This window comes from Lolium perenne, chromosome 3 (genome assembly GCF_019359855.2).
Source record: "Lolium perenne isolate Kyuss_39 chromosome 3, Kyuss_2.0, whole genome shotgun sequence".
Classification (NCBI taxonomy): Eukaryota; Viridiplantae; Streptophyta; class Magnoliopsida; order Poales; family Poaceae; genus Lolium; species Lolium perenne.
The window spans coordinates 137,498,480-137,570,568 of record NC_067246.2 but is presented as its reverse complement, the minus strand read 5'-3'; the positions used below and the strand labels follow the sequence as shown (position 1 = coordinate 137,570,568).

General features: G+C 42.8%; 2 protein-coding genes across 3 annotated transcripts; one reads left to right on the top strand and one right to left on the bottom strand.

Moving 5' to 3' along the window:
* Window positions 1–28,395: 28,395 nt before the first annotated feature.
* LOC127342546 (probable peptide/nitrate transporter At3g43790) lies at window positions 28,396–35,279 on the top strand. 2 transcript variants are annotated; one of them, XM_051368518.2, is made up of 17 exons: window positions 28,396–28,741; window positions 31,233–31,273; window positions 31,399–31,459; window positions 31,650–31,752; window positions 31,844–31,946; window positions 32,036–32,089; window positions 32,205–32,267; window positions 32,737–32,786; window positions 32,876–32,951; window positions 33,025–33,228; window positions 33,344–33,431; window positions 33,598–33,683; window positions 33,774–33,881; window positions 34,468–34,512; window positions 34,608–34,696; window positions 34,803–34,846; window positions 34,986–35,279. In XM_051368518.2, the coding sequence occupies exons 1-17, from the start codon at window positions 28,567–28,569 to the stop codon at window positions 35,081–35,083; spliced, it is 1,488 nt and encodes a 495-aa protein (XP_051224478.1). In that variant the 5' UTR covers window positions 28,396–28,566; the 3' UTR covers window positions 35,084–35,279. The 2 variants fall into 2 exon arrangements, with proteins under 2 accessions (XP_051224478.1, XP_051224479.1); XM_051368519.2 differs by lacking the exon at window positions 28,396–28,741 and adding an exon at window positions 30,250–30,606.
* Window positions 35,280–42,492: 7,213 nt separating this feature from the next.
* Window positions 42,493–45,192, bottom strand: LOC127342545 (calmodulin-3). The gene is made up of 2 exons (XM_051368517.2): window positions 45,001–45,192; window positions 42,493–43,148 (listed from the first exon to the last, which is right to left on the bottom strand). Exons 1-2 carry the CDS (start codon window positions 45,074–45,076, stop codon window positions 42,775–42,777), a joined length of 450 nt encoding a protein of 149 aa, XP_051224477.1. The 5' UTR covers window positions 45,077–45,192; the 3' UTR covers window positions 42,493–42,774.
* Window positions 45,193–72,089: the final 26,897 nt, after the last annotated feature.

Here is a 72,089-nt window from a genome sequence, read left to right as displayed (position 1 = left end):
TAAGAATTCCCATAAGAATTACCATAACCGTTACCATTATTATAAGGATATGGCCTATAGTTGTTACTAGAATTATTCCGATAAGCATTGTTGTTGAAATTATTATTTTTAATGAAGTTCACATCAACATGTTCTTCTTGGGCAACCAATGAAGCTAACGGAACATTATTAGGATCAACATTAGTCCTACCATTCACAAGCATAGACATAATAGCATCAGTCTTATCACTCAAGGAAGAGGTTTCTTCAACAGAATTTACCTTCTTACCTTGTGGAGCTCTTTCCGTGTGCCATTCAGAGTAATTAATCATCATATTATCAAGAAGCTTTGTTGCGGCGCCTAGAGTGATGGACATAAAAGTACCTCCAGCAGCTGAATCCAATAGGTTCCACGAAGAAAAATTCAATCCTGCATAAAAGGTTTGGATGATCATCCAAGTAGTCAGTCCATGGGTTGGGCAATTTTTAACCAAAGATTTCATTCTTTCCCATGCTTGGGCAACATGCTCATTATCCAATTGCTTAAAATTCATTATGCTACTTCTCAAAGATATAATTTTAGCAGGAGGATAATATCTACCAATGAAAGCATCCTTACATTTAGTCCATGAATCAATACTATTCTTAGGCAAAGATAGCAACCAATCTTTAGCTCTTCCTCTTAATGAGAAAGGAAACAATTTTAATTTTATAATGTCACCATCTACATCATTATACTTTTGCATCTCACATAGTTCAACAAAATTATTAAGGTGGGCAGCAGCATCATCAGAACTAACACCAGAAAATTGCTCTCTCATAACAAGATTCAATAAAGCAGGTTTAATTTCAAAGAATTCTGTTGTAGTAGCAGGTGGGGCAATAGGTGTGCATAGGAAATCATTATTATTTGTGTTTGTGAAGTCACACAACTTAGTATTTTCAGGAGTACCCATTTTAGCAATAGTAAATAAAGCAAACTAGATAAAGTAAATGCAAGTAACTAATTTTTTGTGTTTTTAATATGGAGAACGCAAACAAGATAGTAAATAAAGTAAAACAAGTAACTAATTTTTTTGTATTTTGATATAATGCAGCAAACAAAGAAGTAAATAAAATAAAGCAAGACAAAAACAAAGTAAAGAGATTGGAAGTGGAGACTCCCCTTGCAGCGTGTCTTGATCTCCCCGGCAACTGCGCCAGAAATTTGAGTTGCTGGCGTGCAGTTGACGTGGGAGTTAGAAATCTCTGTGGTGTAATTTTCCTTCACGTCCCCGGCAACGGCGCCAGAAAAAGAGCTTGATACGCGTACAGCCCGCGTCCGTTGGGAACCCCAAGAGGAAGGTGTGATGCGTACAGCAGCAAGATTTCCCTCAGTAAGAAACCAAGGTTTATCGAACCAGTAGGAGCCAAGAAGCACGTTGAAGGTTGATGGCGGCGGAGTGTAGTGCGGCGCAACACCAGGGATTCCGGCGCCAACGTGGAACCTGCACAACACAACCAAATTACTTTGCCCCAACGTGACAGTGAGGTTGTCAATCTCACCGGCTTGCTGTAACAAAGGATTAGATGTATAGTGTGGATGATGATGTTTGCAGAGAACAGTAAAAACAATGTTTGCAGTAGATTGTATTCGATGTAAAGAATGGACCGGGGTCCACAGTTCATTAGTGGTGTCTCTCCAATAAGAAATAGCATGTTGGGTGAACAAATTACAGTTGGGCAATTGACAAATAAAGATAGCATGACAATGCACATACATGTTATGATGAGTAGTGTGAAATTCAATTGGGCATTACGACAAAGTACATAGACCGCTATCCAGCATGCATCTATGCCTAAAAAGTCCACCTTCAGGTTATCATCCGAACCCCTTCCAGTATTAAGTTGCAAACAACAGCAATTGCATTAAGTATGGTGCGTAATGTAATCAACACAAATATCCTTAGACATAGCATTAATGTTTTATCCCTAGTGGCAACAGCACATCCACAACCTTAGAACTTTCTGTCACTGTCCCAGATTTAATAGAGGCATGAACCCACTATCGAGCATAAATACTCCCTCTTGGAGTTACAAGTAACGACTTGGCCAGAGCCTCTACTAATAACGGAGAGCATGAAAGATCATAAACAACACATAGATGATAGATTGATAATCAACATAACATAGCATTCCATATTCATCGGATCCCAACAAACGCAACCTGTAGCATTACTAATAGATGATCTTGATCATGTTAGGCAGCTCACAAGATCCAACAATGATAGCACAATGAGGAGAAGACAACCATCTAGCTACCGCTATGGACCCATAGTCCAGGGGTGAACTACTCACACATCACTCCGGAGGCGACCATGGCGGTGAAGAGTCCTCCGGGAGATGATTCCCCTCTCCGGCAGGGTACCGGAGGCGATCTCCTGAATCCCCCGAGATGGGATTGGCGGCGGCGGCGTCTCTGGAAGGTTTTCCGTATCGTGGCTCTCGGTACTGGAGTTATTATCGACGAAGGCTTCTTATAGGAGGAGAGGTAGGTTTAGGGGCGACACGAGGGGCCCACACAACAGGGCTGCGCGGCCAGGGGCTGGGCCGCGCCGCCCTGGCGTGTCGCCGCCTCGTCGCCCCACTTCGTTTCCCTTTTGGACTTCTGGAAGCTTCGTGGAAAAATAAGATCCTGGGCATTGATTTCGTCCAATTCCGAGAATATTTCCTTACTAGGATTTCTGAAACCAAAAATAGCAGAAAATAGCAACTGCTCTTCGGCATCTTGTTAATAGGTTAGTGCCGGAAAATGCATAAATATGACATAAAGTATGTATAAAACATGTGTGTATCATCATAAAACAAGCATGGAACATAAGAAATTATCGATACGTTGGAGACGTATCAGTACGTACTTGTCTCCTTCTGCTGGCATGTACGGCTCTGGTATGTATGGTTCTGGCGGATAACTGTAGGATCCTGCACTTCTTTCCATCGTATGAACTCTTGTTGTGGCTTCAGCCCTAAGGTCGTCGCAGAACTGCCTAATTTCGAGGAACTGCCGACAATTCCTGAGCAAATGACTAGGTTTTTCATGCCCATCCTTTGGATCAATATAAGAGTGTAGATAACACGGTGCTTCAAGTTGCTTCGTGGCCGATAGATAAGGTGTGCGAAAGCGGCCCTTGTTCGATTGTGTGTTGTGGCATCCTCGTTCGTACTGTCGAGGGCGAGTCGCGATTTGTTCTTCTTCTTCACGACGTGAGTCCCTTCGCCTCTTCCTTTGCTCCTCTATGACGCCGAAGCTGCATCGGCTGTCCTCTCCCGAGCTTCTGAATGAAACTGCCGAGGTCGCTGCTGGTGCGATATCTTCTGGGACCGAAGTTCTTGAGCTCTACACGTTTGACCTAGGGAGGCGAAGAAACCCTCCGGAATCGATGATGAAGTGAACGCCCCCCAAAAGTAGTATCCATGTTGCCGCGCGATTCTGCAGAGATCAGATGCGACATCTTGGTGTGCGGTACAAACTCGAAGGACCCACAACGAACTGAATCTTTCGGATCTGACGGTGTCGGTGACTCAAGTATGAACGCCGCAGACGTGACTGGTACTGCTGATGACCTGCCCTGTGCCGATAGGCTTCCCATAGACGGCGCCAATTGTCGAGGGTACTCCTCGGCAATGCCCTCCGATTGGGGTTTAGGGTTGATGGAATCATGTAGGCTGACACGAGACATCGGTTAACAGATAAGCGGGGAGAGCGATTTACCCAGGTTTGGGGCCCTCGATGAGGTAAAACCCTTACGTCCTGCCTGTCTGATCTTGATTATGAGAATATTGAGTTACAATGGGGTGCCGAAGGTTTTGGCTGTGATCTCGTCGAGAGGCTAAGTGCTATAGCAACCTAGCTCTAGACTTCTGGTGGCTAAAGTGGCTACGGTTGATTCTCTGTCCCTCGGCAGCCCCTCTCCTGGCCTTTATATAGGAGGCCAGGTCTCAAGAGATCTGTCCGGATACAACTAGGTTTACAATAGACCTAGCTCTAAACTTTCCTTGTTCGGCTCCTCTCTTGCCTTGTTCTTCAAGGGATCTTCTCCTGCACCGTCCTGGTGGCCCGCCTTGCCATCGAGTATCTTCATGGGCCTCCAGTTGGGCCGCACAGGATAGGGCAATGTCAGTTACCCGAAGGGTAATGCCCACGTCACCATCATAATAATGCGGAAGCCAACCAAGATAAATGAAATACAACAGTTAACTGGGCGAGTCGCGGCTTTAAGCAGATTCATTGCCAGGCTGGGAGAAAGGGCGTTGCCATTTTACACCTTGATCAAGCAAGGAGAGTGGAACGAAGAAGCAGACAGAGCCTTTGAGGACCTGAAGCGCACAATTTTGACACCTCCGATATTAGTGGCACCTAAGGAAAAGGAACCTCTACTGTTATATATTGCAGCCACACCTCAAGTGGTTAGCACGGTACTTGTGGTAGAAAGAGAAGAAGAAGGAAAACTCCATGGAGTCCAGAGGCCGGTATACTTCATAAGTGAAGTTTTATCGCCTTTAAAATAGCGGTACCCAAAGTATCATAAGTTGGCATATGGAGTGTTTACAACAGCAAGAAAATTGCGACACTATTTCTCGGCACATCCGATAATAGTGGTCAACGAGGCGCCTTTATCAAATATATTAAACAACCCAGAAGCTACGGGTCGTGTCTCCCTTTGGGGAATAGAGCTTTCCCCTCGGGACATCACATATGAGAAAAGAAAAGCAATAAAGTCGCAGATCTTACCAGACTTTGTCGCAGAATGGATGGAGCTGCAAAATTCAGGACCCCCAGATTTGTCGAGAACCTGGACTATGAACTTTGACGGGTCCAAAAGGCTAGAAGGAGCTGGAGCAGGCGTGATATTAGTGTCACCTCAAGGAGATAAGTTGAAATATGTGCTGCTGATGACGTTTCCTAACGCGTCTAACAATGAGGTGGAATATGAAGCACTCATACATGGGATGAACATGGCAAAAGCTAGCGGTGCAACCCGGTTAAAAATCTTCGGCGACTCCCAACTCGTGGCTCAACAGGTGATGAACCAGTGCGACGCGGTCAATGACAGCATGATAGCATACAAGGAGGTATACAATGAACTCGAGAAACTCTTTCATTGGTGCGAAGTGAATCATATTAGTAGTTTCAGCAACGATGAAGCCGATGTTTTGGCAAACATCGGATCGCAGTGCTTAGCAATACCACCCAGCGTATTTTGGGAGGAAATAACTGAAAGGTCAACCAAGGCGAAAAAATAGCCAAAGAAGAAGGAGAAGCTTGAGAAAGACTCGGGGGCTCCATCAGGAACGGAAGCAAACGCCTTGGGAGATGAGGAATCACACGAGGTAATGGTAGTACAAATTACTTGGATGCAGGTTTACGTAGCATACATCCTAAGGAAAGAAATACCTGAATATCCGGTAGAAGCCAGGCGAGTTATTCGACGATCTAAAGCTTTTACTGTGGTAAAGGGTGAGTTGTATAAGCGAAGTATATCGGGAGTATTGCAGAGATGTGTTACACCCGAAGAAGGAAGAGTTATTTTGAAGGATGTACACGAGGGAGTATGCAGACACCACACAAGCAGCCGAGCAATAGCAGCCAAGGTTTTCAGAGCAGGATTTTACTGGCTAACAGCAATAGAAGATGCAAAGGACATAGTGCATACCTGCGATGCATGTCAAAGATTTGCGGCAAAACCTCATTATCCAGCAGCAGAGTTGATGCCAATACCCCTGTCATGGCCTTTCGCTCAATGGAGTCTTGATATGGTGGGAAAACTACATAAGGCATGGCTAGGTGGATACGAATATATGCTCGTGGTTGTCGACAAGTTTACTAAGTGGATTGAGGCAAAGCCAATAAATTCGCCAGATGCAGCATCGGTGGTTAGCTTCGTCAAAAGTATCATTTTTCGATTTGGAGTTCCTCATAGCATCATCACGGACAACGGCAGCAATTTCACCTCCAAGGAATTCAAGGCATATTGCGCAGAGGTAGAAATCAAACTCTACTTTGCATCAGTTGTGCACCCGCAGACCAATGGTCAAGTCGAGAAAGCAAATGGCATCATCTGTAACGGCATCAAGAAACGGCTGCTAACGCCACTAGAAAAAGCTTGACACACCTAGCCAGAAGAGCTGCCTAGCATGTTATGGAGTATACGGACGACACCCAATACAACAACACAGGAAACTCCGTTTTTTCTGGTTCATGGAGCTGAGGCAGTGCTTCCGATAGAAATAGAACACAATTCTCTGAGATTGGCGGAATATGATGAAGAAACCTCGAGAAAGGCACTGGAGGACGATGTCGATGCACTCGACGAAGCTCGAGATGAGGTGCTATCAAGGGTCACCAAGTACCAGCAAGATCTGAAAAATTACCATAGTCGACGTCTGTGACCAAGGTCTTTCCAAGTTGGCGACCTGGTTCTTTGGCTTACGCAAGATAGCCATGAAAACTTCGAGTCGCCATGGGTAGGACCATACATCGTCATAGAGGTGCTCGCAGGAGGAGCGTACAGAATAAAAGACAAGAAATCAGGGGTCACAGAGCCAAATCCATGGAATGTGGCGCAGCTCCGGCGGAAGTCAAAATAGAAATATGCATGTAAACATACAATGTACTGGAAAAGCTCGCGAGTTTTCAGACACACTCTTTTCCTTTCAGAGCATCGAGTGGGGCTGAAAGGTTTTTAATGAGGCGGGCTCGCGATGCTACAATATAGTAAAGATATTGGTGATATATACTTTTTTCTTCAACAAGCTTGGGGGTTTTAAACTCACAAAACCGACAAAATAAACTCGATCTTTACAATATATGAAACATAAATTATTTGCCTTGGTTACAACACCTCGCAAGTCATAAATACACATACGCCTATTGAAACACTCGGGGGCTAGAGGAAAAAGAAAAAATAAACATACAGAGTTCTCGCAATATACGTACTTCTCGCAACATAATGATATCTCTTTCTTACAGGAAAAATTGACAAAAGAAACGAATCACGCATCTATAAGGTCATCTATGTTTACCCTTTCGCCTTCCGCAGGAGCACCCATGGAATCAGCATAATGGTTCTCGGAGAAGTATTCAGCATCCATCCGAAGAAGATCCTCAATCATCTTTTCGGCTATGGGTGTCACCTCGTCATTGATCATGTTGATGTTTCTTCTTTGCTTCTTTAATCTGGCGTGACAAAGTTCAACAGTGTTGGACATATCCAACTTTGGGTGGCAGATTTGTAGCATGATCATAGCAAACCTAGCGCCAGCAAGTAACTGGGCCTTCACAAAACCATGGATTCGATCCACACTCTTGAACTTCTCCATCAAGTCAGGGAGAGTTTTTGGCTGAGCGTTCCGAGGAAACATGGCATTATAAACCATGGCCAATGTCTTTGTGCAGAAGTCGAGAAATTCACGGACCTGACCAGCACGACCCTGAAACCGCACGATTTGACGGGTTCGATCTGCGGTAGCCCAAAAATTGGTGTTGTTTTGAAGAGCAAGCCGAATGAGAACCTTGGATCTCGCGTCACCACGCCGATCTTCGGCAGAAGCATCCAAAAAAGAGCCTAACCATGCGGAAAGATGGTCAGTTTTTGCAAAAAAGTGGCTACACATAGCAATATAGAGGAATATAAGAGGTGAAACTTACCCGCCATATCCAGACTTGCGTCATTTAGCAGCTCAAGCATATAGTTTTCTCGGGAAGTAGCTTGTAAAGCTTCGCCAACTGCAGAATATTTTAAGTCTAAGGCTTCCTGAGCCTGCTGAAGAGCTATCTTTTCTCGCTTGGAAGATTTGCGGGATTGATCCATGACAATGAGGGACAGTTTCTTCATGGCTTGGAGTTGCTGCCGAAGTTCAGATAATTCCAGAAGTCCAGAGTTAACGCATGAGGAATTGTCCAATAAAACGTCACCAGCTATTCGTTTGGAGCGAGACGTAGCAGGGGAAGCAGGTGATGGTCCAGTATTCTTAGAATAATTATCAAACACCAACTGGAAGGAAAAAAGAGTCGACAGCAATTACCACAGTGGTTCATTACTTTTCATTGATAAATCGGGATATTTACAAAAGTATGGATCCAGTACAAAACATCGACTTCTAGTAAGTCGTCAAAAGCAGTCGCACATCATAAGGATGTCGACATCTACCAAAAGAGAAAAAAAAAGCGGAGGAGTAAGTTGGTCTACTTGACCTTCAGCTTCGCAGTACTGGAGGAGACAGCTGGTCTGTATCCGAGGAAGGAGAGAAATTTGTTCGAGTGCGGCTTGGCGCCCTTAATCAAAGACTGCCACTTCTCCTTGTTTATTCCCTTCGTCTCACCAGCTTTCACCCAGTCGACGTTTTGCTAGCTTTCGGCAACCAGGGCTATAGTACCTTCAACTCCAATCTTCAAGTTTTCCTACCGAAAAGTCAGCCCAAGATCCTCCTCAGGAATGAGGTGCTTGGCAAGATCAGAGAAGGTATCTGGTTGTTTTTTCTTTGATAAGAAGTAGGGGAACAGGCGCGTAAATGCAGTCCGTGCATCAGCAATACTGCGGCGCGCCAGATCCCCATGAATATAAAGGAGGGAGAGGGCATCGAGAAGACGATCCCCTTCAGGTTCCTGAAGTTCAAAATCTTGACCCATTTTTCCTGCAAAAGCGAAAGTTCGGGTTATCAACAAGTATGAGGAGAGCTAATCTTAGAAGAAACCCGAGCAAAGTGATCAACAAACTTACTGACAAAACACCGATTTTGCGATTCTAGACGGCCAATGATATCCTCTTCATGGGCAATATGTTGAGTTATCTTCTCGCTTAAAGCAGTTTCAGCTTGGTGGAGTCTCTTTCAAAGATCTCCAACAGAGGCAGCTTCTTGTTCAGCTTTCTCGCGAGCTTTTTCGCTTTGCTCAAGCTTGACGGCGAGATCATCAGCACGTTTGTTAGCTTTGGCAAGAGCCTCTAGCGGAAGGAAACATGGCAGGAGTGTTAAGATAGATAGCAAAATAGTCTACTCGATGAAAAATAAAGATGATAGAAAGGTGTACCTTTCAAACTATCAACAGTGTCACAGTATCCAATAAATAGAGTACCAAGACTGATGAAGTGTTTCATCAGAGGTTGTAGAAAGAAAGACGATAGAAAGGTTCAGGGAGGAAAGAAACTCGACAAAAAAATACAAAATAGTTGTAAGGGTTCTTACGTCATCCAAAGGAGGGGTTGTCGAACTCCCGGCCAAGTTGTGTTTCTCGCCAAGTTCAATCCTAGCCCTTTTTGGCAAGGGGGATCGGGGGCTGACGACAGGAGTCGACGTTTCGAAGTCTTGTTGAGGAGGAGTTGAAGTTTCCTTAGTTGCACGGTGAGCTTCCGAAAGAACTAAAGTTTGCGAAGTGCTTGTTGGAGCAGTCACATTGGCGGGTGGTTCTTCTTCTTCCTCGCCACTATTCGCAAGGATAACATGAGAATATCTACAAGCAATATATAAAAAGAAAAAGAAGGTAGGATAGCTTACGAGCTAATGATAGCATCCTCATAAGGACAGAAGGCACCGTCTTCCTCGGGAGCAGCTTCCTCGGCAGGTGACCCGCTGGATTTAGATGTGCCGGAATCTTCAACTTCACCCCTCTTCCTTTTGTTCTTTGGAGAAGCAGCGGAAGGAGGAGTGCGCGCTGATTCGGAAGCTTCCGATTCTGTCTCTTTATCAGAGGAAGCCGCGGATTTGTGAGATCCTGCGACTTCACTGTCAGGGCGAGAAGTGCCCTGAGAATCGTTGGTAACGACGGTTCGTTCGTCGACCTCCCCACCTTCAGGTAGGGGAGGCAGAGAAGAGATGACTTGGTGGTTCTGTAGAACAAAAATCAACATCAAGGGACAGTTAAGTAATACAGAGGTCGACAACAAGACAGTAAGATAACAAGATAGCAGTCGAAATTTGAATCAAACTCAAGAAAGCAAGTTAACCAAGATAGTAGTCGAAAAAATATAAACTCGAGAGACAAGTTACTTACTTTGGGGAGGGCGTTGGTGCCGCTGTATGGATCCACGCAACAGGAGGTTGGAACTGTATCTATTTTGCTCAGTGACGAAAAACGTCGGACAAGCTTCTCCAAATCCTTCACAGAGAGATCTTTGGATATGTGGTCAACATCTTTCTCGCCAGCATACAGCCACAGAGGGTTTTTGCGAGCCTGTAGAGCCTGCACCCTGATCCTAAGGAAGTGCGCAGTAATTTGAACACCCGACAGTTCCTTACTGCAGGTGTTTTGAAGCTCATGGATGCGCTTCATCAGCGCATCTATCGCCATCTTCTCTTCTTCGGTAGCTTCAACATCCAATGATCGACGTCGAAGGATTTTTGCGCTACCGTCGAAAGGCGCGATATTGTAATCCTGCGAGTCGTTGTACTCCTCGCAGATGTATAGCCACCTCCTGCTCCACCCTTGGACGGAGTCGGGGAATTTGACGTCGAAATAATCAACGTCAGGACGGACGCAGATAACAACACCACCTACATGGTAGGCGATGTTGTGGGAGCTGTTGCGGCGAACAAGGAAGATGCGTTTCCACAGGCCCCAATTTCGATGGGTCCCGAGAAAGCATTCGCACAGGGTGATGAAGATGGAGATATGGAGGATAGAGTTGGGAGTTAGTAAAGTAATCCACGGAGGAATTCGTGGATGGGAGTGGACAAGCCGCGGATGAGATGGTCAATGAAAGTTACCCGGTATCCGATGCGGGGCGTCGGGTAGCTCTCTTCCCCGGGAAAGATCAGCGCTTCTTCTTTCTTCGTTAGCCCAAGCTTCTTGAGCAGGTTCATGTCCTGGTTCGAGATCTTGGATCTCTCCCACTCAGAGATTTTCCAGATGTTCCGTCGCCATACCGGTTCTTGGAGCGGTGTGCTTTGAGAGTCTCGCCCGCGGTGGCATCAAAGTGAGTGCGAGAGAGGTTGAGGAAGAGCATGGCCGCAGGAGCTTGGTGGCAGCAATGGAGGCTTTGGAGAGAGAAAAGATAGGAGCGCGGCGCAGCGAAGGGGATTATTGAGGAAGAAGATGGTTATTTATAACGAGCCATTGAACCACTGCGTCGTTGGATGGTGGAGAAATGGATCTGACGCCCTACACGTGTTTCCATGGGTAAAAAGGTCTTTTTACTATGAAGTAACCTAACATGCGCTACAGCGAGCATGCCAGAGAAAGTGGAGGACGTGTGTCCCCACCTGTGTAACGTGTCAAGCGACGCAACATTAAGGACCCACGGGTCAGTGGCAGGACAAGACTCGCACCTTCCCAATACAGTGATCGTGGCTATCGTTAGCACTGATGTCATTACAAGGAAAATTTTGGCTGCGGTGTTTTGAAGATCGGTGATAGAGCATTATTATTGGTAACTTCGGGAGCCTTTGATCAAATAAAAAAATTTGTTCAAATTCTCGGGGGCTACTTTTATAAGGAGTTTGATGTGAAGATGATTCAAAAAAGACAAACATGAGCCTACAACCAAGTATAAATACTCGACTGTAGCCTCGGGGGCTACTCCCATCGGGAGCGCTGGTCGCGCACCCGATAAAGATGGAAGTACTAGAAAAAAGTTGACAATATAGCGACAATGGTAATAAAAAGGTGAGCCTACAACCAATTAGAAGCACTTGGATGTAGCCTCGGGGGCTACTCCCATCGGGAACGCTGTTCGCGTACCCGATGAAATCGAAGAAGTCATGGAGAGCATATTTCGAGTTATGATATAACTCTTTGTATACTCTCATCAGGAGGACAAGGTAAAAAAAAATATAAGTCATCATATGACTCGAACAAATGTGCTATTCTAGCAGCCGAAAAAGGCACTCGACAATATATTCTCAGAGTGTCTCAGTCGCGATTTAATCCTTGAATGTCGCAATACTTTGCGAAGGTAAGACCCCAGGATCCGTCCTGTGCGGTGTGGCATCGCACCCGAATGAGCTCTGCTACTTTTTTCCGTATCAACATATGTGAAGAAAAATCCTAACGGACGCGTTAGATACCCGATAAAACACGACTGCAGTTCGGCATATGGTAAGACCTTAAGCGGCACATGTCGAAACTACGCCAGTATACCGAGATCATGTCCAGGGACTTGATCTTGAAGTAGGTATTTGCGGGATTGCCACGAGAGCAGTTAACTGGTACCTGATCCGTCAGATGAACCAGCCCCAACTACCGTTATCCCTATACAATATATGATTGTTTTATGAATGTCATTTGATAACTCGAAGAAATCAGGTGTTAATTGTAATGATGGAGATTTTCCCTGATTCTTCGATTCAAGCAAAATCTCGGGGGCTACTGACATAGGCATCCCCAATAGGCCTACCGAAGATGGTACCCGGGGTTTATTGAAGGCCCACGACCCGAAGTTTGTAAAGCCTGGAAGCCTAATTAAGAGATAGTTTGGAAAGATAGAGTTGTATTAGGAATAATGACTTGTAACTATTACGGGACAAACTCAAAGGCTCTCCCGGTCTTTGTAACTTGTACATCACGAAACCTTTGGATCCGCCTCCTATATAAGGGGGAGTCGAAGGAAAAAGAGGGAATTGATTTCATTGTCAACATAACCCTAGTTTTCTAGCAGTCTAGTACTTTTCCGGCTGAACTCTCGAGATCTACTTGCCCTCTACTTCCCTGAAAACCCTAGTCTACAATCTGTAGGCATTGATAAGTCGATACCTTGTCACCATGCCACCTGGTTGAACTTGGGCCTCGAGCGTCAGTAGTCATTTATCTTTATCCCGGGAACTTCAACTTGACCAAAAACTGCCTATAAAAAAGACCCCACCCCGAGGAGGCGAAACACATAAACCACAAAACTGAACCAGATCTTGCGAAGATTGGAGGGGAAACGCCGCTGGAGTCAATCCCCGGTTGCATCTCCAACCTCTCCAACATCATCATCAGCGCCTCCAAGATGAGAAGGGAGTATTCCACCCCATGACTATGAGTTTGTGGAAGTAGCTTGATCTCTCTCTCTCTATCTCTATCTCACTCTCTCTGTCTCTCTCTATTGTGATAATTGTGATATGATTGTATTAGATCCATGTGAGATTTCGAACATTTTATGGACATATTTATGTAATTTCTATGTGGTGGATCTTGATCTTATGAGATGATATGTGAGATTGCATTCGTCATTATGAGTTTGATGTAATAATAGATGCATATTTCTATCCAATTCTTAATTAGTTGTATTGATCAAGCTTTTATGGAAGGGCGTGTGTGGGAAAACATGTGCATTAGATGGAGTAACATGGTAGTGGTTATTGGAAGTGACATATATCTGAGATCCGCTATGGTTTTTGCCTTTCCTTTTGTTACCCCACTTGGGATAAAGTAGATGCATGTGCCACAACCATCTAGTGACAACAATGAATGATTCTCGTTTGTTCGTGGTGGCTTATTTGATATCTAAACATCTTGTCAAAGTTCTTAAAACTATACTCTTGTTTGCATTAAATCTAGATAGCTTGGAGTTTTCCCTTTCTAGAGGAGTATAAGTAAGATGTGTTGCATCATATTAATAATATGATGTTAATCAAACTCTATATCAATATTCAATAACATATATGTCATTATGTAAGATATTTTATATCCATCATAATTTATGAGAGAGTAGTCAAGTGAAACTATGAACCCCGGTCCAGCTTTAATCATCAGAAACACCTTTTACTTGCTTTTACAATTTTAGCCATAATTAAATAATAAAATGCAAAAACATTTATTACTTGAAAATCATACCAAAAACCCAAAAAGAACTTTCCTTTAATTGGTTTTACTCTCCTACTTAATTTATTTACAATTTTTATTATTTAAGGTTTATTTTACTTACATGAAATCTTGTGCTTGACAGGGGACACAAGACATTTTCTTTTGCTTTTCAGGTTGTTTGAAGAGGACGAGAATAAAAACTACCATTGGTTCTTCGAGAGTTCGATATAAACCCCGAGGCACCATTGTGGAGAAAAGATGCTTGCTACACATCACTTTGTACTTGGAGTCTCAACAAGTTGGAACACACGTAGTTTGGTGTCATCACCGCCACCTCATGGTTGTAGCTGCAATCGAGGACCTCTCCAAGAAATAGAGGTACCGTCGGGTACAAGCGGTGCAGCCACCCATTTTTTAAAATCCTAAATATGTTGGTAGTGGCATGCATGACCAAGGGCTCGGCACCATTGAGGGATATGATTAGTAGTGTGCTCAATCCATCACACACCACCAGTAAGTGGTTACTAGTGGCATGATCAATCCAGCACACACCACTACTAAGTGATTACTAGAGGTGTGTGTCTTCCACGCCACTTCTAACATTTTATCATTGGCGCTACATTAGTGCCAAGCCAGCTCCATGACAGGTGTGGGCATGCTCGGGCAGGCACAGAGGGAACAGAGCTAGGGGTCGCGAGGGGCGCCGCCATCGCAGAAGACGAGGCTATGGTTGTGGGTTTGGGGAACATAAAATAAAATAAAATTTAAAAGGAAAGAAAAGAGGATATTTGAGGTATACCACGTGGTTCCCCTAAATGTTTTGTTGGGGCACAACCCCACTATGCATGTGTGAAAAGGATAAACTTTGAGGATAGCTTAAACCAATAGTCGCAGCGGAAAAACAAACACAAACACACACACAAGTGACACAAGGATTTATGTGGAAAACCTTCTCAACGTGAGGAGGTCAAAACCACGGGTCCACACAAGTTTCACTATGAGCAACCCTGGTACAGATTTTTCTCTAGAACATATAGAGATTACAACACACTTCATCTTGTTTCCCACCGGCAACAACAACAACAACCATAAGAGGTGTGGTGACCCAGCATACCACTGCATGGTGTAGTATGCAAGTCGTTGACATAACACCAATGAAACACAGTTCCACTAGTATTACATCCCTCAGAGTGGTACAACAGAAACATATGCGGGTCCAAGGCATGTCTATAGAATTACATACAGACTCTTTACAGAAGATCAGCACATCCTCCTACTTTGCAATGAGGTAAAACTGCAAATAAGCTCCACAAGAACAACTCGTAGTCTAACTTATCTCGAACTCTAATTATATAGGTTTTGACTAGCTATAGTGGCTATTAATGAATTCTAGCTAATTAGGAGCTAGGGTTAGGGAGCTAGTTCCCTTCTACTACTAAGCTAGGTTTTCTCCATGCTAGGTGTGGTATTTGACTCCTTTGGCAGGATTCTGTCTCTTGAAGTAGTTGTTGACTCCTCAGTGTCCGAGTTGCATTGTAGATCCTCCTTTGATGCCTCCATATCTAAGAAGGGGATTTAAAGAGGGATGAGTACTTGCGTACTCAACAAGTTAATTATGGAAAAGAGGTGTTTAATGCACTAACTACAACCATATACCAGAAAGTCATAGGCAATGCAAGTTTTTGTAAACATTTCTTCAAAAAGTTTCTTTTATTCTGAAGAGCTATGTCCGTCAGCTTTCACCGGGTGTCTATAACTTTATGGAGTTCCTTTCCGGCCGTGTTCGCAGTTCCATAACCCGGAACAGGGAGTGACATGTCACGATTTGATACACTCTGCAGAGGTGTGTTGCTTTTCCCATAAGAGATCTTAACCTTGTTGCCAACCGGGCTATAGACTTCGTCCACACTTCCTTGGTGTGGGGCCAGGTATAAGATCCTAGCCAATCATTGCGTTTCTCCACGACCCCGCACACTCACCTTTTGTTGCAGTTCTGACCTTGGGTCCTCGCCGGTCAGCGTATCCATTGAATATCATCCGATCTCGACTACTATCAGGTATCACGACCTCGATACCTTCGCCGGTCGCTGCAACCCATCATAGACCGCATTACCATGGGGAATTAGAATGGGATCCCCACCCACCGGTTGTTCTCGCAAGACACAACTGCTACGGTAAGCGCATTCGTTGATGTACGAGAGGGAGAAACAGAACTGATTACCCCGTCCCACTCCAGATTTTATGGTTAACACGGGTCTTACGACACAAGAATCACTGGATGACATTTGTTGTTAATCCTAGATGGATACAAACCCATTTCAATGGAACCTCCACCATGCTCATATCATGGTTCCATTACCCACCACATAGTCATATTCATAGTTATGAAAATAGTATTTTTGTTTTTCATGCAAGAGTGATAAGTATAGTACTTTGCAAGTAATTTGGTAAAAATACTCAAAGTGACATGAGCAAGCGATGAACTTGCCTTTCTTGACTGCAAGATTATGTAGTCAAGGACTTTGATATGGGATAACTCCAAATTCTGAAATAGCATCATCGTCCGGTAAGGACAATGTTTAAAAGATTGACAAATATGCTATAATGCATACGTATGAAATGCAATCGCTCTAAACGTGACCTAACCCCGATGATTTAGGATTAGTGAGTTGGAATGTTTAGTTTAGGGTGTGTTGCACTTTTAGAGTGACTCCACAAACAAGGATTTTATTAGGATTTTGTTATCTTAGAATCATAAACAAGTGGGATAATGCATAATAACAATCATACACACCAGGGAATAGTAGTTGCATAATAAGTAAAGAGTAGTTGTCAATTTTAAATCCTATAGTGCATGGTTGATGATTACTTATTATATACTTCAAAAGAATAACTTTTGAAGAACATGTTAATTAGGAAATAATAAGTATTTCAAGTAGAACTATTGGCTTCTATGGTTTACTATGGTTATCATTTGAGTTTCCTAATTAAGTATTATATGGATCATAACAAGGTTGGGATTGAGTTCCTAGTCATGTAATGGTGACATGGTTTAGTTAAGCCTGAACATTAAGTAATTGATTGGTTGATAAGAACAGGTTTCTTAATAAGAATAAGTATTTCAAACAAGATTCATATATCTCTACCAGATAATATGTGTTATGTATTTAATGGCAAAACATATTCTACAAAAGTAGATGACAGGGTACAGAACAGCTTGCCTTCGGTTAGGAGGATTATAAACCATGTTAGCAGTGTCCTATTGATCAATGGATGACACTAACAGAATATAATCTCCAGGCATACGCCCCTCTCCTATGGTGGATGGTGACTTTCTTCTCTCTAATTCCATCGCCTCCAAGAATAACACCAGCTAAACTACTCCAAAGACAGTATAATAGCTACGAGACTACTCTCCTCTAGCTCTCTCTTTCATACTCGCTCTAATGGCTCTCGCTCGGTCTCTTTTAGTTGAGGGTGCGACTGAGGTAGCAAAGCCCCTAGCTATTTATAGGCGGCAGTGTTGGTTTGCTAGAAAATATCTGGACTGATCGCTTGTAGGTTGGTCTTCGATTCTAAGGTTTGACCACCGCACTTGAGTGAGCAAAATATAACATAACACTATTAGTTGGTATGCATGCTAGAGTCCACGTTGCTAGCGTTGGATGACTAGGAAATTTTCCAGTGCCAGCACAAGTCCGCGCAGGACATGCATGGCCGACATGTCTCACTTGCATCTGGTGTTAGCACGTCACAATCTCTCATCGTTTCATGCATACATACTACTTGATGATTAGTCCAATTTATGCTAATCTATTACTCTCACACTTCTTGATGATATACATCATACTATTCAGCTAGTGCTACTTATGTATGTAGGTTTGGCACATCAGGTTCTAATTCCTCAATGATTGGCTCTAATTCTATCGCATGTAAAGATTAGCACCCAATTTAACTTAGGATTATCCGTATGATTAAGTTAAGGTTTCACATATTTCATGCAACTTTTAAGAAATAATTGTTGATTAAATATTTAAAGTAGAGGATCAACTTTTAATACAAGTTACCTTAGTTTTAGCATTTTTCTTGAATTTTTTTTTTTTAGAGAATACGAATTAGGTTAAATGCATCTTTAGGGTTTAGTCTTTAATAATTGTGAGACCAATAGTAATGTGGTAAAGAAGATTAGTTTTAGTGTTTTCTTTACTTACTTAATGATTTTATTGATTTAGAACTGTTTCTTAATTATTGAATTTTAATTGAATTTAGAATAAAATAAAAGGCTTAAATAGTAAAGGTTAAAGAATAATTTTTTTATTAAAAATAAAAATTTCATATTATATTTTTATTGAATAGAGTTTATTTTTATGAACATTTTGATATCTCATTTATATTTTTCTGAGTAAAAATGAATTTCCTATATATTTGCAAAGTTTCAGGTATTTTCTAGATTTAAATTTAACACCGAATTACTAAACGCACCCAGACTAGAACTACCCGCGGCTATTGACATGTGGGCCAGGGGCAAGGTCAGCGGCCACGTCGGCTTGACCGATTCAAAATTGATGATTGGGCATGGCTCACGGTGGCCGGCGGGCAGATGTCGTCGGCGGCGACAATTCCGGCCACGCGCGGATGAGCTACTGGTACCATTCGAACCAGTGCATCACGAGGGACCTAAAGGTGGCGGCGCCGCTCCGGTTAGGTCACCTAAGCTTGATCGACAGCGGGGTACCGCGGCGGCGTCCACATGTGATCAAACGCGACGACACTAGAGGACACTACCGAGCATGCCGAGCACACGCGGAGGAAGAAGAGCTCACCCTAAGCATGCAGGGCTTGATGGCGAGGCAAGGGGAGGTTGGGTTCGCCGAAATTTGCAGTTACCGGTGTTGGAGAAGACGAGATCGACGACGGTGCTCCAGGGGGCTATGGCTCGATTCCTCTCGCCATATGAACGAGTCGAGCATGGCGGTGACAATGGTGTCCTCGGCGTGGCTTGGGGCTGCCTCAATCGACGGCGATAGTCGATGGCCAGCTCAGCTAGGGTTTCGGCATGGGGAAAAATTGGAGCAGAGAAGGAAGAAATCAGAGCTAGGGTTCATCCAGGAGCTTTTATACGGCGCGGGAGCACGACTCGTCACGCATCCGAGCGACGAGGAGAAGAGGAGCACGCCGTCATGCTGTCCTCCATGCGCACGAAGGGGGTGAGGATGAACTTCCTCACTGATATTTTTGGCGAAGGGGTACGTGGGCTGGGCTACGACTGCTGGGCTGGTCCTGGGCGGCTACTGGGCTCTCCAGTTGGGCTGCTGCGGTAGGTAAGCCTCTTCTCCATTTTTTTCTGCTTTCTGTTTTCTTTCTTATTTTATGTTTTGAATTATGTTTTTAATTAAAATCTGAATCATGTTATACCTTGCAGGTGTTTGGCAAATTTGAATTTCATTAGGACTATTAAAAGGATCAATGCATTACTTAATTGTTTTTGAATACACATTTAATCTTTGTGAGCTTTCTTGCAATTTCAATTAGGCATGAGTTTATGCATTTATTTTAATTTCCTTTCTCTTGTGGAATCAATCAATTTAAGTTAATTTGAACTCGACTTCCTTTTATGGTATAAATATTAGTGGTTCTTGGTAATGGCTTAACCATATTGGTTGTTCACTTGCATTTTAAATATAGTTAACTTTTCAAATAGGTTTATTAATGATGATAATACAATATATCACTCTCTTGGTTTTAAGAATACTTTATTAAGGTGTATATGGTTTCTCATTAATGTTTCTGTGTTTGGATGCATAGAAAGTTGGCATGGAATTGAATTTGAGTAAGATTCTAAATCTGAGATGGAAATGAATTGACTTCTAATTATGTTGTTTGGATGTCTTTGAATTTTGTTGTTGGAATTAAAGGATATAACTAATTCCAAATCCCATTTGGATGTACATACTATGGAATTTGATATTGCGTTGAACTTGGGATGAATCTGGGCCGGAGCGTCGAGGATGACCACCTGCCAGCGAGCGCGATGGTCGGAGTTGCTAGGAGGGCTGCCTGCCGACAAGCGCGCTGGCCGGAGCACAGCGCCCATCTGGCGGTGAGCACGGAGGCCATCTTCCGGTGAGCGCGATGGGGGAGGGAGGCGGGGAGGACCGCCTCCCGGCGAGCGTGTGGGCGGAGCGTCGAGGACGGTGACCTACCGGCAAGCGCGGCGGGCCGAAGCTTCGACGAGGGCCACCTGCGGGCGAGCACGGCGGGGCGGAGCGTCGAGGAGAGCCACCTGCAGGCAAGCGCAGCGGAGCCGTCGACCACCATTCCCATACCGCCGCCGGGGAGATCGTGGAGGAGGGAGTCCAGGGATGGGAGGGCATGGAGGAGGGACGAGACGCGCCAGGGAAGGGAGGCCGTACCGGCGTCGGCTGCTCCAGCTCGCGGCGGCCCGAGCGAGCGAGCGAGCTCGATTTCTATCGAGGGAAAGAAGAGGTACGCGACGCGAGCGGTGTGGAGATTCCGAACGTTTCCGAGGTGCCGACTTCAGAAAGATTGGGGCCAACCATTACACGGGGGCTCGGAATTGAGCCCAGTTTCCACGCTCCAATTCTGAGCGCAATCCAAACAGCTGAATTTGCCCATTTCTCCCCCAATTCCAGTTCCAAGCCCAGTTTCAGCGCAACCAAACACATCAGTTTTTTTACATGTATTCCTTTTATGAGAAAATAATTTAGAGTTGACTTTATTACTTAATTTCTCTTTGATAATGTTGGTCACTTGCCTTCATTTTATTTACTCTCTTATTAGCTAAGGAATTGGGACTTAGGTTAAATCTGTTCTAAACTTACAACTATTATTATATTTAATCTAGCTTGAAATACCTAGTGTGGATATTATTCTCATCATGGTTTGTCTTGGTTTATGAGGATAAGTGATTTATCACCACCCATGGGTTGAAATATATGGTTTAGCACTGGGTGTTCTTATATTCCATAATTGGACATAAGATTTAATTAGAGTGCAATTATAGGGTCCTATTAATATTTTCCTATTGACACATGAGTTGAAACTCAAATGTGGCCTAGGTTTTAATTGTGATCATCTGAGTGGTGCACAAATTAGACTTGAGGTATAGGCCTAGGTTATAGATATGAACTGATACCAATATGGATTGGCTAGGGTTTAGTTCCCCCTCGCTATTGATAGGATAACCACTTCAAAATATAATTAGAGTGACCACAAGTGCTTGGCCAAACAAGGTTTGGATATTCTCCAATTGTTTCTCAACTCTAGATATTAGAATTGGTTTAGGGTTGCTAATGGTATCCCTATGATTTTATGTGATGAATGACATCTTCTTATCTTATAGGGTTTTATCTAATACCGATATACTTGCAAAGCATGATCATGCATTAGACATGATCAGCTTATTACTCACTAATATTTCTCTGATATAATCCTTCACTCACACTCATTCTAGGTTTTTAGGGTTTTATGATCAATACTCAATTTATAATGATCAAAAGTTTGGCTTCCTAAAGTATTTCTAATGGAATGGGGTTCTCATCTCCAATATCACGTATTGTCTTGATCAACTAGGACATAATACTTCTATTATACTTTCTTGGATGGACATGGCTATGGTTGTCTCAATAGTTTATATCCCATGGAAATGTCTAAGATAATAACTTAGATTTCTTCTCAAGGAATGATGATATAATTATCTGAATACATGGCTCATCCTCTCCCTCAAAACCAAGTGTTGGCTCACTAACTTGAGTGTAACACCATTGCTTTAGCTCTCTTATATAGGATTAGATTATTCTAGGGTTTATGGTGTACTCACAAGATGTCATTGGGTATGAAAAGGTTAAGTCTCCACCTGGATAACCTATTTGAATTAGGCTCTACTTTACTTCATCAATTTATGGATATAGTCTTGTTCAATTTAATATTGGATTATCTCACCTCTCCAAGTTGAGATAGATTATACCCTAATGCTTTAGTTCGAGAATTATCCTTGACTCTTTAATAGGTATAACTAATGTTGGTATCTATGGTTTCTCTCATTTGGGAATGACTTGAATAATATCTCAAGGTTATGCTCCGAAGATAATGATGTGATCATCAAGATCTATGGTTTTTATAAATGGATTCTCTCTAGGAAATGTATTGAATGATATTCTAGGGTTCTTCTTAAATATGATGATGTAGATATATATATATATATATATTCAAGGGTTTGGCTCAAGTGTTTAACATTGCTTCTCTAATAGATTTAGAACTCCCTCTTCTCTAGATTTTGATATATATATATATATTAATTTGGATAGAGAAGAATATATTATATGGAAACTAGGGAACAATATTAGAGTTGATCTCCTTGTCATGAATCCAAGAATGAAGTGGAATGATTACCATGGATTCATGGTAGGAACATAGATTAGTTTGAGACATGGAAAAGATAAGTCAAGAATAGTTTCTCCATTTTATTGTTACTTGATTTATAGTTGAACAGATGGTCATATGTTATGGCAAGGAATACCATATTATGATCTTTTATAAGATCAAACCATTGATTAATGTGTTGTTGTGTTGGTTTTAGTTCCATTTGATCTAAATCCTTAGATTAAATCATCTCTATCCAAAACAAGGTTTTAGCAAAGGTCACATTGAGGTTTATAGCACTTGGCTTGATGAGCTACTTCAATTCCATCAAATCAAGTGAAACTTCAGTTACTGTGACATGTTTGATTTGAAAGCGCGAAAATTCCCCGGATTTTTTATGCATGAATGCAATGCACACATTTGTTTCCTCTCTTTTTGTAACCCCAAATCCTAGGATATTACAAGAGGTAAGATACAACAAGGCAGAGATATCACAGATTCCATCCTCTTGATTAATCAACAAACTGCTCTTAAACCGCAGATCCAATCAACACAAAACTTGGTAGACAATCATACATATGAGTTCCCAACATACTAATCAAAAATCAGCTAAATCAGATGTTGTTCACTGCCCAAACTGTTCGTCTCCCAAAACTGCTCTTTATTGAAACTGCAAGAGTCCGAACTGACTTCACCACTCCCAAATCTGATTCTCCACTGACCCAAATCTCAAACCAGCTAATCATATCGAAGTTCTCAAAGTAAGGAACAATATCACCGAGTTTGGAGCCGATCCAAGAACGTTGGAGCCTCCAAACACCAGCTTGAAGACAGACCGGTCAAATTTCAAAAATCTGGACAAAAGTCACCTCTCCTTCTTCCTAACTTCCCACTTGGTTGTGGTATTCTAGTGTGTTCTCTCACACTCTCACGGAAGCAACCAAGTTTTGGCTTGCTCTTTCTCTCACTCTTACAGCCACCCACCAAGGGTGGCTACGGTTTTCTCCTTATCTACCTCTCAAGGAGGCATCACAACCGTTGGATGCGAACTCGATCAACGATTGATACATGTTGGACTTTTCGGACTGATGTTGGGCTGCGAACATACCTTTATGTGGAGGTACATGGCCCAACAAACTCCCCCTACCGACATCACGGAGGGTCTCATTGCCTACCGGCAGTCATGCCGGCAAGCCAACAACATACCTCGAGCTTTCCTCTTGTCACCACCTTGGTCAACATATTAGCCCCATTGTCATCTGTGCGCACCTTCTCAATCTACATTTGCTTAGATTTGAACACATCTTGAATCCAATGATAGCGTACCTCAATATTCTTCAACCTCGAATGAAAACTTTCATTATTGCTAAGGTGGATAGTACTCTGGTTGTCACAAAACAACACATACTTGTCTTGCTTAAACCCAAGCTCACAAGTAAATCATTTCAACCACAATAGCTCCTTCCTTGCCTCTTTTGCTGTGATAATGTGGCTTCAATTGTGTTCAATGCCACACACTTTTGCAACCTTCTTTGCCATGCCACTAATCCTCCTGAATGGGCAACCAAATAATCCGAAGTGGACTTTCTACCATCAATATCTCCAGCCAAGTCTGAATCTGAATAAGCAATCAGCTCTGACTCCTTAGCACCAAAACATATCTTCATATTCTTAGTGCTCCATAGATATCTCAAAATCCACTGCACTGCTTCTGAATGTGGTCTTCCTGGATTAGACATAAATCTTCTCACTAACCGCTTGAGCAATATTAGGCTATGTACACACCATAGCATACATCAAACTCCCAACCGATGATGCATAAGGAACATTCTGCATTTCCTTTTCCATCTTGTTAGTGGAGGGACATTGGTTTTTCCTCAACTTGAAATGAGCTGCTAGTGGACAACTTACTTCTCTTGCCTTGTCCATCTTAAACTTAAGAAGTACTTTCTCCATGTAATTCTCTTAAGACAAGTACAACTGGTTGGATTTTCTATCGCTCACATTTTTAATGATAAGAATACACTTTGTTGGACCGAAGTCTTTCATAGCATTTTTTTTGCTCATCTCTTTCTTTAGTCTAGAAATCCTAGAGACAGTCTTGCCAACAATCAAGATATCATCAGCATAGAGCAACAACATGATAAAATTATCACCTGAGAACCTCTGCATAAATACACACTGGTCTGAGCTACACTTCCTGTAGCGTTGCTCCCCCATGACATATTCAAACTTCATGTATCATTGTCTTGGTGCTTGTTTCAGGCCGTAGATACTTTTCTTCAGCTTGCACACATAGTCTTCTTTGCCTTTAGCAAGAAACCCCTCGGCTCCATGTAGATTTTTTCCTCCAACTCTCCATGTAGGAAAGTTGTCTTCACATCCATTTGCTCAACCTCCAAGTTGAGACTTGCTGCCATGCCAAGGATCATTCTAATAGATGTCATCTTCACCACCAGAGAAAATATTTCATTAAATCAATACATTTTCTTTGGCTGAATCCTTTTACAACTAGTCTAGCCTTGTACCTTGGATGTGACCTGTGCTATTCTTACTTGATTTGTAGACCCACTTGTTCTTTAGAACTTTCTTATCCATAGGTCACTTCACCACCTCATAAGTATGATTTGTATGCAACGAATCTATCCCTTCTTGCATATCCTTACTCCACTCTTTGTTCCCATTTTCCATTGCCCCTGAAGAACACTTAGGTTCGAAACCATCAGACAGTAACACCACATATTGATCTTATGCATACCTAGTGGAAGGAACTCGGTCTCTGCTGGACCGTCTGATTGGATGTGCTGGTGGACTATCTAGTGTTGGCTCTTCCTTCTGACCATGATCATTTTCTTCAGCATTTTCATACTCTTGCTGATGGGGAGCATCTTCACCACCTGCACCACTATGTGCATCATCCTCTTCAACTTCTTGGTGAGATGAATCTGCAGGACCGGGGTCAAATCATTTATGTCTTGTTTCTGTCTTCGAGGATAGCTTCAACCAATAGATGCACCGAAGAAACAAACTCAAGCTTACGCACAAGTGACACAAAGACTTACGTGGAAAACATCCTCAACGTGAGGAGGGAAAAACCACGAGTGTGGACCAAGCGGTCCACGCAAGCTTCACTATGAGAAACCTGGGTATAGAGTCTTCTCTAGAACATATGGAGACTACAACACACTTTAAATCGTTGCCCACCGGCAACAATAGAAATAACCACAAGAGGTAGGATACAACATGGCAGAGAGATCACAGGTTTTTTCCTCTTCGGTAATCAGCAAACTGATCTTAAACCACAAATCTAATCAGATAGACTAGCAGACATATGAGTTCCTAACATACTGACCAAAAACGACTCAATCGGACACCGTTTTCCTGGCCAAACTGTTTGTCTCCCAAAACTACTATATTGAAATTGCAGCAGTCCAAACTGACTTCAGCATCCTCAAATTTGATTCTCCACTAGTCCAAATCTCAAACCAGCTAACAAGATTGAAGTACTCAAAGTAAGAAACAAGCTCACCGAGTTTGGAGCTAATCAAAAAAACATATGAGCCTATAAACACCAGCTTGAAGAGATATGAGAAATCGGGAGAAAAATCACCTCTTCTTCTTTCTCTCTTCTCACTTGGTTGTAGTGTTCTACTAGCACCAACCACGTTTTGGCTTGTTTTTGCTCTCACTCTTACAACCACCAACAATGGTTAGAGTTTTTTTCCTTATCTACCTCTCGAGGAGGCAACACAATCATTGGATGAGATATGTGTAGGACTTTCTGATCCGGTGTTAGGCTGCCAACACATCTCCATGTACAGGAACATGGTCCAACAAGTTTATTGAAAATCCCAACAGTTAGATATGTCTATTTTGTTTGATTCGACTATAGATCTGATAGTGCACCCCGCTTGCCAGCGTTAACACGATTTAAATCGAGCATCATTACACATTCAAACAAAATCTCTTAATTCTGGTGGATTTTTTCAATTTTGATGAATATGATGGCTTTTAGAACTTAAGATGTAGTAGGGTTTTTTTTTTTTGGAATTTACTCGGATCCGATAGATCCCACGCACCGAACCAACCACCAGTTCACACCACGCATCACGTACACGGCGCGTGCCCGTCTATATATAAAACTGCCTTCTCCCCGTCTCGCTCGTTACGCTAACACTAAAAGCTCACAGGAGTGCTAAGAGCGTCTCCACTCGTCCCCCTGAACAGGCCCCCGGCGAGCGTTTTTTCCATCCGGACGGCGAAATTCGGCCCAGTCGCGCCCCCGGTTCCTCGTTTTCGTCCGGATTTGGGCCTAAATCCATCCGGCGATCCCACGACATCCCCGGCCCCCCGGGGAGCGCTCGGGGACTCCGGACGAAACGAAAGCGCGCGAAACGGCGAGGAAACTTCCCGCGCGTCTGGTGGCCCCAACTTGTCGGCGAGAGAAACCGATCGTCGTCCTCATCGCATCGTCTTCCGCGCGCTGTAAAAGCCTGCCGCCGGTCTGCATTCGCCGGCCACGCGGCGAGTTAATGTCGTCGTCTTCCGCGCGCTGTAAAAGCCTGCCGCCGGCATGCATTCGCCGGCCACGCGGCGAGTTTAATGTCGTCGTCTTCCGCGCACGCATCGTCTTCCGCGCGCACTAAAGGCTGCCGCCGGTCAGCTCGCCGCGGACGCGTCGCAATCCACGCGGCATTTAATCCCCGCGCCAGCCACGCCTATATACGCCGGTCCGCTCGCCGCGAGGCGTACCCCGTGCTTCACTCTCCCTCCACTCTCCCTCTACTCTCAAGATGGCGTTCTACGACGACGACGGCGCAGCCAACAACGGCTTCCCCCGCCGGTCGCTGCACGCGTGGGAGGGGCACCTCCTCCACCAGGCGGGGTACCCCTGCCCGCCGGACACGAGGCCTCCCGGCGGCGGGTGGCGGCTTAGTGCTGGCGGCGTACCAATCCCGCCGCCGCCTCGGGGCCACGCCCTCGACGTCGCCATCGAGGAGGCGCGGATGACCTTGACGGACGAGGAGCGCGCCGAGCCACGCCACCACCCCGACAACTACACGGCGTGGAACTCGTACTTCCTGCGGCGGTGGGAGCGGGAGCTGGCGGCCTACGACGGCCCGCCGCCTCCGCCTGCGCGCAACAACGCCGCGGGCCGCCGACGGTGGTGGAGCGCGCCGGGCCGGACACTCGAGGCCGTCGTCGAGCACATCGAGGGCGGCAACTCCCCGGTGCTCACGATGCCCTCTATCGGCATCGAGGGCATCGGCGAGCCGCCGTCGGGAAGCGTCTGGCAGCCACGGCGCATGGCTGCCGGCTCGTCGTCTTCGGATCGGCGTCAAGGTCATCCTTGGCGCCGGTGAAGAGGGAGGAGGCGTCGTCGCCTTCGACGCCGGTGCGCGTCAGAAGGAGCCGGCGTCTCCGCCGGCGACCGAGGGCGCAGCAGCGGCGCCCTCGTCATCCGAGAACAGCCTTCCGCGCCGCGAGCGGCCGGAAGAAGACGAAGAAAGAGGCCGCCGCCGCAAGCCCGGCTCGCCAAGGAGGAGGCGGCGCGCGGAGGAGGCCGCGATGGCGGAGGCGATCGCCGGGTCGATTGCCGACATGGAGGAGGAGAAGCGCGCGGACGACGCCGCATCGGATCGGCCAGCGCGATCGGCGCCGCCAGAGGCGGAGCGGCAGCGGCGGCTGCCGGACCCGGCCGCCGCACGCCAACTCGCCGCCCGCGCCGCCCGCAATCCAACCGCCAACGACGATGTCGCGCGGTACCGCCGTCTGCGACACCTCCATCCGGCGTCGCTGTCCCCGTCGTCGACCTCGAGTCCTCCGACGACGATCGTACAAGCCATCCTCGGGGTGGGAGACGCCGGCCAGCGGCAGCAGGCAGCCAAAGCCGCGCAGCCGAAGGCCAACGACGACGGCTCCGACGACGACGGCGACGGCGACTACACGGTGTTCTACCGCCATTTGGGCATGTAGAGCGCCGTGTTTTAAAATTAGCGTTTGAATTCCCCTAGCCGAATTCGAAATATAGTCGAATTCGGCCTCTATGTATGAACTCCGCCCGTTTTAGTCTAAATATCATTAAATTTAGTCTATATTCACCCGAATTTAGCCGAAGTTTGTCAAGTTTCCGTTTTTTAAATTCGCATCGTCGACTTCGCCTGGGCACGCGGCTGGGAAACTACTACTCCCCACGCCAAATCTTCCTCCAATCCGGACGAAAATTTCGCCGGATTTGGGCGTGGGGAGCGCCAACGAGTGGGGATGCTCTAACGCCTACCTTCTACCGCGTTACTGCTGCTGCATTTGCTGCCACAGAGGTGGTGGAGCGTGCGCCTCTCCTTTATTTGCTGCACTTCGGGGAGAGAGGGAGGAAGAAAGCTAGCTAGCTAGCTGTGTGTCTCTGCATCTCCTTACCCCTTGTTGAGCGGAAGGAGAGGTATACAATGGCCGCCGGGGAAAGAAACGAGACTGCGGCCGCGGCGGCGACAGCGCCATTGCTTGCGCTGGCGAGGGGCAAGGAGCGTTGCCCCGCTTGCAGGCTGGCGGAGATCAACATGGCCAGCACCAGCATCCCCTACCGCAATTTCTTCTACGTCTGGGTCGTCTGCCTCTGCGCCTGTAAGATTCAGTCACCCTTCACCCCCATGCTCGCTACCTCTCGCCCAGTTTGCGTTCTTCGGTTCGGTTCTTCATTGCAAGAATGTTCTCGACATAACACGCGTGCACATGGTCTTCCCTTCCGTCTAACATCTGTACATTCTGCATGGCGGTGGGCTTACTTTATTATTTTGACATAAACTAGTATTGTTGTTCCTTGCTGATGCATCGGGCCAAGGTTCGAATCTCCCGAAAAAGAAAATCATTTTTCGCAAAATTTAAAACAAACTTGCCCACATACCCTACACAGGCGCAGTTAAGACGGAAATCGATCGGTTTCGGTAATTACCTGTTATAAGCACGACATGGAAGTTTCAGAAGAGAACAATAATAACCATGGCCTCATTGTTGGCGTTAACGAAAGAAGAGTAACAGATGAAAGAATTAACCGCGGTTAAGTTGAATGGATAGGTACGAGGCCCCCCCCCCCCCCCCCCCCCCCCCTCCCCTCCGTACGTATACGTGTTGTACCCCCTCTTTACTGTCGTAGCTGTACTTGGTGTACCTTCCAGTACGTGTCACGACCTCACCGGTCTCGAACAACGCTTGTGGGTGGCTGCAGGGATAGGGGGGCCTCTGGTGCAGGCTTCTACGGTACTATTCCAACTAGGCCTTTTTTATTTAAAGGATTTTAAAAGCGCGGAAATAGTAAAAACGCAGAAATAGTATTACCATGGCATATGAAATTCTATAGAAATAAAAACCTAAGAATTAGTTGTAAAAGTCGTTTGGTTGCACCACATGAAAGATCACATGCAATGGTTGTAAATTGTAATAGACATAGAAAATTTTCGTAAGAGATCTAACCTAAAAATCCTATGAAATTGTAGTACACGAAAGCAATCCATAGAAATTTTAGAGGGTTCGATCCTTTGAATTAAATGGCATTTGTACACAAATATTCATCTGGGTACGAATCCTATAAAATTATTTTAGAAATCTTTTAAATCAAATAGACCCTTAAACTAAAATACTCTCATCATGTCTTTGTGAATGAATATGTAAGAAAAAAGATAGTGCTTTTCGCAACAAAAAAAAAGAAGAAAAAAGATAGTGCAACAAGTAGCTACCTATAAACTTCTTAGTTGTCAGGGTCGTAAAAAAGGAAAATGTTATTTGACAAAGTTTAATCAGATTTGACAAAAGTATTTTCTGATTTCCAACATGTACAGCTTTTCCAAAATGGCTTAAGAAAAAAGTGCATCGTTCGTAAGTATAAGTGCATCGTACTACTAAGTGGATCTGGATTTGGCATGCTCTCCCTAGACCGTTTTCTAGACAAACGCCGCGTGGTTCGGCTTACCTCGTCGTACCTTAAGTGCGTTTTACAGTTCCTTGAAGTTATGATGCTCCATATGCGCGGCTGTGGTTTGTCTAGTCGTTTATAGCTGCCACTTGTAGATACACATGTACTTGGCGGTTCAAAGGCGAAAGACTCAGCCAACCCTCTGATCCCACCACCTAAGTTTAGCCAAACAAAACCGAGGCAGAAAACTGAGGGAAAGTGGAGATCGGTCTGAACGTGAGCTAGGCTTCAATGGTCTGTTCTTGGCAAAGAGGATGTCGCGCGGCTATCAGAATGCACGCATCATCTTGATGCGGATTCAGGAGGCCGGGCATTGGCAAGCATACCCTCACCGATCACCTTCCCTCCTCGCCTACCACCATCGAGATGACCGGAGGCGGCCAAGAGGCGCCGTTGCTGCGCGCCAGGAAGGTGTACCATGAAGGCTGCCCCGGGTGCAGGCAAGAGAGGAAGATGGAGGCCGATGACAGGATACCATACATTGATTTCCTCTACGTTTGGATCACATGCTTGTGTGCCGGTATGATGCGACAATATGATGATGTTCCTCTTATACAAGCAGATAAACAGAATTTGGAGGATCGATGTAGATATGTTATTACATTTAGATTTGTCAGGGGTGTTTATGATTCTTGATGGTAATTAGGCGTAGACGACAATCTGAGGTTGCATGTGTCAAAAGGATCAGTCTGACTAGTGACTACGAAACATGTTATTGATTGAGGTTCTTCAACAAGGCACTTTTGGGCAAGATAAGCAATCGCTCCAGCTTGTTAATTCTTGTTTCTTCCTTGGTGGCAATTTTGGTGCTATCTCGCAGTCAGTTGATATCACCGAGATGAGATTCAGAATTCTGAGTTGACAACGTTAGGAGATTGTTCCAAACATGTGTGTTTGTGCATTTATTGCATGTTTTTTCCCTGAGAGTCCTTAAATTTGGTTACAGAAGTCATATTTTTTTTGTCACCTACTAAATATAAGATGTTTTGGTATACTGTTTTGGCCTACCAAAACCGTCTTATATTTTGGAACAGAGGAATACTATGTAAAGATAGGACATATTTCTGTTGTTCGTTTTAGTTCAACCTTGTCAAATTAAGTCTAGCACTTTCTAACTAACACCTTGATTTCTGTATGTCTTTCCAGCGCTACCAATCCAGTCATTGTTTCCCTATCTATACTTCATGGTATGTAGAGATGCTGTAAAACTTGAACAATTATCCTGATTTTATGCATAAAAGTTATTGTTTCATGAACTATTGCATACTATATGGTGACCAATTATGTGTTCACTTTTCTTATAATACAACAGATTAGAGACTTGAACGTTGCAAAGCAAGAGGAGGATATTGGGTTCTACGCTGGTTTTGTCGGTAAGCATTGCCCTCTCTAATCGTATGACAGTTTTCTGGAAAAATATGTGAAGAAAATATGGGACGAAAGTCTGAAAATACATTTAGTAGACCTTTTTTTAGCTGGCATTTAGTATACTTTACAACCGTTGCAATGTGACAACAGTTATTTTCGATTCGTAGTTACTGATTGTATACTCTGTGTCTTAAGGGGCTACTTATTTTCTTGGAAGAACCATCAGTGCTGTGCCATGGGGCATGTTTGCTGACAAGTATGGCAGGAAGCCCTGCATTGTAATCAGTATCCTTTCAGTGTATGGCAAATTATGTTAGCTCTTAAAAGCATATTCCGTACACCATTCAATTTAATTTAACACTAAATCCTATTCTACTTCTTTTTATCAGGATCGTATTTAACACCCTCTTCGGCCTTAGCACGACTTACTGGATGGCAATTGTAACTAGGGGTCTACTTGGGTTACTTTGTGGTATATTAGGACCAATCAAGGTTATTTATTCACTGTGTCGGTGACTGACATTTATAAAGCAAATGCTACTTAGTTTTTGAACTCTCATGGTTGTGCCTGCGTTCTCTAGGCCTATGCTTCGGAAGTTTGCAGGAAAGAGCACCAAGCCCTAGGAATTTCTCTTGTAAGAACAGTTCGTCCTAACTTTTTGTGTTTCGGACTGTCGGTTTCATTCCTTTGAAGAAAGGTGTTTATATCACTGTTGCTAGTGGATACTTATGGCTAACATTATGTTGTAGGTTACATCTTCTCGAGCAATAGCCCTTGTTGTTGGACCAGCCATTGGAGGATTTCTTGCACAGGTGAGGATCATTCCACTTTGATGTACAGTTGCAGAAATACATAACTGGCATTACAGAATTAAGGTTGTATTTTTACCAGTTTTCGAATCTAAGGGTAAGTGACTTTCAGGAGTATGGAAAAGATTTTGCATATGGTAGTCTAACAAATCCATTACTGCAACAGTTCATTAGGACAGTATAAGTATATGTAACTATGATGTAGATATTGAAAATAATAGATCATCTATTGATTGCTGCAAAAACTAAAGAGTGGACCGATAGACAAGAGCATCCCTATCATGGCAGCTTAAAAAAATGGTAGTTTCGGGAATGGTTCATTCCCAGAGAGTTTTTGCACAATTCACATTTAACAATTAAAATTTGTGAGCAAAACTTTGGTTGGGATGATGAACAAACCTTCTCCCTTTTGAGGCAAATTAATTAATATACGAAATCTGACTAATATTGTGTATTTTCTATCTTGTATCAGCCTGCAAAGAGGTTCCCAAATCTTTTCTCGGAGGAATCCATATTTGGAAGGTAAATTATTAATCACACTGTGTCAAATGATATAAGTATTTTCATCATTTCAGCATAATATAAACTTTTCACATTACATCTTCATTTAGGTTTCCATACTTCCTCCCTTGCTTCGTCATATCGGTTCTAGCAGCAGGAGCATGTGTAGCGTGCATTTGGCTTCCGGTATGCCCTTAAATCTCCCTATGATTGTTTTTATCTCCCTTGAACCCCCACTTGATTAAATGTATTTTCTTAGGAAACTCTGCACATGCACCATGATGACAAAACTATTGATACGATGGAGGCACAAGTATGTGATTCAAGCTTAGAAAATGGGAAAGTTAAACAATCTGGATCAGGGAGAATGGCATCTACAAAGAGCCTGCTAAAGAACTGGCAATTGATGTCAGCAATAACCCTCTACTGTGTCTTTTCTCTCCATGATACAGCTTATCTCGAGGTAAATCTTTATTTATGTATTTTAATTCATCTTATCTAGCTAATACAGAACAATCAGATCCAGAGAAAAGAAAGCAACCTTTCATGTTAATGCGTTCTCTAAATTCTATTTTCAGATATTTTCGCTCTGGGCCGTCAGCAGCAGAAAATACCGGGGACTGAGTTTTACATCTCAGGATGTTGGTACAGTGCTAGCTATCTCGGGTATGTGTGATATTTGCACAAATTTATAGCATGATAACTATGCAAGAGAGACATATTGAGCACAAAAATTATATCAACACATATGTAGCACGGTTCCTTAACTTATTACATCTAGCACTGGCTTTGAATTCCCTTACCATATGACCATTTTCGTTTGATCATATAGGTCTTGGTGTTTTAGTGTACCAGCTTACGATTTATCCATTCCTTGCCAAGTATGCTGGGTTAATCAAGCCATTCCGTTCTGCAGCGGTATGTGCGAAGAACACTTTTTATGTCGATATATTTCTTTGATATAGTGAATCTATTCTACATTACCAAATTGCATGTTTGATCTTTCAGGTATTGTCTATACTTCTCCTTGCAACATATCCATTCATGGCCAACCTGTATGGTATGGAGCTCAAAGTACTCATCAACATAGCTTCGCTTCTGAAAAATGTGTTTGCTGTAAGTCCACTGCTATGACTGGAACAAAACTGTCAGAGATTTTATTATTTTTTGTTGCTTCGTTTGAAATGAGTTACTAGTACGTATTAGGGGGTGTGCATCGGTAAGTTGGGTAAAAGTCACCTCTCAGATCACGTTAGTGACCATCCTATGCACATCATATACAAACGTGTTGGTCATCATGGTGCAGACACTGGCCGGAAGAGCAATAAAGTATCCATTTTCTAAAAGAAAATACAAACATGTTGATAATGGTTTCTGGGAGATTTAGAGAAACCATATTTGAGCACCCCTTTTACAAATGAAAGAAAATTGGGTGTCCAGTAGAGGTAGACGAGTTAGAGATGTTCATTGGTGTGGCGCTTTGCGCCTAGTGTGCTCCTTTGCCGTCCGTGGCATCGGTGCTGCTGGATTCTTCTGTATTGTGGTCTTTGGACCCATTCTTCGAGCTTAATACAAAACACGCAGATCTCCTGCGGTTACTCAAAAAAAAAATTAAAATGTTCAGTATCCTGGAGAAAACAAGCTTCATTTTAATAGACAATTTTATCATGAACATATTCTGATGTCATCTGAAATGAAACAGGCGACCATTACTATTGCGTGCAACATTCTGCAGAACACGGCGGTGGTACGTAAATCCGTCATGTTCGCCACTGGCCAGGATCATCTGTACCATTGGGTCATTCTTCTGCGTTCTAACTTCTATGATGGAAACATGTACAGGCACAAGAACAAAGGGGTGTTGCAAATGGCATCTCTGTGACTCTGATGTCTATCTTCAAAGCAGTAGCTCCAGCAGCAGCAGGAATTTTGTAAGTAACAGTGTTTGTTTTCTTTTCTGAGGAGGAATTCCTATGGGTTTTGCTTGGCGGCAAGTGTGCTTCCCAACTAGCTTAACTTAGTTCTTGCCTTTTGCAGGTTTTCATGGGCCCAGAAGAACATAACTGGGTTGTTCTTACCAGGTAAACATATTACTCTTCCAACCTATTCCAATTGCATTTATATTGATAGCTTTACTTTCACTTGAATGGGAAGCCGGCAAGTACATATTACCAGGGCATATGCTTATTTGATTTACTGGATTTATCATGCGACATGCAGGTGATCAGATTCTGTTCTGGTTGCTGAACATGGTGTCAGTTCTCGGGCTCTCGTTGACGTTCAGTCCGTTTTTCTCTATGCCTAGTGCGATGAAATGATAAGTGCACAATTATGTATATTTAGTTAGCTAAGTAAAACTAGGGACACTACCAGAGATTGCAGTGCTGAATAAAGTGGCATGTATTGTGTCGGACATAGTTCTCACATTTTTCCGGTCGTGTGGTCAAATGTGATGTGATTGTCAAACTCCTACACCCAGATGCTTTGGTTTGTATGGTAATTCGTTTCTGGTAACGAGATCAAGCACATTTTGTGGGTTGTAAATGGTAGTACCTTCAACTCGGTTGCACTGGGTAAATTTACTTAGGTTCGAAATCTGTTATCGAGATCTGAACCTTATCCACCATAGCAACTTACGTTGTGATTTGTGGACTAGCAAACTGAAATAAGAAGATAAATGCTGTGATGGATTTCTATGTTATGAAGATGTCAAAATTGAAAAGATATACAACACTTTCGATCAGAGAGACCAATAGTATAGGCGAAATTCAATTCAGCTCCCAAGGTATGCTCCCTCCACCAAAAAATATATATTTCTAACTGTCAAAAAAATTCTCATGTACATCTCAACAATCTATGTGTGTTCGTACAGTTTCACGAAAAATCGATATTTTTTTATGATCCATGTAAAAAAGACAAAACATGTTCCATAAAAATCCTTGTTTTAGCATCAAATTTTGTCTTTCTAAACACCCCAAACTTTTTTATGGAAAGACTTTGTGCGCACGTAGCATGTGAAGATATACACGTAAGTTTTTTTTTAGCATTTCAAAACATATTAAAGATGTATTTTAAAATAAAAGAAGCATATGCACCCAAGAGACAAAACATAAAACCATATACATGTTAATTAACACAAAAGATCAAAGAGAAATGGTGCTTCATGTTTCTTAGCGACGATATTTAGCTGATTGAGAGCTTCGTTATCATAATACATTGATATGGAAAACTATAATCCGCAACTAGTTGCGGGTGCATCTTTTTTTTTGTGACAATTTCAAATTTTCACCAAATGTAAATTAAAATTATGGGACATGGTGTTTTGGCTCATAGGTCTAAATGCACCTATTAAGAAAAATATATTTTAAGTTTATTCTAAAATGTTGAAAAATTATGAAGAAAAATCCCGGATGTACATTTGAACATTCTCTGTTCACTCACAAAAGTTTGTGAGAAAAAGGACATTTTTGTGTGGCCTACGATAAAAAGATAAAAAAAATGTCACGTAAGAAGCTATTTTGAATCACCGAAAATTGTCTTTTTTCACAACCCATAAAAATGGTATTTCTTTGCGAAACTTGGTGTGTGAACATAGAATGTCAAGATGTACACCCAGAATATATTTTTTGGAACTTTTATACATTTTGAAATATACTTTTGAAACAACAGGTGCATCTACACCTATGAGCCAAAGATAAATTTCCAAAATTATGGACCTACGTTGTGTTGTACCTTGTGCATGTGTGAAATCTTATCCAAAAATATGGCAATATGTGATCTACACACAAAAAATGATGTGTAAATAGTACAAGACACTTTTCATTTATATCTTTTCTTTTTTGCACAGGTCACATATGGTTATATTTTAACACAAAATATTTCTAGGTGCTTCAAAATGATAATTTTCCCCCTAATGGTCTATAGAAAACCATAGCCTTGTTGATCAAGCTAGGTCATGAGCAATCCGTCAGGTACAGGGTTTCTTATACAAATAGGTGTCCAATATAGGTAGACAGCAGAACACATACTTCTTTTAGCTGGGTGATATTATTATATTGTGCTTAATAAGGTATTGCTTTAAGCTTAATTGGGAGACCCGCGCCTTGTTTTTTTTAGAGCAACCATATATTTTATTAATCGAAAATCAAATTAACTGAAACGGCACATTTAGAAACTAAAAGTCTAATTACGATAAACTGATTATCCTAAATTTGTAGATAAAATTCTAAAAGATCGAGAAATACAAAATGATACCTAGACCTTGTTGTTCATTAGTCAAAGCAATCTTTGTAGTAATATGAAATAATGAATGGTACACATCGAACGCAATCGTGTTCACCTTATTTTTATGAACACTAGGAAGTTTGCCGAGGCGGCAGGCCACCCTTGGCTGTTAGACTGTTTCTTATAGTATTTTAAAGCACTACTACCTTCGTTTCAAGGAATAAGATGCCCTCATTTTACGTGTTTTTTGTTTGACCAAGAATTACTTCAAAAAGATAAACATTGTTTGTATGAAATCAGTATCATTGAAAAGTTCTTTTCAATACGAATCTAACGATACTAATTACATATAATATAATCAAGATTTTGTTGCTCAATTTTTATGGTCAAAATTCATCTTGAAATACGCGTGCGTCTTATTCCTTGAAATGGAGGTAGTACAATTTATGAATCATCTAAAGTACTGCAAAAGTGTGTATGTGAAAATACTAATCAAGAAACGAAAAAAGCAGTAGCGTCATGGTTCATAATTCTTTTCCAGCGCCCATAGGTATGGTTGGAAAAAGTAAAGAGATTTCATCGCGAAGAAAGCACGTGCAAGATACTCTTGCTGAATAGGGATCTTAGGGCCTCTTTGTTTGGGCTTTTAGCTGCTTTCCACGGAAAAAAGTAGGACAAACGAAACAAACGGGTTGACTGGACGGTAGGCTTTTTCAAAAGCAGGTCCCCTTCCCACACAATAGAAAAAGCACATGTAGGAGGTGCTTCCCGAGCTTTTGATCTGGCCTCCGGAACCACTCCTTTTATTTGCCCATTTCGTTTCCAGATATTACTACAAAACTGCCACCGCCAACAAGGCATCGATCCCATACCTTTTTTTTTTCCTGGCCTGTTCTTTTCCTCCCAAGGCTCGATCTATTCTCTGCCCGCACGAGAGATAGGGTTCATGCGCGCCGCCTCTTGCTGCACCCTGCAGCTCCAGCCGCACCCCACCCCACCGGAGACACAGACGAGAACTCCTCCCCGCCGACGGCCCCTCCGCTTTACCCTCCCGCTGGTGAGCCTTCTCTCTTCCTCTCGCTTGATCTACAATAACGCATGCACCCTAGATGATTTGCTAATGGAAAAGCCGTTGTATCATTGCTGTCTGTCACGCATAGAGATATGCGAGGCTTGCCGACAAGCCCAGGTTCTTCTGTCCACGCCTCCTTGACATCCCGAATTGGTCTTTGCTCTAGTAGGTTGGCTGACAAGCCTAGACACTCGTCCCTGCACCCGTCCCTGCACCCTGCGACACAGTTTCTCTAGTAGGGTCCATGGATCTGTAGCCTCTAGGTTGTAGCATAGGGTTTAGATAACTAGAAAATTGTATGGGCTTCATCTAAATCACGTAAAACTTGATGATTTTTTCTTTGGATGTGCACATGAAGCAAAAAATCTGGAAGCTGATAATGTCTGCTAACACATGTAGGCAGTCCCACAGTGTAGGCAGTGTAGGCAGTCGCTGACAGGAAATAAAAATCTGTTCCGTCTGCACTGTGTAGGCAGTCGCTGACTCCAAATTTGTGAGTTCCGAAATTTGCATGCAGCAGCCCCATCCAGAGCCATGCACATACTTCCAAACTAACAGGATGGTGTACATATGGCACAGGTTCTATGCATGTCGGTAATGGAAAAGTTACTAATCTGTTCTATGCATGTCGCTTGATCTTCTGTAATTAACGCATGCACCAGGTTGTTGTGAAGCTTTTTTTATTAGAGACGTACTTTATCTTGTGCTTAGAATCCAACATGTGGTGCCCATATGCATGAAAAAAAAATGTTGTATATTCTGCATGCCACTGATTTGCTAGATAGATTTGTCATATATATGATGCATGCTGTTACCTATATTTCCATTAACTTCCCCTTTAATTTCGTAGTGTTTTTTCCGTATAGTTTTTTAGTATCTTGCAATGGAGAAAGCTGTTTGGGATGCATACCACACTAGAGTTTTCTGTGACATATGTATGGATGAAGTCAACGCAAACAATAGGGATGGGGGTTGTTTGAGTAGAAAGGGGTACAAGAATCTCGGTGAAAAATTTACCGAGAAAATAGGAAAGCAATTTACGAAGAAGCAATTCAAGAATAAATGGGATGCTTTAAAGAAAGATTATACGGGTTGGATGGAGTTGCAAAATGCAACTGGGCTAGGTTGGGATCCGGTGACAAAAACTATGGACGCAGATGATGAGTGGTGGAAGACGCACCTAGTTGTAAGTTATATGTTTATCACTTATCTTGTCTATTTGTGTATTTTGTTATAATTTGAACTAATATATGTACTATGTTATTTTTGCAGTATCGGCCTGAACATGCAAAGTTCAGAAATGGGCCACCGGCCAACTTGGAACAACAAGATGTCATGTTCAAGAAGGCTCATGTCACCGGAGAATCAGCGGCCATTCCGGGACAAGAATTAGGAGAGGACAAGGATGGTCCAATATTGTTGGATGATGATGGTGAGGCAACGAAGAAAACAACCCTAGGGAAACGCAAGGCTTGTGGTGGAGATAAGGAAAAGGAGAGCCCCTTTTTCAAGGCGTACAACACTGCCTTGAGCAACATAGTTTCAAAGGTGGATGTTGGAAGTTCTAGCAGCAAGGATGACTCTGTCCCAACTATGAAGGAATTTTTAGCGATGGTTCGAGAGTGTGGAGTCAGTGAATTTTTAGCGATGGTTCGAGAGTGTGGAGAGTGTGGAATCATTTCACCAAGTTGAGAACCGTTTCAGTCGGTCTCTCGAAACAATTCATAGGAAGTTCAACATGGTACTGAATTGTTTGTACAATTTGGGTAAAGATAACATAAAACCAGTGGATCGAAATTTCACAGATGTGCATCCAAGAATTCAAGATCCTCGTTTTTGGCCTCATTTCAAAGGTGCCATTGGTGCCATAGATGGATCGCATATTCCAGTTGAAGTTCCTAAGGAAGAAGAAATTAACCACACCGGAAGACATGGTTACACATCACAAAATCTTCTTGCGATATGTGACTTTGATCTCAGATTCACATTTGTAGTAGCTGGATGGCCTGGTTCGGCACATGATACACGCATACTGAACCATAGCATTGTGAAGTATCCACAACAGTTTCCGACCCCTCCTAACGGTAATATTCTATCTTACTATATACATGAGTTACATATGCATTGTCGTATCCATGTCTCATATATTTATTTTATGTGTACATGTACATACTATCTTGTTGATTCTGGTTATCCAAATAGAAAGGGATTCCTAGCTCCTTACAAAAATAACACGTATCATTTACCGGACTTTCGCCGAGAAGGGCTACCAACAAAGAAGGAAGAAATTTTCAACTATGTGCATGCTCAGATTCGAAATGCTATCGAGCGTAATTTTGGTATCTTGAAAAATAAGTGGCGCATGTTGAAAGGTATCCCTTCTTACGGGTTGGTTACGCAGAAGAAAATTATCCTAGCTTGCATCGCGCGCGCTTCACAATTTCATTAGAGACTCCCACTTACGTGACAAGCAGTTTGATCGTTGCGACTCGAATGAGAATTACATCCCTAAGGTGCAACGGCAATCAATAACGACCCCAGGTGATAGTGCTCCGGGTGGACAACACACAAGCAGCATGAACTCGACACGTGATGATATTGCCAACACATTGTTCAATGCTAGAACCACCTAGAACTATTTCTGCTAGCTAGAAAAATAATATTGATATGTACTTTGGATAAATCTATATTTGTAACGGATATGCCTTTTGGCTAAAACTACATTCACGTATCCATTTATGCATCCATATATTATATATTTCACCTAAATCAGCAATAACACGGGATATCATGACTGTCAGGGTATTTCACAGATTAACAGCCAGCTAAGTTGCCAAAGGGTGAAACTCTGGACAGCAGCTTTTCCTGCACAGCAGCTTCCCCTGCACAGCAGCGCAGCCAGCCACAGCCAGCCCAAACAAAGAGGCCCTTAGTGGCGGGAAGAAGAAGCAGAAGTGGAAGGGCCAAACTATCCTTTTGGAGAAAGATATGAAGGATAAAAGTATAAAAATCACTTGTTTGAAACATTTTGAAAATAAACTTCGCTATTAGAAGTTGTATTTTCGTCGCAGTGCCGAGAGAGAGGATAGCGGCACTGCTTGAAAGATGTGACATATGAATAATTACTGACCAGCAATTACTATCCAGAACTAGTGTTGAGATAATAAAAAAATCGTGTAAAAGTTACCACGCTTGCATGACATTAAGAAATTACCATCGCAGAAATATGCGTCGTGGAAGAAAAAATACTATTAGATAGTTAACGAAGCAATTCATAGTTGACATCGGCAAATTACTGTTGATGTTCAAGTTTTGTACCGGGAAATTGCTTTCAAGGAAAATGTAGGCAGTTACCACCTCACGAGAAACTACCGCGAAGTAGTTAATGCGAAAAATTAAAATTACCTCTAAAAACTTATGCTCCGATGAAAAATTACTGGCAGGTAATTAAATTACTGATGAATTCAGAAATTTAAAAGAAGTTAAAAATAAAGCTAAAAGACGTGGCACTGTTCATGTTGGTGTGAACAGTGATGGTACCATAGAAGAACACAATGAATTTTCCCAGGTATAAGAGGTGGCAATTGTTAGATTTTTTTTGAAATTACCGCTGAGGAATTATACACCGATGAAGAATACTCACAGATATTTACTGTTCAAAACTACAGCTGAGGTTGAAGATTCGTGTAAAAAATACCACATTCGTGTCCGTTGAGAAATACCATTGCAGAAAGATACCACCTTAAAGAATTATTATCATGTAGTTGACTGCTTATTTCATAGTTGACATCGAGACAAATTACTGTTCATGTTGAAGTTTTTACTGTAAAACTTTTAAAAATAAAATATAAGTAGTTAGGGCATCACGAAAAACCACTAAGATAATAGTTAAAAAATAAATTAGAATTGTTGCTGAAAAATTATCCTCACGTAAGGAATTACTAGTGGGTAATTAAATTGCTTTAAATTCGGGAATTAAAAAAGAAAAAGCCAAAGAAAAGTGACTTTTCATGTGCGTGTGAACAGTGTCCCAAAGGGTTGAGAGCTCAGCAAAATCCGTCGGCTTTTATATAGGTACTTAGGACATGTCCCGATGATATGGTGGTCAGTTCTTAAAGGAAACATTAGAAGCTGTATGGAGATGCTATGGAAATCATGGAATATTAATTATCTAGACCAGGGAGAATAGTGTGGGTTGCATACTTGCATAAGAAAAAGAAAAAAGTCCTTTTGCCATGCTCCAAGTAGAGAGTTTGCCCGGATAATTCAATTTGCATAACATTGACGAGCCAAAGAAACCTAGCCACACATTTAGGTGATCATCTTTTCAAGACGGATAGATACTCCCAGGGAATCAAAAACATTACTTTTATCACTAATTACCATGAAAGATGCAAGATATATTTGTCCTCCGACATACATACAATGAAATTATGGAACAATAAAATTGAGTTATTCATCAACACATTGCTGCTACACTCTTGAAACGTTCAAACGAAACAAACATAAATAACCGAACAGACAGTGAAGAGGAAGACCAAAGCAGGACCTATAAAACCTTCAATGCAAACAAACATTGGCTACAGAATACGACACCACATAAGTCTGGCAGTGTTATATTGTTTTCTGTTCAATACTATAGCCATCCCATGGCAACCGGATGGAAAATATTTTGGTCTGATTACTGAAGCTTGCCTCAGATGGTAATGCAACTTACTTGGCCATCATGACTTTAACAAATTCGTCGTAGTTGATCTGGCCATCACCATCAACATCAGCCTCACGGACCATCTCGTCAACCTCCTCATCAGTCAACTTCTCACCCAGGTTGGTCATGACATGACGCAGTTCAGCAGCAGAGATGAAACCATTTTGATCCTTATCGAACACACGGAATGCCTCCTTGAGCTCTTCCTCAGAATCAGTGTCTTTCATCTTGCGGGCCATAAGGTTGAGGAATTCAGGGAAATCAATTGTTCCATTGCCGTCGGCATCCACCTCATTGATCATGTCTTGAAGCTCTGCCTCGGTTGGATTCTGTCCCAGTGAACGCATGACAGTTCCCAGCTCCTTAGTGGTAATGCAACCTGGAAAGAACACAATCTATGTTATTCAACTCCAGGACTTGTTCAGCTCTTAGGTATCACTATGTATGGTCCAGATCATCAATTTGTGTCTGTCTATAATTCTATATGAACAGATAAAACAAAAAGAACAACTGTACAAGACCAAAATCGAACCTAACTTGCAATCACTAGTAAGAAACTTGTATCTGGTAAAACGGACACACATTCCGTGATGGCTATCAAATTAGTAATTATACCTCCATAATTTTTTATAGAACAATTCCATAGTGAAACTACAAACTGTATTCTGTTACCCAGAATATTTCCAACACATACAGTTGGATTTCTACTTGAAAGTACTCTTATGTGGTCACGATTCTTCACTTATGAGCACTAATTTAAAAAAAAAAAAAAACTGATGCTCTACTTCCATCTAGCTAACAATGTGCGAACCCACAATAATTCAAGGTATTCCAACAGCTGTTGGGTAAATCGTCGCTTTGTCTTCTTTCAACTTAAAATCAAGAGCATCTAGCATACCATGGCAATTGAATTGATTGAAGTGGGCATCCTCCACAGAACTACCACTTGTTATATGTTATTTATAAGATGTGTGGTGCTAAACTATCATGTCGACGCTTTTATTTTCAGCTTCAGTTTTACTTGTAACCAAAACTCTATCTTTTCAATGATATGAAGCGCAAAGGTCCTTTGCGTTTTCCAAAATGAGCAAACCTACACACTGAAACACGTCTAGACTCTAGATACATGTGTACCTAGACCAAATCTAACCAAAGCTGTGGAAACTAATTTGGAACGGAGCGAATACTTTCTACAATTGTCAGGCCAAACCCTGATTACGGATAATACAAGGAAAAATATCTTTGAATAGCTTGATAGAAAACAAACATTAGGAATAAAGTAATGTAGGTACCAATATCCTCCACCTATGTTGTACTCATTGCGACTACCATTCATTAAATCTTCAGGGATTGTTTGAAGACTACAAGAAAAAAAAAAGCTGTGTGGCAGGTCATGGTAGGCAAGCAACTAAGTGAGAGCTTTATTCAATTTCTCGATCAATGTTAGTCCTCCTTATTGTAGCCTTCAGTGATGACGAATCTATGTATGTCAAAAAAAGGCATGTGACGCAGCACCCAGTTTTGCCGCCAATAGATTCAGCACAACCTTCATTAGCACTTATCCTGATTTACCCTCATAACCCTACTATCTAGTTAGTAGCGCTCCGACAAGTTATGAAGCAGTCCCTTGCATCCCTAATGCTTTAACACTGAAACAGTAAGATTATAATTAATGACTAGATGTTGTGTGACCTCTAAGCATAGAGAAACACTGTTTGGATAGGAATATCATGATATCATCCAAGAGTGAACTTATAGCGAAATAAAGGGAATGAGCCTAGAGTCCACGGCGTGCGGTTTTAGCTCTTTTGTCATCTAAGATCTTAATATTGATCCGCCTAGCAGTTGCTACTACAAGAAATTAGAGCTACTAATATCCAATTGAAGAAATAGGATACTGGGACTCAAGGGCGACGAAATTCATGACCTGTAACGAATTAGAACAAGATCGTTGATACAAACTGATGACGGATCACGCCATCAGTTATCGCTTACTACTAAAAGAGCTACGCCACTCTCAGAGATCCGACAGCTGCTGCTCCAAACAGATCTCAAGATAAACCGCAACAGATGGGGGATTCAGCAGGCCGGGGACCAGGAATCAAGATCCCCCTACCGGGAACGGATCCACGGACATTTCCTGGTCGATCGTTGACCAAAAGTGACGAAGCAAACAGATCGCACGATCTCTTGGCCTAGCAATATGAGAAAGAGGGGGGAGGAGGGAGTACCGTCCCCATCCTTGTCGAAGAGGCTGAAGGCCTCCTTGAACTCGGCGATCTGGTCGTCGGTGAGCTGGTCCGCCATTGGCTGCGAGTGAGATGGGGAGGAAGAGGAAGGGAGGAAGGTGGCGATGCGGGGAATGAGCGCTGGTGTGGGTAGGAGAAGAAGACTTGGCTGGTTCGGTCGTCAACTTGGGCACGTTCCCATCCCAACCCAAGTGGCTCGCATGTTCCCAATTTCTCTATTTTTTTTCCACGACTAGGACGCACGTCAAAAACTCACAAGCATCTTAGCTCATGAGCCATTGCCTCTCTCTGATTCTTTTTCTCTGGAGTAAAAACCTAAGATATGGGATCGGGTGGTGTTGTTGCGATCCGTTCATTGTGTGGCAACCTAGCTGAGTGTGTCGTATATAATCTTTCCTCCTTTACGCGTTCCAATTAGGCCGAAAGTTTATGGTGTTGCGTTTGGTGGGAGACTGGTCGGCAGTGGAGGTGGTTGGCATGGCAATCGCATGGGTACGACCATTATGGCAGGCGAGGTTCAGGTCACAGCGAGGTGTTAGTAGTTGACTATTCGGTTTGTCTAGGCGTTCATGTGCTCTAGTTTGTCTTGTCGTTGTCGAGTTGAATCTGCCATAGTGATGTTCGGGCGGTGATAACGATGTGGCACCACCGGCGGTTAGGTTGCAGTGGGCTGATCGGCGCTGTGTATTTCTCCTTCGAAGCTCGCCTTCAAATCAGAGTTATATGTTGCATGCATGTGGATGTGGCTTGTGCATCCGTCGTGAAGATCGTTATGTTTGTGTCCATCTGTCGTGAAGTCGAAGTGGTTGCACCACGTAGTGGTACGTGGTGACAATGACGTGAATGTCGGCTTCGTGGAATATTCTTCCTTTTGGTGTGTCGAGTTTATTTGCTATCATGGCCATGTTGGCATGGATGCCTTAGCTAGGTCTAGCCTAACGATGAAAAGCTTTTTTTGTCTTTTAAAAACGTTAATAAAGATGATCATACCCAACGAGCACATACAAGACTTTAAAGTTTGCACACGTGATTTTCCTTATGCGATGCATTGAGACGGTGCTCAATGTTGTGTGAGGGCATACGAGATTGTACATGTATTTCAAAGGAAAAAAGCTCATGATCGTTAGGAACTAAAGAGGGTTCAAAATAAAGCGCATTGGACTTCACGGTTGAAATGATCCAGAGGGTAACCCCATAGGTTCTACAAAATGTTATTCAATTCTTTTGCAATTTTAGGCTTTTGCGGATAAATAAAGTGGCCTTAATGCAAAACTAGATGACCAACCTATATGATGCAATATTCAACGTCAAGCACGATGTCCATCATAGAGTAAATAAAATGGATAGAAGTAACTGGAGCATGCGGAAACGATGATGTATCCCGATGTTCACTTCCTTGAGGGGAAGCTAACTGTTGGAGCGGTGCGGGTCACCACGAAGGACCCCTGACGCCACGAAGGCACACCTTCTTATCCGTGAGCTTCTTCCACAAAGTAGAAGCTCGATCCACTACGTGGAGTGTTTGGGATATGCCAGCTAGGTATACCACAATGGGGTCCTGATTCTGACGAGCTCGGGTGGCCCAGTTTCTGGAGATTCCAAAGGTAAGATCCGGCCTGGAGACGAAGCTACTGGATCCGGCCCATGATCAAAGGTGGTCGGTTCCGTGACACGCAAGACAAGGAATCATGTACGTAGTCTAGGCTTAGTCGTATCCGGCTCAATCTCTACCTCATGTAATCCTAGATCCGGAGCCTTTATAAGCCGGATCCTGGGATCACTTAGGGCAAGACACTACTCATTGTAATTGCGCACTTGTTTCCTTATAATGAATTATAGCAGCACGTAGTATCTCGCCGTTGTTGCGAGGTCTGAAGCTGGGTAACTCGTGTGACCCTGTCTCGGTGACTCCTCGCCATATGGCTCCCATCTCTCCCCTCCGTGAGGCTCCCCTCACCGGAGACTTGTCGAACACGCAACGACATTGGGACCTTTGGGAGGCCTCCAATCCCGTACAAACTTTCCGGACAATCACAAGTCGATTGCTCCTGGTGGCGGCTACCGCCTAGGAGTCCTCAACCTCCGAGAGTAATACGATCGAAGAAAGAACTTGACACAAGGTGCAAATCACAAATTTTATCGCCGGAAAAAGAGACGAGAAAAAGATCTTTCGTTTGGGTGGATCCCCTCTCAAAAATGTTGGTTGAATCTCTCAAGATCAAAGAAAGTGATGTGAAAGAGTAGAGAGTTCTTGTGGTGAAGAAGTTCTAATCTAGATCTCAAAAAAGTGGCCAAGGTAATTGACCCACGAAATCATGCCCTTCCTTAAATAGAGAAAAGGAGTTTTTAGAGTGCAAAAAGTATATGGCCGGTATGTTTGGCCCTGTGCCTGGTTATACCGACCCAAGTTATTGTTCTGCACCGGCACGGGAAGAAGGAAAAAACAGGAGGTAGCAGACATGGACGGTATGACCATCCTTGGGCCCGGTCATACCGGCCGATCATACCGGCCCAACCCACTGTTTCAAATGAGAAGGAATAAGAGGGGGGAGCTTCCACGGCTGGTATGACCGGCCTTGGGCCCGGTCATACCGGCCCAAATTGCTGATCACACCAAAGGGGAGAGGAAGAGGAGCTACCCGGGGGCCACCCGCCCATACCGGCCTCAGGCCATGTATGACCGGTGATAACCCACAAGTATAGGGGATCGCAGCAGTCTTCGAGGGAAGTAAAACCCAAATTTATTGATTCGACACAAGGGGAGGTAAAGAATACTTATAAGCCTTAACAACTGAGTTGTCAATTCAGCTGCACCTGGAAAAGCACTAGTAACATGGGTGATGTGAAAGTAGCAGTGATATGAGAGCAATAATGTGATAAGAATACGGCGGCAGTAATAGTAACACAGAGGTAATGGCACCAGAAGATAGTTGATACTACTTCCAATGACATGTAGAACGAGTATATGATGATGAGAGATGGACCGGGGTTCCCAGCGATCTACACTAGTGGTAACTCTCCAATAACAAGTAACAAGTGTTGGGTGAACAAATTACAGTTGGGCAATTGATAGGATTGATAAAGCATTAAGAAAGAACATCAATTCATTAATCATGTAGGCATGTTTTCCATATATAGTCGTACGTGCTTGCAATGAGAAACTTGCACAACATCTTTTGTCCTACCAGCCGGTGGCAGCCGGGCCTCAAGGGAATCTACTGGATATTAAGGTACTCCTTTTAATAGAGCACCGGAGCAAAGCATTAACACTCCGTGAAAACATGTGATCCTCACATCACCGCCATCCCCTCCGGTTGTCCCGATTTCTGTCACTTCGGGGCCTTTGGTTCTAGACAGTGACATGTGCATACAACTTGTAGATACAATCTAAGCAATAATTATAGAGCTTAAATCTAAGATCATGCCACTCGGGCCCTAGTGACAAGCATTAAACATAACAAGATTGCAGCAACAATAACTTCACAAACTTTATAGATAGACTAATCATAATGTATCATCCATCGGATCCCAACAAACACAACACCGATTACATCAGATGGATCTCGATCATGTAAGGCAGCTCATGAGATCATTGTATTGAAGTACATGGGATAGAGAGTACCAACTAGCTACTGCTAGAACCCGTAGTCCATGGGGGAACTACTCACGGAGCATGATGGAGGCGGTGGCGTCGATGGAGATGGCTTCCGGGGCACTTCCCCGTCCCGTGAGGTGCCGAACAGAGACTTCTGTCCCCCGAATTGGAGTTTCGCGATGGCGGCGGCGCCCCTGGAGTCTTTCTGGAGTTTCGTCAAATTGGTCTCGCGTTTTTAGGTCGAAAGGGCTTATATAGGCGAAGAGGCGGCGCAGGAGGGCTGACAGGGTGGCCCCACACTAGGCCGGCGCGGCCAGGCCTGGGGCCGCGCCGCCCACATGTGTGGTGGCCCCCTGGCTCTCCTCCGACTCTACTTCGGTGTTCTGGAGCCTCCCGGGAAAAATAAGATCTTTGGCGTTGATTTCGTCCAATTCCGAGAATATTGCCCGAACAGCCTTTCTGGAACCAAAAACAGCAGAAAACAGGAACTGGCACTGTGGCATCTTGTTAATAGGTTAGTTCCGGAAAACGCATAAAAACATTATAAAGTGCAAGCAAAACATGTAAGTATTGTCATAAAACAAGCATGGAACATCAGAAATTATGGATACGTTGGAGACGTATCAGCATCCCCAAGCTTAGTTCCTGCTCGTCCCGAGCAGGTAAACGATAAAAAGAATAATTTCTGTAGTGACATGCTACTTACATAACCTTGATCATACTATTACAAAGCATATGAAATGAATGAAGTGACTCAAGGCAATAATCTATAGTTGCTAACAAATAGATAACATATAGCAAAACTTTTCATGAAGAGTACTTTCAAGACAAGCATCAAAAGTCTTGCACAAGAGTTAACTCATAAAGCAATAAATTCAAAGTAAAAGCATTGAAGCAACATAGAGGAAGATTTAAGTTTCAGCAGTTGCTTTCAAGTTGTAACATGTATATCTCATGGATAATTGTCAACATAAAGTAATATGATGAATGCAAATAAGCAAGTATGTAAGAATCAATGCACAGTTGACACAAGTGTTTGCTTCTAAGATGGAAGGAAATAGGTAAACTGACTCAACATAAAGTAAAAGAAAGGCCCTTCGCAGAGGGAAGCAGGGATTAAATCATGTGCTAGAGCTTTTTAAGTTTTTGAAATCATATAGAGAGCATAAAAGTAAAGTTTTGAGAGGTGTTTGTTGTTGTCAACGAATGGTAGTGGGCACTCTAACCCCCTTGCTAAACAGACTTTCAAAGAGCGGCTCCCATGAAGGACGTTATCTCTACCAGCAAGGTAGATCATCTCTCTTCTCTTTTGTTTACACATGTACTTTAGTTTTATTTATGGTTGACACTCCTCCCAACCTTTGCTTACACAAGCCATGGCTAACCGAATCCTCGGGTGCCTTCCAACAATCTCATACCATGGAGGAGTGTCTATTTGCAAAATTAAGTTGCTTACTGATGAATCAGAGCAAAACATGTGAAGAGAATTATTAATGAAGTTAATTAATTGGGGGCTGGGAACCCCGCGCCAGCTCTTTTTGCAAAATTATTGGATAAGCGGATGAAGCCACTAGTCCATTGGTGAAAGTTGCCCAACAAGATTGAAAGATAAAACACCACATACTTCCTCATGAGCTATAAAACATTGACACAAATAAGAGATAGTAAATTTTGAATTGTTTAAAGGTAGCACATGAAGTATTTACTTGGAATGGCAGGAAATACCACATAGTAGGTAGGTATGGTGGACACACATGGCATAGGTTTTGGCTCAAGGTTTTGGATGCACGAGAAGTATTCCCTCTCAATACAAGGCTTTGGCTAGCAAGGTTGTTTGAAGCAAACACAAGTATGAACCGGTACAGCAAAACTTACATAAGAACATATTGCAAGCATTATAATACTCTACACTGTCTTCCTTGTTGCTCAAACACTTTTACCAGAAAATATCTAGACCTTAAGAGAGACCAATCATGCAAACCAATTTTAACAAGCACTACAGTAGTTCTCCACTAATAGGTTTAAACTACATGATGCAAGAGATTAATCATGATCTACTTGAGAGCTCAAAACAATTGCCAAATGTCAAATTATCCAAGACAATATGAGGCATTTCCTTTTTTCAACCAAATAACCATAAGTGCAATAGCTTCCAACTTTTATCATGAACATTAAAAGCGAAGAACACAAGTGTTCAAATGAAAAAGCGGAGCGTGTCTCTCTCCCAAACAAGGATTGCTAGGATCCGATCTTATTCAAACAAAAACAAAAATAAAAGCACACAGACGCTCCAAGTAAAGCACATAAGATGTGACCGAATAAAAATATAGTTTCAATAGAAGAAACCTGATAAGTTGATGAAGAAGGGGATGCCTTGGGCATCCCCAAGCTTAGATGCTTGAGTCTTCTTGAAATATGCAGGGATGAACCACGGGGGCATCCCCAAGCTTAGACTTTTCACTCTTCTTGATCATATATCATCCTCCTCTCTTGACCCTTGAAAACTTCATTCACACCAAACTTCTCATAAACTTCATTAGAGGGGTTAGTACTCAAAAAACTTGAATCCACCTTGGTCCTGTAGTGACACATTGCAAGAACTCAATAAAACATTAGCTACAGCTCTCCACGTCTAGAAAGCCTCACTTAAAGTCCACAAGAGACAATGCAAAAAAAAAACAGAGACAGAATCTGCCAAAACAGAACAGCCAGTAAAGACGAATTTTAAAGAGGTACTTCCGTTGCTCAAATCAGAAAACTCAAAACTAATGAAAGTTGCGTACATATCTGGGGAACACGCACGTAAATTGGCAGATTTTTATGAGTTACCTACAGAGAAAACAGCCCAGATTCGTGACAGATAGAAATCTGTTTCTGCGCAGAAATCCAAATCTAGTATCAACCTTCGATTAGAGGCTTCACTTGGCACAACATTGCAATAAAATAAAGATAAGGAGAGGTTGCTACAGTAGTAACAACTTCCAAGACACAAATACAAAATAAAAGTACTGTAGCAAAATAAACACATGGGTTATCTCCCAAGAAGTTCTTTCTTTATAGCCATTAAGATGGGCTCAGCAATTTTAATGATGCTCACATAAGAAATAAGAGTTGAGGCAAAAGAGAGCATCAAAAGGCAAATTCAAAACACATTTAAGTCTAACCCACTTCCTATGCATAGGAATCTTGTACACAAATAAATTCATGAAGAACAAAGTGGCAAGCATAGGAAGATAAAACAAGAGTAACTTCAAAATTTTCAGCGTATAGAGAGGTGTTTTAGTACCATGCAAATTTCTACAACCATATTTTCCTCTCTCATAATAATTTTCAGTAGCTTCATGAACAAACTCAACAATATAGCTATCATATAAAGCATGCTTTTCATGATCCACAAACACATAATTTTTTATCAAGCTCAAAAATAGTGGAATTAAAACTTTCAAACCCACTTTTATCAATAATATAACATGATGATTGATCATTCTCAAGAGATATGGGACTCCTACATAAAGTCAAGAATTCTCCAATCCCATTTTCATTAGTAGTACAATTAATATTATCAAGTAACATAGGACCATCATCTAGAGATTTATCATAAACATTTGCTAAACAAAACTCTTTAGTACCATGCATTTCGACATCAGGCACAAACAAAGCATTATCATAAGATTTATCAAAGTAGCATGGATTATCATAAATAACAGTAGCATAATTATTCTCACGAGTATTACTCATAGGTACTATTTCAAGAGAATCCACAGGAACATAACATTCAACCTCTTTCGGTAAGCATGGAGGACAATCAAATAGTGTAAGAGATAAAGAGTTACTCTCATTAGAAGGTTGACATGGGTAGCTAATCCATTCTTCCTCCTTTTGTTCATCAATCTCCTCTTCTTTTTCATCCAATGAGCTTTCAGGTTCATCAATTTCCTCCTCTTTTTCATCCAATGCGCTTTCAGGTTCATCAATTTCTTCTTCCGTAGGTTCCTGCAAATTGTGAGTGCATTCTTGTGCATTAATGAGTCTCTCTTTATAATCAATGATATAAGGATTATCAATGTAACTTTCATTGCAAAAATTAAGGATAGAAGAGACATAATCTTTAAGGTCCTTACAAACAACACAAGTTTCATAATTCTCAACCATGAAGGATTCTATCTCAGAAGCTCCCATAAATATGACAAATTGTTCTACTTCTTCGAACCCAAGATGAATATAGTTATTCCAATTATAGTTCTTAATTAAAATTTCTTCACTAAAGCCACATTGAAATTTAAGATGTTTAGTATCCTCTTTAGAGCAACAATTTATATCATGGCGTTTAAGCAAGATTTTAGCAATTGTATTCAATTTTTCTATCATAGCACTCATTACTTTACCAGTTCTTGATTCTCTATAATTATTATAATATTCTATAAGCTCCAAATAAGTTGTGGGTTCTCCCATAACAGCAGTTTTTAATTTTTAGGTTTTCAAATTTTTATGGATTTTTGGGTATATGAGAAAAGTAAAACAAGACAAAAAGAAACTAAGCAAAGTAATACTAGACAGAAATAAACTAAGCAAAACAAAATAAAATAAAACAGAGAGAGAGGTAGAGTGTACTCCCCAGGTGAACTTATGAGTAGAGCTATGCCTCCCCGGCAACGGCGCCAGAAAACAGTCTTGATAACCCACAAGTATAGGGGATCGCAGCAGTCTTCGAGGGAAGTAAAACCCAAATTTATTGATTCGACACAAGGGGAGGTAAAGAATACTTATAAGCCTTAACAACTGAGTTGTCAATTCAGCTGCACCTGGAAAAGCACTAGTAACATGGGTGATGTGAAAGTAGCAGTGATATGAGAGCAATAGTAACAGTAACACAGCAGCAGTAATAGTAACACAGAGGTAATGGCACCAGAAGATAGTTGATACTACTTCCAATGACATGTAGAACGAGTATATGATGATGAGAGATGGACCGGGGTTCCCAGCGATCTACACTAGTGGTAACTCTCCAATAACAAGTAACAAGTGTTGGGTGAACAAATTACAGTTGGGCAATTGATAGGATTGATAAAGCATTAAGAAAGAACATCAATTCATTAATTATGTAGGCATGTTTTCCATATATAGTCGTACGTGCTCGCAATGAGAAACTTGCACAACATCTTTTGTCCTACCAGCCGGTGGCAGCCGGGCCTCAAGGGAATCTACTGGATATTAAGGTACTCCTTTTAATAGAGCACCGGAGCAAAGCATTAACACTCCGTGAAAACATGTGATCCTCACATCACCGCCATCCCCTCCGGTTGTCCCGATTTCTGTCACTTCGGGGCCTTTGGTTCCGGACAGTGACATGTGCATACAACTTGTAGATACAATCTAAGCAATAATTATAGAGCTTAAATCTAAGATCATGCCACTCGGGCCCTAGTGACAAGCATTAAACATAACAAGATTGCAGCAACAATAACTTCACAAACTTTATAGATAGACTAATCATAATGTATCATCCATCGGATCCCAACAAACACAACACCGATTACATCAGATGGATCTCGATCATGTAAGGCAGCTCATGAGATCATTGTATTGAAGTACATGGGATAGAGAGTACCAACTAGCTACTGCTAGAACCCGTAGTCCATGGGGGAACTACTCATGGAGCATGATGGAGGCGGTGGCGTCGATGGAGATGGCTTCCGGGGGCACTTCCCCGTCCCGGCAGGGTGCCGGAATAGAGACTTCTGTCCCCCGAATTGGAGTTTCGCGATGGCGGCGGCGCCCCTGGAGTCTTTCTGGAGTTTCGTCAAATTGGTCTCGCGTTTTTAGGTCGAAAGGGCTTATATAGGCGAAGAGGCGGCGCAGGAGGGCTGACAGGGTGGCCCCACACTAGGCCGGCGCGGCCAGGCCTGGGGCCGCGCCGCCCACATGTGTGGTGGCCCCCTGGCTCTCCTCCGACTCTACTTCGGTGTTCTGGATCCTCCCGGGAAAAATAAGATCTTTGGCGTTGATTTCGTCCAATTCCGAGAATATTGCCTGAACAGCCTTTCTGGAATCAAAAACAGCAGAAAACAGGAACTGGCACTGTGGCATCTTGTTAATAGGTTAGTTCCGGAAAACGCATAAAAACATTATAAAGTGCAAGCAAAACATGTAAGTATTGTCATAAAACAAGCATGGAACATCAGAAATTATGGATACGTTGGAGACGTGTCAACCGGCCAAAAAAGTTGTTTGGCAAAAAAGATTACGAAAAAAAAGAATTGTCAAGCCCATCTTCGAGAAATAATGATTTGAGGGAAAAATAAAATCATGGTGGAGAAATTAAAAGAGTGATTTGAGCCAATTACCAAGTAAAAAACTTTGATCCCCTCTTAATAGTGTGGGTTCCTATACTCAAGATAGAAAACCGAAAAAGAAGAACTACCGTGTAGAGACTCCGTCTTCAATTTCTTTATCTTCTTATTATTTTTCCAAATGTGAACGAATGTTGTAAGAGGGAGAGAGGAATAAACCTGTAGATGATGTTGAAGAAAATGATAGTCCTCTCTAACCTTGTACTCACCAAACACCAAAATAGTATTAAGGGAATAAATACCCTTACAATCTTCCCATTTTTGGTATTTGGTGACAACAAGGTTAAATCTCTAATACATGCATTTTACACCATCAATATTGTTACATATATGTTTGGTTTTTATTGATATTTGCCATCATGCATCATTATTTATGCATTTTTTAGTTGATTTCCGGGACTTTCCTACAAAGTCCCCTTCATTGGTATTTAATTCTTGTGAGGCATAAAACCTGATTTTTTGTTTTTATTGTTTCAAGGATCTTCTGGACACTAAAAAATTAAAGGAAAAATATATGATCAGTTTTTCACCCGAAGAAGCACCGTGGGCGAAAGAAGCACGCAAGGGGGGGGCACGAGGTACAAAAGAGACTAGGTGGCGCGCCACCATGTCTCGTTTGGCCCTTGGGCATCGTCTCGAGTCCCCATTTTAACAGACGTCTCCATTTCACAAAAAACCTTAGCCATATTTTTCCCAAGATTTATTGAGGCAGTGATAACCCACAAGTATAGGGGATCGCGATAGTCTTCGAGGGAAGTAAAACCCAAATTTATTGATTCGACACAACGGGAGGTAAAGAATACTTATAAGCCTTAACAACTGAGTTGTCAATTCAGCTGCACTTGGAAAAGCACTAGCAACAGGGGTGATGTGAAAGTAGCAGTAATATGAGAGCAGTAGTAATAGTAACACAGCAGCAGTAATAGCAATATGAGAGCAATGGCACCAGAAAATAGTTGATACTACTTCCAATGACATGTAGAACAAGTATATTATGATGAGAGATGGACTGGGGTTCCCAGCGATCTACACTAGTGGTAACTCTCCAATAACAAGTAACAAGTGTTGGGTGAACAAATTACAGTTGGGCAATTGATAGGAATCAAAGCATTAAGATAGAACATCAGGCTTATTAATTATGTAGGCATGTTTTCCGTATATAGTCGTACGTGCTCGCAATGAGAAACTTGCACAACATCTTTTGTCCTACCAGCCGGTGGCAGCCGGGCCTCAAGGGAAACTACTGGATATTAAGGTACTCCTTTTAATAGAGTACCGGAGCAAAGCATTAACACTCCGTGAAAACATGTGATCCTCACATCACCGCCATCCCCTCCGGTTGTCCCGATTCTTGTCACTTCGGGGCCATTGGTTCCGGACAGTGACATGTGCATACAACTTGTAGATACAATCTAAGCAATAAGTATAGAGCTCAAATCTAAGATCATGCCACTCGGGCCCTAGTGACAAGTATTAAGAATAACAAGATTGCAGCAACAATAACTTCACAAACTTTATAGATAGACTAATCATAATGTATCATCCATCGGATCCCAACAAACACAACACCGATTACATCAGATGAATCTCAATCATGTAAGGCAGCTCATGAGACCATTGTATTGAAGTACATGGGCGAGAGTATACCGACATAGCTACTGCTAGAACCCGTAGTCCATGGGGGAACTACTCACGGAGCATGGCGGAGGCGGTGGCGTTGATGGAGATGGCTTCCGGGGGCACTTCCCCGTTCCGGCGAGTGCCGGAACAGAGTTCTGTCCCCGAATTGGAGTTTCGCGATGGCGGCGGCGCCCTGAGTCTTTACGGAGTTTCGTCCATCGGTGCTGCGTTTTTAGGTCGAAAAGGGATTTTATAGGCGAAGAGGCGGCGCAGGGGGCACTGGGCGCCACACCCTAGGCCGGCGCGCCGGGTCCGGCCCGCGCAGCCATGTGGTGTGGTGGCCCCCTGGCCCTCTCCGACTCTTCTTCGGTGTTCGGAGCCTTCCGGGAAAAATAGGAGGTTTGGCGTTGATTTCGTCCAATTCCGAGAATATTGCCCGAACAGCCTTTCGGAACCAAAAAACAGCAGAAACAGAACCTGCACCGTGGCATCTCGTTAATAGGTTAGTTAGGAAAATGCATGAAATCATCATAAAGTGCAAGCAAAACATGTAAGTATTGTCATAAAACAAGCATGGAACGACAGAAATTATGGATACGTCGGGACGTATCGGCATCCCCAAGCTTAGTTCTGCTCGTCCCGCGGTAAACGATAAAAAGAATAATTTCTGTAGTGACATGCTACTTACATAACCTTGATCATACTATTACAAAGCATATGAAATGAATGAAGTGACTCAAGGCAATAATCTATAGTTGCTAACAAGTAGATAACATATAGCAAAACTCTTCATGAATAGTACTTTCAAGACAAGCATCAAAGGTCTTGCACAAGAGTTAACTCATAAAGCAATAAATTCAAAGTAAGGGCATCGAAGCAACACAAAGGAAGATTTAAGTTTCAGCGGTTGCTTTCAACTTTCAACATGTATATCTCATGGATATTGTCAACATAGAGTAATATGATGAATGCAAATATGCAAGTATGTAAGAATCAATGCACAGTTGACACAAGTGTTTGCTTCTAAGGTGGAAGGAGATAGGTGAACTGACTCAACATAAAGTAAAAGAATGGTCCTTCAAAGAGGAAAGCATCGATTGCTATATTTGTGCTAGAGCTTTTATTTTGAAAACATAGAGAGAGCATAAAAGTAAAGTTTTGAGAGGTGTTTGTTGTTGTCAACGAATGGTAATGGGTACACTAACTACCTCGCCAACCGGACTTTCAAGAGCGGCTCCCATGAATTATTTTTATTTTTGGGTGGCACTCCTTCCAACCTTTCTTTCACAAACCATGGCTAACCGAATCCTCGGGTGCCTGCCAACAATCTCATACCATGAAGGAGTGCCTTTTTATTTTAATTTTATTATGATGATGACACTCCTCCCAACCTTTGCTTACACAAGCCATGGCTAACCGAATCCTTCGGGTGCCGTCCAACAATCACAAACCATGGAGGAGTGTCTATTTAGGTTAATTAATTTGGGACTGGGAATCCCGTTGCCAGCTCTTTTTGCAAAATTATTGGATAAGCGGATGTGCCACTAGTCCATATGAGAGTCCGTCAAAAGTAAATGACAAGGTTGAAAGCTAAACACCACATACTTCCTCATGAGCTATGAAACATTAACACAAATTGAGAAGCATTTTGAATTGTTTAAAGGTAGCACTCAAGCAATTTACTTTGGAATGGCAGGAAATACCACATAGTAGGTAGGTATGGTGGACACAAATGGCATAGTGGTTGGCTCAAGTATTTTGGATGCATGAGAAGTATTCCCTCTCGATACAAGGTTTAGGCTAGAAAGGTTGTTTGAAGCAAACACAAGTATGAACCGGTACAGCAAAACTTACATAAGAACATATCGCAAGCATTATAATACTCTACACTGTCTTCCTTGTTGCTCAAACATTTTACCAGAAAATATCTAGACCTTAAGAGAGATCAATTATGCAAACCAATTTAACAAGCTTTACGGTAGTTCTCCACTAATAGGTTTAAACTACATGCAAAAACTTATGATCTACTTGAGAGCTCAAAACAATTGCCAAGTATCAAATTATCCAAGACATATGAGGCATTTTCTGTTTCCAACCAAATAAGATTAAGTGATGTAGCTTCCAACTTTTATCATTGAACATTAAAAGTAAAACGAAGAACAAGTGTTCATATGAAAAAGCGGAGCGTGTATCTCTCCCAAACAAGGATTGCTAGGATCCGAATTTATTCAAACAAACAGAACGAAAATAAAGACAAAGACGCTCCAAGTAAAGCACATATGATGTGACCGAATAAAAATATAGTTTCAGGGGAGGAACCTGATAAGTTGATGAAGAAGGGGATGCCTTGGGCATCCCCAAGCTTAGACGCTTGAGTCTTCTTGAAATATGCAGGGATGAACCACGGGGGCATCCCCAAGCTTTGACTTTTCACTCTTCTTGATCATATATCATCCTCCTCTCTTGACCCTTGAAAACTTCCTTCACAACAAACTTCTCATAAACTTCATTAGAGGGGTTAGTACTCAAAAAATTTGAATCCACCTTGGTCCTGTAGTGGCACATTGCAAGAACTCAATAAAAAATTAGCTACAGCTCTCTATGTCGAGAAAAGCTCGCTTAAAGTCCACAAGAGACAATGCAAAAAATAGAGACATAATCTGCCAAAACAGAACAGCCAGTAAAGACGAATTTTAATAAAATACTTCCGTTGCTCAAATCAGAAAACTCAAAACTAATGAAAGTTGCGTACATATCTGAGGAACACACACGTAAATTGGCATATTTTTCTGATTTTTCTACAGAGAAAAAATCCCAGATTCGTGACAGATAGAAATCTGTTTCTGCGCAGAAATCCAAATCTAGTATCAACCTTCGATTAGAGGCTTCACTTGGTACAACAAAACACAAAACTAAGATAAGGAGAGGTTGCTACAGTAGTAAACAACTTCCAAGACACAAATATAAAACAAAGTACTGTAGCAAAATAACACATGGGTTATCTCCCAAGAAGTTGCTTTCTTTATAGCCATTAAGATGGGCTCAGCAGTTTTAATGATGCACTCGCAAGAAATAGTATTGGAAGCAAAAGAGAGCATCAAGAAGCAAATTCAAAACACATTTAAGTCTAACATGCTTCCTATGCAAAGGAATCTTGTAAATAAACAAGTTCATGAAAAGCAAAGTAACAAGCATAGGAAGATAGAACAAGTGTAATTTCAACAATTTCAGCATATAGAGAGGTGTATTAGTACCATGAAAATTTCTACTACCATATTTTCCTCTCTCATAATAATTTTCAGTAGCTTCATGAACAAACTCAACAATATAACTATCACATGCAGCATGCTTCTCATGATTTCCAAACACATAATTTTTATCAAGTTCAAGAATAGTGGAATAAAAACTTTCAAACTTACTTTTATTAATAATATAACAAGGTAGTTGATCAATCTCAAGAGATATGGGACTCATAGAATAAGTCAAGGACTCTCCAATCCCATTTTCATTAGTAGTACAATTAATATTATCAAGTAACATAGGACCATCATCTAGAGCTTTATCATAAACATTTGCCAAGCAAAATTCTTTAGTACCATGCATTTCGACATCAGGCACAAACAAAGCATTATCATAAGATTTATCAAAGTAGCATGGATTATCATAAATAACAGTAGCATAATTATTTTCACAAGTTTTACTCATAGGCAATATTTCAAGAGAATCCACAGGAACATAACATTCAACCTCTTTCGGTAAGCATGGAGGACAATCAAATAATGTAAGAGATAAAGAGTTACTCTCATTAGAAGGTTGGCATGGGTAGCTACTCCATTCTTCCTTCTTTTGTTCGTCGCTCTCCTCTTCTTTTTCATCCAATGAGCTTTCAGGTTCATCAATTTCCTCCTCTTTTTCATCCAATGAGCTTTCAAGTTCATCAATTTCTTCTTCCACCGGTTCCTGCAAATTGTGAGTGCATTCTTGTGCATTAATGTGTCTCTCTTTATAATCAAGGATATAAGGATTCCTACTGTAGCATTCTATGCAAGAATTAAGGATAGTAGAGACATAATCTTTAAGGTCCTTACAAATAGCACAAGTTTCATAATTCTCAACCATGAAGGATTCTATCTCGGAGGCTCCCATAAATGAGACAAATTGTTCTACCTCTTCGAACCCATAATGAATATAGCAATTCCGATTATAGTTCTTAATAAAAAATTCCTCACTAAAGCCACATTGAAATTTAAGATGTTTAGTATCCTGTTGAGAGCAACAGTTTATATCATGGCGTCTAAGCAAGATTCTAGCAATTGTATTTAATTTCTCTATCATAGCACTCATTATTTTACCAGTTCTTGATTCTCTATAATTATTATAACATTATATAAGCTCCAAGTAGGTTGTAGGTTCTCCCATAACAGCAGTTTTTAATTTTTTGGTTTTTCAAATTTTTATGGATTTTTGGGTATATGAGACAAATAAAACAAGACAAAAATAAACTAAGCAAAAGTAAACTACGCAAACTAATACTAGACAGAAATAAACTAAGCACAAATAAACTAGGTAAAAGTAAACTAAGCAAAACAAAATAAAACAAAATAAAAACAGAGAGAGTGATAAAGTGTACTCCCCAGGTGAACTTATGAGTAGAGCTATGCCTCCCCGGCAACGACACCAGAAAACAGTCTTGATAACCCACAAGTATAGGGGATCGCGATAGTCTTCGAGGGAAGTAAAACCCAAATTTATTGATTCGACACAAGGGGAGGTAAAGAATACTTATAAGCCTTAACAACTGAGTTGTCAATTCAGCTGCACCTGGAAAAGCACTAGCAACAGGGGTGATGTGAAAGTAGCAGTAATATGAGAGCAGTAGTAATAGTAACACAGCAGCAGTAATAGCAATATGAGAGCAATGGCACCAGAAAATAGTTGATACTACTTCCAATGACATGTAGAACAAGTATATTATGATGAGAGATGGACCGGGGTTCCCAGCGATCTACACTAGTGGTAACTCTCCAATAACAAGTAACAAGTGTTGGGTGAACAAATTACAGTTGGGCAATTGATAGGAATCAAAGCATTAAGATAGAACATCAGGCTTATTAATTATGTAGGCATGTTTTCCGTATATAGTCGTACGTGCTCGCAATGAGAAACTTGCACAACATCTTTTGTCCTACCAGCCGGTGGCAGCCGGGCCTCAAGGGAAACTACTGGATATTAAGGTACTCCTTTTAATAGAGTACCGGAGCAAAGCATTAACACTCCGTGAAAACATGTGATCCTCACATCACCACCATCCCCTCCGGTTGTCCCGATTCTTGTCACTTCGGGGCCATTGGTTCCGGACAGTGACATGTGCATACAACTTGTAGATACAATCTAAGCAATAAGTATAGAGCTCAAATCTAAGATCATGCCACTCGGGCCCTAGTGACAAGCATTAAGAATAACAAGATTGCAGCAACAATAACTTCACAAACTTTATAGATAGACTAATCATAATGTATCATCCATCGGATCCCAACAAATACAACACCGATTACATCAGATGAATCTCAATCATGTAAGGCAGCTCATGAGACCATTGTATTGAAGTACATGGGGGAGAGTATACCGACATAGCTACTGCTAGAACCCGTAGTCCATGGGGGAACTACTCACGGAGCATGGCGGAGGCGGTGGCGTTGATGGAGATGGCTTCCGGGGGCACTTCCCCGTTCCGGCAGGGTGCCGGAACAGAGTTCTGTCCCCCGAATTGGAGTTTCGCGATGGCGGCGGCGCCCCTGGAGTCTTTCTGGAGTTTCGTCCATCGGTACTGCATTTTTAGGTCGAAAGGGATTTTATAGGCGAAGAGGCGGCGCAGGGGGGCACCTGGGGGCGCCACACCCTAGGCCGGCGCGGCCAGGGTCTGGCCCGCGCCGCCATGTGGTGTGGTGGCCCCCTGGCCCCTCTCCGACTCTTCTTCGGTGTTCTGGAGCCTTCCGGGAAAAATAGGAGGTTTGGCGTTGATTTCGTCCAATTCCGAGAATATTGCCCGAACAGCCTTTCTGGAACCAAAAACAGCAGAAAACAGGAACTGGCACTGTGGCATCTCGTTAATAGGTTAGTTCCGGAAAATGCATGAAATCATCATAAAGTGCAAGCAAAACATGTAAGTATTATCATAAAACAAGCATGGAACGACCGAAATTATGGATACGTCGGGGACGTATCAGGCAGCGGCGGAGGCGGGAGGCGAAAGTCTCTCCTACTCCGGGAGAGGGCAGATCCTGCCGCACCGGTGCCTCCGGTGAAGGGGAAATCAACGCCATCGTCATCACCACTCCTCCTTGACATAGGTGGAGGCATCTCCATCAACATCTCCATCAGCACTATCATCACCACCATCACCATCTACGAGATCGACTTCATCTCCCTCATAGTTTATGTTGAATTGAACCCCGGATATTGTTTTGAGGCTAGTTGCATGATTGTGATTGGTACTTTATCTTTATTTGGTGGAGAGATTATATATTCAGATTGTATTCTAATCATTATGCCTCTTGTCCATATCATGTTTGACACTTGTGAGTAGTTCCCCATGTTCCTGAGAGCATAGGATGATCTGGCTATGATTCTATATGATGTGCATGCGCAATGAGTATGTTGTCAAGTTTTTATATTTTATGTTGTTCTATGATGGTTTTATGTGAACATTGACTGCATATTACTTCACCTATATGGGCTCATAGGGCTATAATTTAATGTAATGAATGAGTGTTGGAAGGAATAGAATAACAGAAGCCGTTTTCCAATATTTTGAGTTGCATTAGAGGGGTTTATGTCGGAGACCAATGACCTTATTGCTATGGTGGGATATTTATGTCTTAATGATTCCTACACTTGCACATGAAAATGGCTCTAGGACCCATCATAATGTGCATTTGCTCATATCTATGGTTGCACCTAATTTAGGCTCCGCCCCTAATAGAATGAAACTTGATAAAATATTTACCATGTTGTGTAGATTTCTAATGCTAGTAAATCCATGTCACTCTTGGAAACACTTGTCTCGTATAAGCACACAAACACTTGAGCTTGTCCTCTTGCTGCCTAGATGATTGGAATTTCTCTCATTGAGAGCATTTACATATTGTTATTTACCTCCTGCAATTTATTTTATTGCATACTGTACACTCAAAATACTAAAAACTACTGCATCTATATTATTGTTTGCTTGTCAATTTCGCTAACCAATACCTTCATCTCCTCGTGAGTTTAATGACCTTTCTTATTGAAAAGTACTACAATTGATCTCCTGCACTTGCGAGCCATCAAGACACTTTTTTAGCGTCATTGCCGGGGAGCGTAGCGCTATTGGTGAGTGGTTTGGTAAGGAAGCTTTTACTTTTTTGTTATTTACTATTAGTCTCATCGTGGGTATTTCAAGCCGTGATGAGATGTGCTTAGATTTATATAAATATGTTCGATCTGTTAAAGAGAATATTGAGAAACCCCCTGAACCTAAGGTGGCATATCAATTTCCTATTGGCATTGCCAAGAAAGCTATGAAACTAAGTTTATAGGGGATAAAAGTCAAACTGCTATGGGACATTTACATCCTATTGAAGATATACCCTCGTTATTTAAATTAGCTGGTATTCATCGTGATGAAATGAAGAGTAAATTACTATATCTATCTCTTTCTGGTGATGCCCGCATATGGTTTAGATCTCTGAATGAACAATTTTGTCTTGATTGGGAATGTCTTAGGAAAGCTTTTTATCTTAAATATTATACTCCTAAAGAAGCTTATGATGATCGTTATCATATTAATATTTTTTGGACTCGTGTTGGAGAAAGTATTGCTCAACCTTGGGGGAGGTTAATGATCTCATCTGTAAGAATCTTTGTCATGGTAATCCTGATAGTCTTATATTGATAAATTTCTATGTCAGGCTACCCAGCATCGTAGGGATTTTCTAGATAATTCATCATGAAGGTAATTTTACTAATAGAACTCAACAAGAAGCAAGGGATTTATTGGATACTATTGCTAGTAATACTGCTGCATGGGATCTTGATAAAGGTAACCAACCTCGTTTTGAATATGAATATGCATGTGTAGAGAATTTCTCTACTACTATATTGTTTGAACAATTAAAGAATAGGTTTGGCCTTGATCCTCATGTATTAGTAGAAGTTACTAAATCATAACCATCTCTTGGTTTCTCTCCCTCCTTTCTTGTTCTTGCATTTTTCTTCAGAACTCTGTCATAGTTTAGTGTTAAGGACTGGATAGATTGGATAGGCTGTCAAATTCACCAGTGTCTCATTGCTTCGTCTCATGATCACCTCAAAAACGCATGAACCTGCCCTGTCTTCGGTAACCGCCTGCCCTCCCGTATCAGACTCGGGAGTCCAAGATTTTCCCATATTTCAACTACTCTGGGCATTTGAAGAAGGAATGTAGAGTGTCTTCACAATGAACTGCTGATGCCTGTGAAATATGCCACTTTTTCGAGTTTAAATCCTTAGCTCAGTCAAGAAATTGACTAAGTTTACCTCTCAGCTTGCTACTAATGACTAATTAATGTAAAGATGTGCAATCTCTTCTATTTTTAAATGGTGTCAAGGAAATCACGCCATAATGACAAATCTACCTGCAATTTCTGAAGAAAATCGTGTCAAGAGTACGGCAAAGTTGACTACGCTCGAAGAGGCAGTTCCAGGGACTTTAACGGGCATCGATACGGGCAAGCCCCGCCTATACCATGCGCTCGTACCATGTGTCGCAGCCTTCCCGAGGTCAAACCCTATAAGTTGTATGAAGGACCCGACGCCAAAAAGAGGGTCATTCATCGCCAAACAGAGCCGCCATCCATCAGATCCATCTACACCACACCGAAGGTGATGCAGCCCGACCTTCGGTCTTCACCGCATCATGTGCTTCATCGCCAAGACGGAACTCGACGACAAGTACGGAGGGAAGAGAGGATGCCATGGAGGCCCGAGGACGCAAGGCCGACGTCACGGAAGCATGGAAGAGAAGGAGAAAGAGGAGCTGGACGCTCCAGGCCGGAACTTCCGCCCCTGATGGCCGGAACTTCCGCCCCACCGGAACTTCCGCCCCGGATGGCCGGAACTTCCGCCCCACCGGAACTTCCTCCCAAGTTCCGCCCTTGTTCCGGAAACGGGCCAAAACGCCCCTGGATGCTACTGCAAGGAAATCGGCCATTTCCGGAACTAGGCCGGAAGTTGGCCGGAACTTCCGGCCCGACCGGAACTTCCGGCCTCCAGGACCGGAACTTCCGCCCAGATACTTCGAAGATGCTGTCTAAAAGGAATCCAGCCGGAACTTCCGCCCAGGACGACCGGAACTTCCGCCCGACCGGAACTTCCGCCCCTCAGGACCGGAACTTCCGCCCATACGCGTTTCAGCACCAAAACTGGCAGATTCATCTTGTAACTTACCCCTTCGCCCCACCTACTATAAATAGCCTAGTGTGCTCAGATCTGATATTAGACTAAAACCTGAGCTGTGCTCACCCTTGTGGGAAACTACCTAGATCTTAGATCTTGTATCTACCCACCCAGACTCCTTGTCGACTCGTGAAGATCTCTTTGGCGACTTCTACCGATTGTTGGTCTTTTGCTTGCACTTCTACCTATTTGGTCTTTTGTTTGCACTTCTATCAACCTTCCGGTCTTTTCGCCCTTCTAGATCTCTCGGGATTCGACTTGTCGATCTCTTTGCGGGACTTCTACCGGAAGGTCTTTTCTCGCAACCTCTATCGTGTTGGTGGTTCGGGCCAACGAGGGAAAACCGATTTGTGTGCGTGTGTGTGTTGTATCCCCACGATTCCCCTTCGCGTTCTTCGTGTTCATCGCGTTCATCCACCTCCCCCACGAATTCCACCCAAATCCGTGAAGATCGGGCCACACCTAGGGCTTAGCCCGCATCATATGGTATCAGCAGCTCTTTGGTTGCCACGGATTTGACCTCCACCCCACCCAATTCCACCAATTTCGCCCAAAAAAATTTACAAAAAAAATTTACCCAAAAAATAGCCCCAAATTGGCCTTGGTTGGATCTCGCGATTTGTTGAGTTTTTGGTGGTTTTGGTCCATTGGAAACTTGTCTTTGGTGTTGATCTGCAATTCCCCCACCTTCCCACAGCTTCTAGTGCCAAATTTTCCTCGAATTCGAAGGATTTCGGCCCGGATTTCCGCCCAAATCGACGAACAGCCCGCAGATCTGATTGCGACCGGAAGTTCCGCCCGGGACCGGAAGTTCCGCCCCTCAGGACCGGAAGTTCCGCCTGGCCGAAATTTTGACAGCAACCTTCGTTTTTCGTTTTGGTACTAACCCCCTTGTGTTTGGACTTCGGTTTGAGTGCCATTTCAGCTACCACAAAGCTTCCGCAACATCGACAACGACGACGGCACCCCGAGGATCCAAGCGGTTCATTTGACACCTCCACCATAGCAAGTTCAAGATCGTCGGCCACCATCATCAAGTGGTATAACTTGCTCCTAACTTGTAGCCATAGCCTCTTTTGCGTACCTTTCCTATCGAGAGTGGCTTTCTAAGTTTTGCAAAGCATTACGCAAGCGTCCCGACCGTGAGGGTGTGCGTGTGTTGAGCAAAGCTACAAAGCATGCTCGTGTGAAAAGATAAGCAAAAGAAGTGTGACATACTTACATAGATAGTAGTATCCTTACATAGTGAGAAAAAGAAAGAAAAAAAATACAAAAAGAGAAAAAGAGTGTGAGTTACACAAAAGAGTCCAAAGCTTATAAGCAAAAGAGAGAAAAGAGAAGAGATGCGTCTTGCGCAAATCTTGTTGCTTCTCAATTTTGCAACCAAGCCACGGTCTCTCTTGTGTTAGCGTGACACCGAGCTAATAGTCTTCGTTAGGACCAATTTTGTTCGTGCTCATTTTCCAAGTCGCGCTAACCCCATTTTGTCCCACGTGTGTGTTCCCCCTTGTGTATGCCTTTTGTGATCACCGCCTTTGACTTGTGACTTTTGGATCTTACCCACTTTTGACAATAGACTTTTCATTTGGTTCTTCCATTTGGCTTTCCACATCCATACCTTACACCATATAGAGTTTTGTTTTTGTGTGTGTGCATACATATCGGTTGTCCTTCGCCTTGAAACACCTTTTCGATTTTGGTTCGCAAGTTTTGACTTTCTTGGTAGTTTTCCTTCCACCATATATACACCAATCCTATAGACTAACATGGATAGTGAGGATGAATCTACCGAGGACGACATGGAGTCCGATGAGGGTGATAGCTCCGCAAGCACCGCGGATATGGAAGACCATGTGGAGCCCGACACCGACCATGACTCGCCAAGCATGGACAACATGGTGGACCACCACTACGAGCACGACTACGACCACGACGACATGGTTGAGCACTACCTCGACCACGACTACGACCACGACGACATGGTTGAGCACTACCTCGACCACGACTACGACCACGACGACATGGTTGAGCACTACCTCGACCACGACTACGACCACGACGACATGGTTGAGCACTACCTTAACTACGACCACGACACCATGATGGAGCACCGCACCGAGCACTACCTCGACTACGACTACGACACCATGATGGAGCATCGCACCGAGCACTACCTCGAGCACGACATTGACACCATGGTGGAGCCTAGCTTCGACCACACCATGAACAAGACCGGTGCATACAAGTTCCCCATCTTGGCCAATGGAACAACATATGAAGATAGAGGACCTCCAAGACGGCGCAACCATGAGAGTGCTTATGCACATGATCCTCTACATCGAGCTCATCCTATGGAACATCAAGAGAGCCCCCACCATGATCGCCATCGACACTCCTCCGAGCTCAAGAAGGCGCCACAAGCAAAGTGCCAAGCCACATGAACCATCATCTAGGCATGCCGAGGATCATCATCAACACACGTCGCCTCATAATCATCGTCGACCATCACCACCACATGACCATCATCGATATGCGTCACCACGTGCCCATCGCCGACACAAGTCACCTCATGATCGTCGTCGACCATCACCACCACTTGACCACCATCGACATACATCACCACATGACCGTCGCCGACACAAGTCACCTCATGTTCGCCATCGACCAACACCTCCCAAGGATCTTCAACGACACCCCCCAAGACATGGTGATGATGAAAGAAGACGAGAACCTCGACATGAAGCGGCCAAGGCTACAAAGAACAACAACACCAACCATATGGTGTCTACAAAGCCTAGCGCCACCACCACAATGGCATATCCAAGTCCGCCCACACATGAGAAGATCTCCAAGGATACAAAGAACAACAACACCAACCATATGGTGTCCACAACGCCTAGCGCCACCACCAAAATGGCATCTCCAAGACCGCCTACACATGAGAAGAGCTCCAATGGTGCAAGACAAGGCGCTACACCAACAAGCAAGATGGTGCCAAGTGGAAAGAAAGAGGAACCACATATCATGGTGCTTCCCCCTCCTACCGCCACCACCACAATGGCGCCTACAAGAAGCTCAAGCCCCAAGATGAAGACCATGGAGTCTACACTTCAAGATGAAGGACGATCTACCCAACTTTATGCCAACATGACAATGCGTTGTCCACGAAGATCAAGTAGCTCCCAATGCTTTCGTTGCAAACAAGACGGTCATATTCGGGAATGCCCCAATCTCCATTGTGATGTGTGCACCTCCAACAAGCATATGTCATGGGAATGCAACACACCACAAGCCAACAAGCTCTACTTCGCCCAAGTGGATGTCGAAATCGCCAACAAGACACTTCAAGATACCATTGTCTTCAAATAATGGTGCAAGGAAATGGCCAAGAGGACGACTATGAAGTCCACACCTCAAGATGGAGCACGAGAAGGCCAAGTCAAGGGTGACGTTGATTCGAGCCTAGCTCTCAACAACACCATAGCGCCATCAAAAGGTGTCAACATGGGAGGCGATGGAGTTGAGAAGGTTGAGCATGGGATTTTCCCTTCAACCAAGGAGGCGAATGGAGTTGAGAATGGTGAGCATGGGATGATCCCTTCACCAATGGAGGCGCATGGAGATGAGAAAATCGAGCCTACTCCTTGATACGTCTCCGACGTATCGATAATTTCTTATGTTCCATGCCACATTATTGATGATATCTACATGTTTTATGCACACTTTATGTCATAATTATGCGTTTTCTGGAACTAACCTATTGACGAGATGCCGAAGGGCCAGTTCCTGTTTTCTGCTGTTTTTGGTTTCAGAAATCCTAGTAAGGAAATATTCTCGGAATCGGACGAAATCAACGCCGAAGATCTTAGAATCCCCGGAAGCATCCAGAACACCCGAGAGTCGCCAGAGGGGGGGCCACAGGCCCACCAGACCATAGGCCGGCGCGGCCTGGGGGTGGCCCGCGCCCCCCTATGGTGTCGTTGCCTCGTTGACCTTCTGACGCCGCCTATTTGCCTATAAGAAGCCCCTCGACCTAAAACCTCGATACGAAAAAAGCCACGGTACGAGAAGCCTTCCAGAGCCGCCGCCATCGCGAAGCCAAGATCTGGGGGACAGGACTCTCTGTTCCGGCACGCCGCCGGGACGGGGAAGTGCCCCCGGAAGGCTCCTCCATCGACACCACCGCCATCTTCATCACCGCTGCTGTCTCCCATGAGGAGGGAGTAGTTCTCCATCGAGGCTCGGGGCTGTACCGGTAGCTATGTGGTTCATCTCTCTCCTATGTACTTCAATACAATAATCTCATGAGCTGCCTTACATGATTAAGATTCATATGATGATGCTTGTAATCTAGATGTCGTTATGCTAGTCAAGTGAATTTTACTTATGTGATCTCCGGAGACTCCTTGTCCCACGTGTGTAAAGGTGACAGTGTGTGCACCGTGTGGGTCTCTTAGGCTATATTTCACAGAATACTTATTCACTGTTATGAATGGCATAGTGAAGTGCTTATTTATATCTCTTTATGATTGCAAGGTGTTTTGTATCACAATTTATCTATGTGCTACTCTAGTGATGTTATTAAAGTATTTTTATTCCTCCTGCACGGTGTAATGGTGACAGTGTGTGCATCCGTGTTAGTACTTGGCGTAGGCTATGATTATAATCTCTTGTAGATTATGAAGTTAACTATTTCTATGATGGTATTGATGTGATCTATTCCTCCTTTCGTAGCGTGAAGGTGATAGTGTGCATGCTATGTTAGTACTTGGTTTAGTTGTGTTGATCTGTCATGCACTCTAAGGTTATTTAAATATGAACATTGAATATTGTGGAGCTTGTTAACTCCGGCATTGAGGGTTCGTGTAATCCTACGCAATTAGTGGTGTTCATCATCCAACAAGAGGGTGTAGAGTATGCATTTATCTATTCTGTTATGTGATCAATGTTGAGAGTGTCCACTAGTGAAAGTGTGATCCCTAGGCCTTGTCCCTAAATACTGCTATCGCTGTTTGTTTACTGTTTTACTGCGTTACTACTGCTTGTTTACTGTCCTGGGCAAAGCACTTTTCTGGTGCCGTTGCTACTGCTTATTCATACCACCTGTATTTCACTATCTCTTCGCCGAACTAGTGCACCTATTAGGTGTGTTGGGGACACAAGAGACTTCTTGCTTTGTGGTTGCAGGGTTGCATGAGAGGGATATCTTTGACCTCTTCCTCCCTGAGTTCGATAAACCTTGGGTGATCCACTTAAGGGAAACTTGCTGCTGTTCTACAAACCTCTGCTCTTGGAGGCCCAACACTGTCTACAGGAAAAGGAGGGGGCGTAGACATCACTCCTATATGCTTGAATGATGAGACGGTACCAATCCCATGTGAGCATGAGAGCCACTTAGCCCACTTGAATGAGAGTGATAGTGAGTTGAGTGACTCCCACCCCATATGTGAGTTTGAGTGCTTCCATTTGGAGAACAAGAGTGACACACCACATGAGTTGAGTGAGGACACTTTGATTTCTAACACATTAACCTCTACTCCTCTTGTGTTGTCTTCCTCTTTGCTAGATTGCTCGGACATCGACGACGTCATTGCCATGGAGATGAGGGACTCCACTATAGGTGAGATGAGCGACTCCACTATTTGTGAGATGCGCGACTCCACTATATGTGAGATGAGTGAATCCACTATACATGAGCTTGAGTGCCCCCACCTTGAGGATATGAGTGATACACCGAGTGAGATGAGAGTGGTAGTTGATAGGTCATGTGAGGCCATTTCGAATTCTAACAACTTACCCTCTACCTCTAGTGTGTTTCCTTGTGTCTCATTAGGTCCCATGGATGACGAGTTCCCAATCATGGAGAAGATGTACATGGTGCATGAAGATGATGCTATCACACCATGCTTGATTGAAGATGAACATGGAGGCCACATGGAGCCTACCTCTTCCACAACACCTACTTCCAAGGAGTCGGACTACAAAGGTACCAACATAGGTGTTGATGATGCCATGATCCCACTAGTGGACAT

What these genes read in the sequence shown, in the direction of transcription:
- LOC127342546 (XM_051368518.2), top strand. Translation starts at nt 28,567, where the DNA reads ATGGCCGCCGGGGAAAGAAACGAGACTGCGGCCGCGGCGGCGACAGCG. An exon ending in GAGGAATCCATATTTGGAAG is followed by an intron (nt 32,787 to 32,875) that starts GTAAATTATTAA and finishes ATCTTCATTTAG; the next exon opens with GTTTCCATACTTCCTCCCTT. An exon ending in TTCTGAAAAATGTGTTTGCT is followed by an intron (nt 33,882 to 34,467) that starts GTAAGTCCACTG and finishes GAAATGAAACAG; the next exon opens with GCGACCATTACTATTGCGTG.
- LOC127342545 (XM_051368517.2), bottom strand. Translation starts at nt 45,076, where the DNA reads ATGGCGGACCAGCTCACCGACGACCAGATCGCCGAGTTCAAGGAGGCC. An exon ending in CTTCGACAAGGATGGGGACG is followed by an intron (nt 43,149 to 45,000) that starts GTACTCCCTCCT and finishes TGTTCTTTCCAG; the next exon opens with GTTGCATTACCACTAAGGAG.